The sequence below is a fragment of the Neovison vison genome, chromosome 6 (assembly GCF_020171115.1).
Source record: "Neovison vison isolate M4711 chromosome 6, ASM_NN_V1, whole genome shotgun sequence".
In the NCBI taxonomy this organism is placed as follows: Eukaryota; Metazoa; Chordata; class Mammalia; order Carnivora; family Mustelidae; genus Neogale; species Neogale vison.
Genome location: NC_058096.1, coordinates 46,029,310 through 46,101,398, shown reverse-complemented (window position 1 = coordinate 46,101,398; position 72,089 = coordinate 46,029,310). Strand labels below are relative to the sequence as shown.

At 38.0% G+C, this 72,089-nt stretch overlaps 2 protein-coding genes across 2 annotated transcripts; one reads left to right on the top strand and one right to left on the bottom strand.

The window, feature by feature from the left end:
• Window positions 1-1,325: 1,325 nt before the first annotated feature.
• LOC122910376 (olfactory receptor 5AC1) lies at window positions 1,326-2,249 on the bottom strand. The gene has a single exon (XM_044255007.1). The coding sequence runs from the start codon at window positions 2,244-2,246 to the stop codon at window positions 1,326-1,328; it is 921 nt and encodes a 306-aa protein (XP_044110942.1). The 5' UTR covers window positions 2,247-2,249.
• A 24,569-nt stretch (window positions 2,250-26,818) lies between these two features.
• GABRR3 (gamma-aminobutyric acid type A receptor subunit rho3) lies at window positions 26,819-71,604 on the top strand. Its single transcript, XM_044255006.1, has 9 exons — window positions 26,819-26,943; window positions 36,265-36,383; window positions 43,210-43,277; window positions 45,604-45,827; window positions 49,933-50,015; window positions 51,663-51,803; window positions 57,600-57,752; window positions 66,954-67,150; window positions 71,302-71,604. Exons 1-9 carry the CDS (start codon window positions 26,819-26,821, stop codon window positions 71,602-71,604), a joined length of 1,413 nt encoding a protein of 470 aa, XP_044110941.1.
• Window positions 71,605-72,089: the final 485 nt, after the last annotated feature.

Sequence of the window (72,089 nt, the reverse complement as noted above, 5' to 3'; positions counted from 1 at the left end):
CTATCCTCAAATCAAAATAATAGGGTAGGTGTTAGAAGAATGGCCATGTATACAGAAATACTTTTTTCTTTTCTTTTTCTTTCTTTCTTTTTTTTTTTTCTACAGTGCACCAAGGTCACTACCCATGCTCCTTTTCCCTTCTATGGCCTATAAGAGACATCTAAGGGTTATGAGAATTGGCTCCATCAATAACATACTATGGATCCAACTACATATTTTTCCTTTGTTTTTGACTAAAATATTCACAGAGCCTTATATAATAAAGCCAGGAGCTCAAAAAATGCAAAAGGGCCAGACAGAACACATATATAATTTCTATAAAGAAAAAAATCAGTTAATTTGCATAATTACAAATTTACCAAGAACATCTGCTCTTTCAGGTAGATGTCCATTCCAGGAGAAAAAAAATTCAATTTGTATGTCGGTCAGACACAAGATGTTTAGGAAGATTGGTTATAAATTAAAAAGTAGAAGTTTTTAAAGAACTCAGAACTTTTCATTACATTGCAGGAAAACTAACTTTCTCTTATATATGTAATTGTTAATTCTTTATACCTTTCAATGATTGCAAAGCAAATATAATTTAACCTTGAAGAGAATGCCTCATGAGGTTATATACTGTCACAGTCAGTCTAACAAGATTACTTTGATGTACATATTTTTTGGATAATTATAAATCCTCAAGAGGTGGTTTCAAAAAATTCCTTGCTCAAGAATTATTTAACAGGCATGAGAACTTTTTAAAAAGAAGGTTTACAGAGATTCCCTTAAAAAAAATAAGTGCAAAAGGGTTTTAAAGTGTGTTTATCTAGAGGGGTGACTGGGTGGCTCAGTCAGTTGACCTTCTGCCTTCGGTGCAGGTCATGATCCCAGGGCCCGAGGATTGAGCCCCACTTTGGGTTCCCTGCTCAGTGTCTCCACTTCTTCCTCTTCCTCTGCCCCTCCCTCTGCTTGTGCTTTCTCTCGCACTCTCTCTCAAATAAAAATAAATAAATAAAATATTTATTCTAAAAAGTGTGGATATCTGGAAACACAAAGCTCATTAAAGTTACCAAAATATATAATTTGAAGATTTCATTCTAGTTTCATCCTTGAGAATGGATTTAAAACAACACAAGGTAAGTGGAGTCCATCCTTATGAGGCTCATTAATTATTTTGATGATCACAAGAACTTAGGATGAAAGCAAGTCTATCTACTCTGTTTTTTTTATTCATTAACTTAATAAGTACATATTAAGGCCCTACTATGTGCAAAACCCAGGGACACATGTTTTATTTAAACAGAATAAAATCTAAGGAATAATAAAGTTTTCCTGAGAAATATTTATTTCTTTATAATTTTTCTCAGTGCCCCTAAAACTTCTTTATTTCTTAGGCTATAAATAAAGGGGTTGAGCAGAGGGATGATAATCGTATAGAACAGTGAATACATTTTATCCTGGTATTGATCTGGGCCAGACCCAGGACGCACATACATGAAGAAGAGAGTGCCATAGAACAAGGAAACAGAGAGCAGGTGGGCGCTGCACGTGGAGAAGGCTTTACTCTTGCCCTTTTTGGACTTCTTTGTCAGGACGGCAAAGAGGACACGGGTATAAGACACTATGATGGTCATAAAAGTAAAGGCTTGTATAAAAGCAGCAAAAATAAAAAGTACTAATGCATTAATAGATGGGTCAGTGCAAGAAATTGTATATAGTGGCAAAATTTCACAGTAGAAATGGGGTATTATATTGGACCTGCAGAAAGTTAATCTAAATAATAACCCTACATGAATTGTGGGATGCAGAAAACCAATTACATAAGACAAACTTATCAACCAAGTACAGAGCCTGTTGGACATCACCACTGGATAAAGTAAGGGATTGCATATGGCTGCATAGCGGTCATAGGCCATCACTACTAGGAGGAAACATTCCGTGGTGGCACTGGAAGCAAAAATATAAAATTGGGTGATGCACTCAAAGAGGGATATCATTTGACTTTTGTCTAAGATGTTGACAAGCATCCTGGGAGTCACAGAGGATGAGGAACAAGCATCTGCAAAGGCCAAACTGCCAAGGAGTAAGTACATGGGGGTGTGAAGTTGGGGATGCTTCCAGATGAGAAGAATCAGTCCGAGGTTGCCCACCATGGTGGTGAGGTAGATGACCAAGAACACCAGAAACAGGGGTGCCTGCAGCCCTGGAAGATCTGTAAGTCCTGTGAGAACAAACTCAGTCACCTCTGTCTTGTTTGTCTCCATCAGATGCACAGGGGCTGATCACTACCAGGAGAGAATATGTAAAGGAAAAACTTAATCAAGAATCAGGAAAACTGGCTTGGGATGGTAATGTTTGCTCCCTATTTCAGTTGTCAGTTTCTCAACAGATATGGAGGTATAGGTTTTTTAAAAACATACTTAAGACTATGAAGTATATAAAAATAATTTTGAAAAAGATTTTTAAAAGAGGGCTTTAAGCATATATATTTAAAATTGAATATATTAACAATGAACTGTTTTCCAGAATTTAGAATAAAAAAATACATTTTATAAGAAAATCTGTAGAAGCAGCAGTGGTTCAGTTTCAAAGGTGTCATCACCCTTTCTCAGAAAATCTTTTCCCTCTCTTCTATTGAATGAAAAATGGACTCTATCTCTGACATCAGCAATATACATCATTCAGTCCTTTTAAGACATTAATAGGTTGAGGTATAAGATAGTAAATCAATATCCCATTACTGTTTTATTATCCATTATCATTATTATTTGATTATATATTCATCAAAATCACCCCAAATTCCTAATCAAGTCTTTTGATTACACATACTACAAACTCCTCCAAATTTTTAATTAATTCTTTTTAAATATCCCCAACAAACTCTCATATGTGAACATAATCATTCATTCATTCAATCACCAACTATTTATGGAGTACCTCCTAAGTTAAAGCACTGTTGTTCTGAGCTTATAGAACCTCTGTCATTAAACCAAGGATGATAAAATACCCCTCTTTTAAGAGGAGTGAAGAAACAAATACACTACTGTATTATTTGCAGGTGTGGGTAGGATCTAAGGGCTGTCATTTTCAGGCCTGGATTTACCATCCAGTTAACTGAGGGTGTGTTAATATTTCAGAGGCACAAATTTTTAAATGATTAAAAAGATTTTCCTTTTCCTGCTCTTTTTGAGGTTGCAAGTGGGACTATCAAAGTCAGGGTGAATGAAACACTACAAATGGAACCACAGTTGAAAAAATAACCAGTGTTTTGAAAAGGTGGATTCAATTTAAATAGTAAAAATCATAAAATCTGTTTAAAAGGCAAATCAAATGAGAAAAGATGAACCACAGTAATAGGAAATGACTAACATAAAGACAGGCAAGGCAGATAACAGCCCCTAACTACAAATGGATCCATGAGGTTTATGAGCCTGGGAAGCAAGGGAGAAGGCTGGGTCCTGCGGAGACCCAAGAGAAAAAAAACTCAGTCCTCATCATCACAGTGTATTTCATCAAAGACAAATTATGCACAAGTCTGAACATAAAATGTGTTTTATGTCCTCTCTTACCATCTAAGGCAGGGTCTACCCATTTACACAGAGCTGATCTAATATATAATCATTCAAGGGACTATTTACCAGTCTTGGATTCACAGCTCCCAGGCTTTTATGAAAAGACTACCCAAGTTGGTGTCATTCCAACACATGTTAACTTCTATGCTTGTCACCAATTCTGTACAGAAGTGAAGACTTTATTCTCCAAGTCTCTGCTGGCCTGAAACATGTCTCTAACGTGCCTGCTTGGTCATTCAAAGGTAGGAAATGTACAGAAAATTGAGGGAAGACAGGGTTTGTGAAAAACTCAGTTCTAATGAGACTAATGCTTGAACATTAAAAATCTATGGAAAAATTGGAGTATGTTCTATAAAAAGGCACCTGGAGGTTTCCCCCCTGTAAAAGAGAAGCTAGTTTGAGCAAAACTGTTCTTCTCCTTTTTCACTAGAAATAGGAAAAGAGAAAATTTGTTTGAGACTTATTCTAAACATGAAGAAACACCAGCAGAGAGGCTGGTCACAGTGGCAGTAATCATTGATCAAACACACTGCTGTCAAGTCCCTGCAAGAACCTGATTATCCTTTATAACAAAGGGTGGTGCTTCTCAATACTTGTGGTAAACTTTCTTTTTTTGCTATTTCCAGCGAAATATCATCTTAAAGATTCAAATTGAAGAAGTCATACATTCCCTTAAAATGCCCCATAATTCTATGATTCTTAAGTCAGAAATATTCCTCATTCTGTTTGAGTTCCGATGTAAGTTAAATGACAGAATGAATTTTAATTTCCAAAGACACAAAAAATACTAAAAATTGCTTTTGTAATTCATTATCCTGGCCTCCCCAAAAAAGTTAATAAAAATGTAACAGAATTTCAGATGCCTTGAATCTCAGTTCTACCTCTAAATTACCACATGATTATTAGCTTTATGACCCTTGTTTTGAGATTCTCCTCTAAAGCACTGTATTTTCTGATACATTTCTACCCACAGCCTGTGTGACCATGACTCCTCTCTGCTACTTAGTAGGTAGGATGACATGGTGGTGAAGCACACAGTGCTATAATATTTTTGCATGGGTTCAATTCTTCATTCTACAAACATATATCTTCATATCCAAAAGTTTTCAGAGGAAATAAACATAATATTTATTATCTATTTAATATAGGATATTCCATTTGAAAGATAAATCATCTGAAAAATATTTTTCATTAATTTTGTTACATCATGCAAAACTCTTGGTATTAAAATGATATTTCCTATCATGTTTTTATGAAAAGAATAATTGTAATAAAATAAAGCACCACATTCTCACCCAATTCTTGTAAGAAGATGCAGAGATGCCATAAAATATAAACTTTCATGAAGAGCTCTTAAGATACAAGAACAAAAATGTCAAATGAATTTTGAAAAAAGCCCACTATTTTTCTCCCATTATTTTTCCTTGAAAAATGCAGTTTGGAAGGAAAGATACTTATTTCTTTCCATCTTCAAACCCATTTATGAGGAGAATACTGAAACTCCCTCAATGGCACCAAAAGATTCCCTATAGAATGAAATCAACCTACTGGGCATTATAGACTAATCAACAAATCATTTAGAACATTCTTTAGTAACTATTATTTTAGTAGCTTATTTCTTTTTTCTGCAAACAAAAGCATTACTGGTTAATGGTAGGAAAAAATGAAAATGTAAAAAAGCAAAAAAACAAGAAATTACTTTCATTTCACTAATCACTGATAAGTATAGTTAACTTTTTAGTATATATTTCTCCTATCAATAACCCATACATGTATTTATGTATACTTCATTATAAGTAATTAACATATATTTGTATTTACATAGTATATAAACATTTTATAGATACGTATAAAAATAAAATTATGACACTACTGTACATAATTTTTCATAAACTACTTTTTATTTAAGTATGACATACAATATTGTATTAGTTTCAGGTATACAACATGGTGGTTTGACATTTATGTACATTATGAAATGATCACCATCTAAGTATAGTTAACATCTATAATCATATATAGTTATTACAATATTATTGACTGTGTTCCTTATTTTGTTACATCTCCATGACTCATTTATTTTGTAACAGGAAATTTATAGCTCTTAGTTGCTACTGATTTAGCCCATCCCCCAATCTTTTTCCTTATTTGTTCCAATATTTTTGGTGGAATTGTTAGGATTTCTATGTATAGTATCTTTTCATTTACAAATAGTAAGAGTTTTGCTTCTTCTTTCCCAACTTGGGTGCTTTTTACTTCTTTTTCTTGTTTCATTTGTAAGTTAAACTTTCCTATTAAGAAAAAAAGAAGAATTCAAAATCTAAGGTGATGGTTATGAATATTTGAGCAATTTTAGTGCTTTGTCTCTCAAAATGTGACCAAAATCCCATTGGCAACAGAATCACCTGGGATGCTTCTGAATAATGCAGTATCTCAAGCCCACCAATGATCTATTAAATCTAATACCTATGGGCTCATGTACACTGAAGATTAAGAACAAAAACCTCAAATGAAAATCTTTGTACCATTGGATTCTCTTCATTTAACTGGCCAGTTATAAATGCTAAATAGAGGCTATTCACTTCACTCCAACTATATAAATTAAGTTACTAGTGTATGCTTTGAATATCCCAACTGATAGTCAATGAATTTATTTATATACTTCATTATAATAAAAACAAAAAAGGAGAACTGTCCCTCATAAATAAAATATTTGCTGAAATATGAGACTCTTAGAAGGCAAGAGAAATATTTCTTAGGAAAGAATTCCAGTTAGGTTTTTGTGAACTGTCTGTATATGTATAGCCTTTCACCCCAAACTGATTATCTGATGACATACTGAAAGAAACTAGTGTTATCTGTAATTTTTTTATGAATGTATTTGTTTTTAGACAGCAAATTCCAGGTCCATTCACTACCATAGAGACAGTTGTTTTGGATCTCCAAAAACGATAAAAGAATATTCATATGGGATTAAATGGTAATACTATGTATAAATCTTATATCATTGCATTTAAGTTTTTATTTATTGGAGAAAGAGACAGGGAGAGAGGGAGCACAAACAGGGGGAGTGGAAGAGGGAGAAGCAGGCTTCCCACCAAGCAGGGAGCCAGAGGCAGGGCTCAATCCCAGGACCCTGGGATCGTCACCTGAGCAAAAGGCAGATGCTTAACAACTGAGCCATCTTGGTGCCCCTATCATTGCATTTAAAACAACTAAGGTCATATCTTTCTTTACGAGGCATTTATTTCAGCACCTACAATTTCAGCACTTACACAAGCTATGCTCTGCGGTTTCATACCTACTCAACTCACAATCACTGGTGGTTACTAAAAATTATGAGTGATAGGCTTGCTACATTGTCATAAGAAATTCAAGAATTGAAATGATAATGACTGAGAATTTTCACAAAATTAATATCAGACATCAATCCACAGATCCAGGAAGCATTGAAAACACCAAGCAGAAAAATTCCATAAAACTATACCTAAGCTTATCATTTTCAAACTCTACAAATCAAAGATAAATTTCCAAAAGATCATCTAGGTTCTTTCCATAGTTTGGCTGTTGTGGACATTGCTGCTATAAACATTCGGGTGCACGTGCCCCTTTGGATCACTATGTTTGTATCATTAGGGTAAATACCCAGTAGTGCAATTGCTGGGTCATAGGGTAGTTCTATTTTCAACATTTTGAGGAACATCCATGCTGTTTTCCAGAGTGGTTGCACCAGCTTGCATTCCCACCAACAGTGTAGGAGGGTTTCCCTTTCTCTGCATCCTCGCCAGCATCTGCCTGACTTGTTAATTTTAGCCATTCTGACTGGTGTGAGGTGATATCTCATTGTGGTTTTGATTTGTATTTCCCTGATGCTGAGTGATATGGAGCACTTTTTCATGTGTCTGTTGGCCATCTGGATGTCTTCTTTGCAGAAATGTCTGTTCATGTCCTCTGCCCATTTCTTGATTGGATTATTTGTTCTTTGGGTGTTGAGTTTGCTAAGTTCTTTATAGATTTTGGACACTAGCCCTTTATCTGATATGTCGTTTGCAAATATCTTCTCCCATTCTGTCAGTTGTCTTTTGGTTTTGTTGACTGTTTCCTTTGCTGTGCAAAAGCTTTTGATCTTGATGAAATCCCAATAGTTCATTTTTGCCCTTGCTTCCCTTGCCTTTGGAGATGTTCCTAGGAAGATGTTGCTGAGGCTGAGGTCGAAGAGGTTGCTGCCTGTGTTCTGCTCAAGGATTTGGATGGATTCCTTTCTTACATTGAGGTCCTTCATTTTGAGTCTATTTTCGTGTATGGTGTAAGGAAATGGTCTAATTTCATTTTTCTGCATGTGGCTGTCCAATTTTCCCAACACCATTTATTGAAGAGACTGTCTTTTTTCCATTGGACATTCTTTCCTGCTTTGTTGAAGGTTAGTTGACCATAGAGTTGAGGGTCTATTTCTGGGCTCTCTATTCTGTTCCATTGATCTATGTGTCTGTTTTTGTGCCAGTACCATGCTGTCTTGATGATGACAGCTTTGTAATAGAGATTGAAGTCTGGAATTGTGATGCCACCAACTTTGGCTTTCTTTTTCAATATTCCTTTGGCTTTCGAGGTCTTTTCTGGTTCCATATAAATTTTAGGATTATTTGTTCCATTTCTTTGAAAAAGATGGATGGTACTTTGATAGAAATTTCATTAAATGTGTAGATTGCTTTAGGTGGCATAGACATTTTCACAATATTTATTCTTCCAATCCAGGAGCATGGAACATTTTTCCATTTCTTTGTGTCTTCCTCAATTTCTTTCATGAGTACTTTATAGTTTTCTGAATAGATTATTTGCCTCTTTGTTTAGGTTTATTCCTAGGTATCTTATGGTTTGGGGTGCAATTGTAAATGGGATTGACTCCTTAATTTCTCTTTCTTCTGTCTTGTTGTTGGTGTAGAGAAATGCAACTGATTTCTGTGCATTGATTTTATATCTTAATACTTTACTGAATTCCTGTATAAGTTCTAGCAGTTTTGGAGTGGAGTCTTTTGGGTTTTCCACATATAGTATCAAATCATCTGTGAAGGTGATAGTTTGACTTCTTCTTTGCCAATTTGGATGCCTTTAATTTCCTTTTGTTGTCTGATTTCTGAGGCTAGGACTTCTAGTACTATGTTGAATAGCAGTGGTGATAATGGACATCCCTGCCGTGTTCCTCACCTTAGCAGAAAAGCTTTGAGTTTTTCTCCATTGAGAATGATATTTGCGGTGGGTTTTTCATAGATGGCTTTGATAATATTGAGGTATGTGCCCTCTATCCCTACACTTTGAAGAGTTTTGATCAGGAAGGGATGCTGTACTTTGTCAAATGCTTTTTCAGCATCTATGGAGAGTATCATATGGTTCTTGTTCTTTCTTTTATTGATGTATTGTATCACATTGATTGATTTGCAGATGTTGAACCAACCTTGCAGCCCTGGAATAAATCCCACTTGGTTGTGGTGAATAATCCTTTTAATGTACTGTTGAATCCTATTGGCTAGTATTTTAGTGAGAATTTTTGCATCTGTGTTCATCAAGGATATTGGTCTGTAGTTGGTCTTTTCTGTATTGGTCTTTTTTGATGGGATCCTTGTCTGGATTTGGGATCAAGATGATGCTGGCCTCATAAAATGAGTTTGGAAGTTTTCCTTCCATTTCTATTTTTTGGAACAGTTTCAGGAGAATAGGAATTAGTTCTTCTTTAAATGTTTGGTAGAATTCCCCCGAGAAGCCGTCTGGCCCTAGATGTCCATCAATAGATGAATGGATAAAGAAGATGTGGTATATATACACGATGGAATATTATGCAGCCATCAAAAGAAATGAAATCTTGCCATTTGCGACAATGTGGATGGAACTAGAGGGTATCATCTTAGCAAAATAAGTCAATCGGAGAAAGACAACTATCATATGATCTCCCTGATATGAGGAAATGGAGATGCAACATGGGGGGTTAAGGGGGTAGGAGAAGAATAAATGAAACAAGATGGGATTGGGAGGGAGACAAACCATAAGTCACTCTTAATCTCACAAAACAAACTGAGGGTTGCTGGTGGAAGGGGGGTTGGGAGAAGGGGGGTGGGATTATGGACATTGGGAAGGATATGTGCTATGGTGAGTGCTGTGAAGTGTGTAAACCTGGTGATTCACATACCTGTACCCCGGGGGATAAAAATATATTATATGTTTATAAAAAATAAAAAATTTTTAAAAAATCATCACACTGCATACTTTAAATATGTACAATTTTGTTTTTAATTATTCCTCAATAAAGATAGAGAAGACATTAAAAATGTTTCTAATACAATGCAAGTCATGTGGAAACTAAAAAAAAAAAAAAAATTCCAAAAGAAGCCAGAGGAAAGAACACCTCACCTTTAGAGAAATTAAGAGAAGAATTACATATGTACCAATGCTTTGGCATTTATTTTGTGTGGCTAAATGCCTGCAGAGGCTTTGAACTGATTCTAGCAACTTTTGTGAATGCATGCCCTAGATAATACCCCACACAGTAAAGAATGTTAAGTTCCTCTTTGACTTCCACCATACTCCTGGTGGATAAACAGTCTCTCCTAATTCCCAGCTACTTCTTATGCACTCCTTAGATAAGACCCCTCAGAGCTTACCAAAACCTCAATATTTTTTATTTGAATTGACCAATCAAGCCTTAGGTTAGGGACCCCAGAAACACTTTAACCAAAGACCTCAATAAAGGCATAAGCCTCAGTTCCCTTTGCTAGCATTCTGCCTGTACCCTGCCTTGATATCCTTGTGTGGCTCCACAAGCATGTTGTGTACTTCTTCCAGGACCTGTGAGTAATAAACTTTTCAATCTCAATTTCTCCTGTGGTCTTTGTTGACCAGTGGCTCACCATCCAAAACTCCACATAAGGCTCTACTAAACAAATTTTAATTTAACAAAATTACAACAATCCAACTTCTTCTCAAAAACCATGCAATGAATGAGTATAGAGTGAAACATTTTAAGTGTTGAGCGAAAAAAAATCCATATGTACCCTGCAAAATATCCTTCAAATGTGAAAGACAAATAAAGACATTCTTAGGCAAATAAAAATTGAGGGAATTTGTTCGCAGTTAAGCTGCCTTGTAAGAAATGTTAAAATTCTTTAGAGGGAGGGGAATGATATAGGTCAGAAATTCATATCTACATAAAGTAAGAGAAAAGATCAAAGAAGGAATAGGTGAAGGTAAGATAAAAACTTCTATTTTTGTTATACAAAATTGATCTAACAGGCAATAGTGTATTCAAAATAATATCACCAACAATGTATTTGATTATGGTTGCTTATATATATATATCATATATGTATTTCATATGTATATGAAGTGAATGATAATAATTCTACAGGGATGAGAGGCAGGAATAAGGAATCTTTTGTTATTGTAATGTCTCACACCACCCATGAAGTGGTATAAATGTACTTGGAAGTGGACTTGGATTAGTTGTAAATGTATATTGCAAACTCTAGGGCAACCACTAAAAAGTTGTTGTCTTTTTTTAAAGTATAATTAATAAGCTAAGAAGAATAGTTGGAATCATATAAAGTGCTCAATTAAAACCACAAAAGCCAGAAAAACAATAGATGAAAAAGTGGGAAGAACAATGGCAACAAAGAGAAAACAGTTAATGACGTGGTAGATTTTTTTAAATTTTAATTCCAGCGTAGTTAGCATACAGTGTCATATTACTTTCGGATGTGCAATATAGTGATCCAACAGTTCTGTACATTTCTCAGTGTTCATCATGATAAATATACTCATAATCTCCTTCACCTATATCACCCATTCACCCACCCATCTCCTCTCTGGTAACCATCTGTTTGTTCTCTATTATTAAAAGACTGTTTTTTGATTTGTCTCCCTTTTTCTGTTGTTGTTCATTTGTTTTGTTTCTTAAATTCCACATATGAGTGAAACCATCTGGTATTTGTCTTCCTCTGATTTACTTATTTCACTTTGCATTATACCCTCTGGACCCATCTATGTTGTTGCAAATGACAAGATTTCATTCCTTTTTCACAAAGGAACTGCAAAAGAAATTTTGAAGGAAAAAACAAATTTTTTTAAAAAAGAAAATCTTTATAATACCTGGATTGCATGGAGCACTGGGTGTGGTGAAAAAATAATGAATACTGTTATGCTGAAAATAAATAAATTAATAAAAAAATAAATTAAAAAAAGGTAAAAAGTGGGGAAAAAAAGAGAAAATCTTGAAAAGGGAAGGATCAAAGATGATTTCAAATTTTTGAGACTGGGAGACCGGGAGAATGGTGATAGCATGATCTAAATCATGACGTTGGAAATGCAGACTATATTAGTAGAGAGCAATAAGATTGGCAGCTAACATGAATTATGATTGCTATATTTCAATGGACTAGACATGGAGCTAAATGCAATTTGTTTTGATAGAAAGCTTCTGTTCCACAGTGTTAACTTATTTTTTTAATATTTTTATTAATATATAATGTATTATTTGACCCAGGGGTACAGGTCTGTGAATCGTCAGGTTTAGACACTACAGCACTCACCATATCACATGACCTCCCTAAAGTCCATAACACAACCACCGTCTCCATATCCCTCCTCTCCCCAGCAACACTCAGTTTCTTTTGTGAGATTAAGAGTCTCTCATGGTTTGTCTCCATAACAATCCCATCTTGTTCCATTTTTTTCCTTCCCTACTCTCCAAATCCCCCCACTCTGCCTCTCAATTCCTCATATCAGGAAGATCATATGATATTTGTCTTTCTCTTATTGACTTATTTTGCTCAGCATAATACCCTCTAGTTCCATCCATATCGTTGCTAATGGTAGGATTTTATTTCTTTTGATGGCTGCATAGTATTCCATTGTGTATATATACCACCTCTTCCTTATCCATCATCTGTTGCTGGACATCTAGGTTCTTTCCATATTTTGGCTCTTGTGGACATTACTGCTATAAACATTCAGGTGCACATGCCCCTTCAGGTCACTACATTTGTATCTTTAAGGTAAATACCCAGTAGTGCAATTGCTGGTCATAAGGTAACTCTATTTTCAACTTTTTGAGGAAACTCCATACTGTTGTCTAGAGTAGCTGTACCAGTTTGCATGTCCACCAACAATGTAGGAAGATTCCCCATTCTCCACATCCTCACCAACACCTGTTTCTTGACTGGTTAATTTTAACCATTCTGACTGGTGTGAGGTGGTATCTCATTATGGTTTTGATTTGTATTTCCCTGATGCCAAGAGATGTGAAGCACTTTTTCATGTGTCTGTTGGTCATCTGGTTGTCTTTTTTTCATAAATGTCTGTTCTTGTCCTCTGCCCATTTCTTGATTGGATTATTTGATCTTTGGGTATTGAGTTTGATAAGTTTTTTATAGATTTTGGATATTAGCCCTTTCTCTTATATGTCATTTGTGAATGTCTTCTCCCATTCTGTCAGTTGTCTTTTGGTTTTGTTGACTGTTTCCTTTGCTGTGCAAAAGCTTTTGATCTTGATGAAATCCCAATAGTTCATTTTTGCCCTTGCTTCCCTTGCCTTTGGAGATGTTCCTAGGAAGATGTTGCTATGGCTGAGGTCGAAGAGGTTGCTGCCTGTGTTCTCCTCAAGGATTTTGATGGATTCCTGTCTCATATTGAGGTCTTTCATCCATTTTTTGAGTCTATTTTCGTGTATGGTGTAAGGAAATGGTCCAGTTTCATTCTTCTGCAAGCAGCTGTTCAATTTTCCAAACACCACTTTTTTAAGAGATTGTCTCTTTTCCATTGGACATTCTTTCCTGCTTTGTCGAAGATTAGTTGACCAAGGAGTTGAGAGTCCATTTCTGGGCTCTCTATTCTGTATCAGTGATCTGTGTGTCTGTTTTTGTGCCAGTACCATACCATCTTGATGATTACAGCTTTGTAATAGAGCTTGAAGTCTGGAAATGTGATGCCACCAACATTGGCTTTCTTTTTCAACATTCCTCTGTCTATTCAGGGCCTTTTCTGGTTCCATATAAATTTTAGGATTATTTATTCTCTTTCTTTGAAAAAAATTGATGGTATTTTGATAGGGATTGCATTAAATGCATAGATTGCATTAGGTAGCATAGGTGTTTTCACAATATTTTTTCTTCCAATCTATAAGCATGGAATGTTTTTCCATTTCTTTGTGCCTTCCTCAATTTCTTTCAGCAGTACTTTATAGTTTTGTGAGTACAGACTCTTTGCCTCTTTGGGTAGGTTTATTCTTAGGTATCTTATGGTTTGGGGTGCAATTGTAAATGGGATTGACTCATTAATTTCTCTTTCTTCTGTCTTGCTGTTGGTGTATAGAAATGCAGCTGATTCCTGTGCATTGACTTTATATCCTGAAACTTTACTGAATTTCTGTATGAGTTCTAGCAGTTTTAGAGTGGAGTCATTTGGGTTTTCCACATAAAGTATCATATCATCTGCAAAGAGTGAGAGTTTGACTTCTTCTTGGCCGACTTGGATACCTTTTATTTCTTTTTGTTGTCTGATTGCTGAGGCTAGGACTTGTAGTACTGTGTTGAATAGCAGTGGTGGTAGTGGACAGCCCTGCCATGTTCCTGATCTTAGTAGAAAAGCACTCAGTGTTTCCCCATTGAGAATGATATTTGCTGTGGTTTTTTCATACCTTCGATGATATTGAGATATGTACCCTCTATCCCCACACTGTGAAGAGTTTTAGTCAAGAAAGGATGTTGTACTTTGTCAAATGCTTTTTCAGCATCTATTGAGAGTATCATATGGTTCTTGTTCTTTCTTTTATTAATGTGTTATATCACATTGATTGATTTGCAGATATTGAACCAAACTTGCAGCCCAGGAATAAACCCCACTTGGTCATGGTGAATAATCCTTTTAATGTCCTGCTGGATCCTATTGGCTAGAATTTTGGTGAGAATTTTCACACCTGTGTTCATCAAGGATATTGCTTTGTAATTCTCCTTTTTGGCAGGGTCTTTGTCTGGTTTTGGGATCAATGTAATACTGGCCTTATAAAATGAGTTGGAAAGTTTTCCTTCCATTTCTTTTTTTTTTTAACAGTTTCAAGAGAACAGGTGTTAATTCTTCTATAAATGTTTGGCAAATTACCCTGGGAAGCTGTCTGGCCATGGGTTCTTGTTTCTTTGGAGACTTTTGATGAGTGCTTCAATCTCCTTATTGGTTTTGGGTCTGTTCAGGTTTTCTATTTCTTCCTGGTTCAGTTCTGGTAGTTTATATGTCCTTAGGAATACATCTATTCCATAGCTTAGTTGGTTAAAGCGCCTGTCTAGTAGGAATACATCCATTTCTTCCAGATTTTGCTGGCGTATAGTTGCTCATAGTATGTTCTTATAATTGTTTGTATATCTTGGATGCTGGTTGTGATCTCTCCTCTTGCATTGATGATTTTATTTGGGTCCTTTCTCTTTTGTTTTTGATAAGTCTAGCCAGGGGTTTATCAATCTTATTAATTCTTTCAAAGAACCACCTCCTAGTTTTGTTGATTTTTTCTACTGTTCTTTTGGTTTCTATTTCATTGATTTCTGCTCTGATCTTTATGATTTCTCTTCTACTGCTGGGTTTAGGCTCTCTTTGCCATTTTTTCTCCAGCTCCTTTAGGTGTAGGGTTTGGTTATATACTTGAGACCTTTCTTGTTTCTTGAGAAAGGCTTGTATTGCAATATACTTTCCTCTCAGGACAACCTTTGCTGTGTCCCACAGATTTTGAATAGTTGTGTTTTCATTTTCATTTGTTTCTGTGAATTTTTTCAATTCTTTAATTTCCTGGTTGACCCATTCATTCTTTAGTAGGGTGCTCTTTAGCCTCCATGTATTCGGGTTCTTTCCAAATTTCCTCTTGTGTTTGAGTTCTAGCTTCAGAGCATTGTGGACTGAAAATATGCAGGGAATGATCCCAATCTTTTGGTACCAGTTGAGACCTGATTGGTGACCCAGGATTTGATCTATTCTGGAGAATGTTCCATGTGCACTAGAGAAAAATGTGTATTCTGTTGCTTTGGGATGGAATGTTCTGAATATATCTGTGATGCCCATTTGGTCCAGTGTGTCACTCAAGGCCTTTATTTCCTTGTTGATCTTTTGCTTTGGTGACCTGTCCATTTCAGTGAAGGGGGTGTTAAAGTCCCATACTATTATTGTATTGTTGGTGATGGGTTTCTTTGATTTTGTCATCAATTGGTTTATATAGTTGGCTTCTTCCATGTTAGGGGCATAGATATTTAAAATTGTTAGATCTTCTTGTTGGACAGACTCTTTAAGTATGATATAGTGTCTTTCCTCATCTCTTATTATAGACCTTGGCTTAAAATCTAATTTATCTGATATAAGGATTGCCACCCCAGCTTTCTTTTGATGTACATTAACATGGTAAATTGTTTTCCACCCCCTCACTTTAAATCTGGAGGTGTCTTTGGATCTAAAATGAGTTTCTTGTAGACAGCATATTAATGGGTTTTGTTTTGTTTTCATCCATTCTGATACCCTGTGTCTTTTGATTGAGGTATTTAGCCCATTCATATTCAGGATAACTATTGAAAGATACGAATTTAGTGCCATTGTATTGCCTGTAACGTGACTGTTACTGTATATAGTCTCTGTTCCTTTCTGGTCCACTACTTTTTAGGCTCTCTCTTTGCTTAGAGGACCCCTTTCAATATTTCCTGTATGCTGGTTTGGTGTTTGAAAATTCTTTTAATTTTTGTTTGTCCTGGAAGCTTTTTATCTCTCCTTCTGTTTTCAATGATAGCCTAGCTGGATATAGTATTCCTGGCTGCATATTTTTCTCATTTAGTGCTCTGAATATATCATGCCAGTTCTTTCTGGCCTGTGAGGTCTCTGTGGATAAGTCTGCTGCCAATCTAATATTTCTACCATTGTATGTTACAGACTTCTTGTCCCGAACTGCTTTCATGATTTTCTCTTTATCACTGAGGTTTTTAAGTTTTACTATTAGATTATGGGGTGTGGACCTATTTTTATTGATTTTGAGGGGGGTTCTCTGTGCCTCCTGGATTTTGATGTCTGTTCCCTTTGCCATATTAGGGAAATTCTCTACAGTAATTTGCTCCAATATACCTTCTGTCCCCCTCTCTCTTTCTTCCTCTTCTTCTAGGATCCCAATTATTTTAATGTTGTTTTATCTTATGGTGTCACTTATCTCTCAAATTCTCCCCTTGTGGTCCAGTAGTTTTCTCTCTTTTGCTCAGCTTCTTCTTTTTTTTTTTTTTAAGATTTTATTTATATATTTGACAGACAGAGATCACAAGTAGGCAGAGAGGTAGGCTGGGTGGGAGAGGCTCCCCACTGAGAAGAGAGCCTGATGTGGGGCTTGATCCCAGAACCCAGGGATCATGACCTGAGCTGAAGGCAGAGGCTTTAACCAACTGAGCAACCCAGGTACCCCTATTTTGCTCAGCTTCTTTATTCTCCATCATTTGGTCTTCTTTATCACTAATTCTCTCTTCTGCCTCATTTATCCTAGCAGTAAGGGCCTCCATTTTTTATTGTGCCTCATTAATAGCTTTTTGATTTTAACTTGGTTAGATTTGAGTTCTTTTATTTCTCCAGAAGAACTTTTATTTCTCCATACAGGGTTTCTCTAATATCTTCCATGCCGTTTTTGAGCCCAGCTAGCATCTTCAGAATCATCATTCTGAACTCTAGATCTAACATATTACCAATGTCCATATTGATTAGGTCCCTAGCCATGTGTACTGCCTCCTGTTTTTCTGTGGTGAGTTTTTCTGCCTTGTCATTTTATCCAGATAAGAATACATGAATGAGAGAATAAAATATTAAAATAAATAAAAATAAAATAATAATAATAAATAAAATAATTTTAAAAGGGTGGCAAAGATCCCAGAAAAATGTACGCTAACCAAATCAGAAGAGACCCAAAGCATAAGAAATAGCATGGAGGACATGGGGAGATGGAGAGGAGAAGGGAGTTGAGGGAAATTGGAGGGAGAGATGAACCATGAAAGACTATGGACTCTGAAAGACAATCTGAGGGTTTTGAAGGGGCAGGGAGTTTGGGTGGGAGGTTGGATGAGCCTGGTGGTGGGTGTTATGGAGAGCACGTATTGCATGAAGCACTAGGTGTGGTGCATAAACAATGAATTCTGGTACACTGAAAAGAAATTTTAAAATTTAAAAATTTAAAAAAAAAAAAAGAGAGAGAGACCCAAAACTGGGGGGAGACAAAAGGGGGAAAGTATATATATATATATATATATATATATATATATATGATTGATGAAAAGAGCAGAGCCACCCACTTGATTTTGGGTGTATTTTGTTCTCTTACAAGAAACTGCCTTCCAAAATTTTAAAGAAAGAAAAACTTATATATCTATAAAAATAAGGGTAAACGTGATGAAGGGATGGAATACAACTGTAAAGATGAAAATTTTTAAAAGTTATAAAAAAGGAATTGATAAGATAAGTTGGTTGGAAAAAGAAAAAGAAAAAAGAAAGAGAAGAAAATGTGCTTAGGCTAACTAGAACAAAGCCATGTGCTAGATTCAGGGTATATATTTATCTATTGGGAGAAATTGTATTCTAAAATTTTTTAGAAAAAAAAAATCTATATGTATACAAAAATAAGGTTAAGTACAATGAAAGGATAAAATATGACTATAACAATGAAGGTTTAAAAAGGATTTTTTTTTACAATGGTATTGTTAAGATAGACTAGTTAAAAATGTTAAAAGAAGAAAGAATAAAAGTTAAAAAAATAGAATAAGAAAAAAAATTTTTAAATTATCTTTGCAGTACTAAAGGATCATGGGGGGAAAGCCACAAATTCTATGTGTTGCTTTCCCCTAGCTCTGGAGCTCAGCTGTTCTCCTTGATCAGTGAGCTTGGTCTTGGCTGGATGTTCTTGCTGATCTTCTGGGGGAGGGGCCTGTTGCAGTGAGTCTCAAATGTCTTTGTCTGAGGTGGAATTGGACCATCCTTGCCAGGGGCTAGGCTAAGTAACCTGCTCAGGTTCACTCTCAAGAGATTTTGTTCCCTGAATGCTTTCCATAGAGCTCTGGAGGACAGGAATGAAAATGGCAGCCTCCCAATCTCCAGCCCAGAGGAGCCAAGAGCTCAGGGCCCTACTCTTCAGTGTGCCCTCAGAGATAAGCAGTCAATCACTCCCATCTCCCTGGTCTCTGTCCATGCTCTGTGCTCACCTTGCCAGTGACCCAGCATTTTACCTCTGGCAAACAGCCCCATTTGGAGTCTCCAAACCCAGCAGATTTCTGCCACACAGCTCCTCCCAGAGGAGGAAGGTGAGTCTCCCCAGATATGCCACTTGTGGGGTCCCTGCTTGAAGAGCAGTGGCCCAGCAGTGCCTTGGATCACAGTTTAAGGTAACCCCAATCTGAGAGCTCACTCCTCGGCACTGTCTCTGTAGTCAGTTTCCCCACTCTGATACTTGGGAACTCTGTCACACTCAGGCACCCCAGTCTTTTCATGACCCCACAGGACCTGAGACCACACTGTTCCCAAGAGGGTTCCACCCCCGCTTCACCTCTGAAGTGATGTCCCTCAGTGGAGCAGACTTCTAAAAGTTCTGATTTTGTGCTCCGCTGCTCCACTGCTTGCCAGGAGCTGGATGCCCCCCTCCCCGCCCCCGGTCTATCTTCCAGTCAAATGGATTCACTTCTCTGCACGTCCTGCCTTTCAGGAAGTGGTTAATTTTCTGTTCCTAGAATTGCTGCTCTTCTTCTCTTCTATCTCCTGTTGAGGTGGTAGGTGTTTGAAATGGTTTGATACTATCTAGCTGAGCTCCTGGGACCTGATGTCATATCAGTCTGCTAGTCCCCCACCATCTTGCCTCCATTCCAACCACAGTGTTCAGTTCTACCTCCTAGCTGTCCCAGAGATAAAACAAAGTGTCATTCTTACATGTAGTAAGAAGTGAAACCTTCAAAATATGTTCACTATTCAGAGAAACCACATCATTAGTCAATCTACATTCAAGGTAAATAACTGTCTTTTCCTCTGATAACAAGGACCTTTTCTCTTTGAGTCATTTGGCATTGTGCTATTAATCCTTTCCTTTAATTTTGTCTGTGCTGTTAAGCGCAAATCATGGAGATTCCCCTTTCTTCAGGGAGAGGACACTAATAGTGGGATCTGGATGGGTATGTGTAGTCTATGCTGCCATCTAGTGATCATATTGTACTATTGCACGGTGGATGAATGCTCTGCTTTAATGTCACCCACTTTCCTCTAAAGCTGAGCAAGATTCTTCAGTCTCCTCTCCTTCCTCAGCTCATTCTGTATCTCAGAATTGAAGTTGGGAGGGGGGAATAAAATGGTGGTAAAAAGGATAGAAGCTTTACTGGGGCTTGGAATTCGGGGAAACAAGAGAAAACACCATTTCTGAATGAGAACAAAGATTCGGGAGGAGCAAGTGCCCCTACTGGCTGCTCTTGGCATGGCCAGGTTTTATTTCCAAAGAACCAAAGAAATAAATGAGAAAACAAACGCAAATGAAATGTGTATAATCTCTCCAATCTCAGTTTCTTCATATATTGAAAAGAGGAAGGGATAGTCTAAATGCTCTCCAAAGTTTTTTTCTATAACAACATCCTACAACTCTATGATTTTCATCTCAGGATATTCACGCAGATACATCAGGAAATTTCTGGAGGCTTGGACTTTATGGTTGTTTTTCAGATGTTCTCAACCCAGTCTAAATAAGATTTTCACTTCACTTTCCTTTTCCCTCTTTGGAGGCAAAGTCATAGCTACATGACCCATGATGAATACATTGAGGACACAGCCAGACTGAGTTTTCTCTTTGGCTCCCTGTCAAAGGGATAGTAACTGGCTGATACCTTTAGGGTGGACAAAGAGTGAACAAGAGGCAATTTATTCGAGGGGGACTTAAACCATTACACAATTCTCCAGTGACCCTGTGATTCATTTTGTTTCCTTGTAGTTGCCACTTTCTAATTTTGACAGATGTGGTTTTCTGCTTTTCTCTTAAGAAGCTTACTGGGCTTTCACAGAAAGTACTACAGGGATAATGTTAAGGAGTCGATTCAGTATCAACAGAGACAGATGTCTTATTGTAATTGAACTGAAACCCTTCCACAGGCCAACTCTTTGTAGCCTAGGCCAGTGCCTTATTTTATTTTGATGCAAACCATTTCCCACTTAAAATTCATAGCTGAGAAAATATAAACTACTTTTATTCCTCCCTTAATGTTACTATTGATATGGGTAGTTGGTCTAGCAAAGATCATTCAGTAAAGTGGTTGGAAGGATTTTCACCATTGATTCATCCCTACAATGTGAAGAGGGGCACACCACTGTGATTTAAGTGATAGTGGAAGGCATATGATCTGCCAGATGTATCTAAAAACATGTGCTCCAAAATAGCTCCACTACCACCAAAAATGTAGACAATTTCTGCTTTAGTGCCTCATTCCTTTGGGTCAAAATACTGCTTCAAAATCCCCTTTTAATGTCTTGCTTGATTTTTTTTAAGATTTTATTTATTTATTTGATAGAGACAGAGGTCACAAGTAGGCAGAGAGGCAGGCAGAGAGAGAGGAGGAAGCAGGCTCCCTGCTGAGCAGAGAGCCCAATGCAGGCTCGATCCCAGGACCGTGAGATCATGACCCAAGCCAAAGGCAAAGGCTTTAACCCACTGAGCCACCCAGCTGATTTCTTTTTAATCAGCTACCACTATTATGCTATGAATTCAAAAGTTCAGCAGTCATCAAAAGTAGTCTCAAGATGATGGGACATAACATTTTGATAGGGAGGATGTGTAAAGCAGAGCCTATAAATCAGAATTTCCCAGTGGGTGTTCTAGAGGAGCACTCTATTTGAGGAATATTATAAGTCCTGTAGATTGTCCCCTCCTGACGGTGCATGGGGGAAAAATGAGGCACAAACAAGTAAACTGTAAGAGAATGGGAGCAGGGGACAACAGTAGAAAAGACTGTCGTCCCGAACAACTCCTCAGTCTCATAGTTACTAGAAAATGAGTAATAATCAACAAAGCCGGAGTAGATTACACATTGACCTCATGGTACCTGGTCTTGTACATATGTAAGAAGAAAGGCAAAACATGTCTGGTCATGTAGTACATGACCTACAGTGAGCAAGCTCAAATGAAAGGATTATCTGACTAACTGCTGATGCTCTCTGGGGAAGGGGAGATAACAGAAAAATGAAGCAGGCAGCAGTCTGCCCTGAGTGAGCTGGGCATTCCCAACTGCTCGGTTTCAAGGACGTATATCGTCCTCTCCCCCAGAGGCCTGTTGCCAGTACATGCTTTTTTTAAGGCTATATCTAAGCATGCTTGGTAACTAGTATAATTTCTCATAAGTATATTTTAAGCAGTACATTGTTCTGAGGGACGGTTACATTAGTTTTTGTTTTTTGTTTTTTGTTTTTTTTTTTAAAGGAGATCTGAGGTCAACCAAGTTTGGGAAACAGAATTCAGGAAAACTAAACAGCTCTTTTAATAAGGCTTTTGATGTGTTAATAATCATTCAACAAATATTTATTAAACACAGACTATTTCCCAAAAATCGTTGTGTTTGGAATACTCCAAGGTACAAACAAAGAAAGATTGCTCTCTTGTACAGCTTACATTCTAGCAAGGTTAGACAGAAAACAAACAATAAACATAACAATTAAGCTGTATAAAACGTGCTAAGGGCCATAAAAGGTCGACTGTAGCACAGGTTGTTGGAAGAAAGGGAACATACTACTTTTTTTTTTTTGAAGAGTGGTCAGGGCACATACCATTGAGGTAAATGACATTTGATCAAAGATAAGGAGTTACCTGGATACCTGGATAAAGAGTGTGTCAGGCAAGTGTAATAACCTATTTCCATCTCAGTTTCCTAAGGTGGAAACATTCTTGCTAACATTCAAGGAACAACAGAGGTCTGTGTTTGCAGAACAGCTGATGGGAACCAAGGAACATAGGAGTCAGAGAAGCCGAGAAGGAGGGAGTTGTAGATTATGTGATGCTTTCCTAGCCATTGTAAAGACTCTGTAAATTGAGAAAAAGAGGAAGCCATTCCAGGGTTTGGAAGAGAAGAGTGACTTTACTTGATCTTTATTTTGAAAGAATCACTGGTTGTCATGAATTAAATGAAACAGAGCAAGGGAAGAAGCAAGCAGACCACTTAGGTCAGTGTTGCAAAAATTCAAGCAAGATGGTGACTGAAGACCAGAGAAGTGGCTGAGGTGGTAGTGAGAAGCATTCGGGTCCTGGATGTATTTTTAAGGTGGATTGGACATGGAGTGCAGAAGAGGAGTCAAGAAAGGACAGTATTGTTATAAGTTGAGATAGAGGAAGTTGTAGGTGAATCAGAACAGAAATATTAATTAGCTTACTTTTGGACATGTTGAACTTAAGATACTTATCAGACGTCCAAGTGAAAATATTAAGCAGGCAGTTGGATGTGTGTCTTAGTCCATTCAGGCTGCTCTAACACAATACCATCAACAGGGTGACTGATAAATGACAGAAATTTGTTTTTCACAGTTCCAGAAGCTGAAAGTTCGAGATCAGGGTGCTGGTGTGGTCAGATGAGAGTCTCTTGGGTTGAAGATTTTTCACTGTATACTCACATGGTGGAAGGAGATCCTCTGGTGTCACTTTAATAAGGCCATTAATCCCATTTTTTGGAGGGCTCCATCCTCATGACCTAATTACCTCCCAAAGGACCCACTTACTAAAACCATCACCTTTGGGGGTTAGGATTTTAACATATGAATTTGGGGGGCCACAAACACCGAGACCATAGCAATATGAGATGGAATTTTGGAAGAAAGACCAATGATATAAATTGGGGAGTGTCGGTATGGTTTCTAAAGACTTGAGACTGGATGAGATCCCTAAAGAAGTGAGTTGACAGGAAAGACCAGTGCTACAGTACTGGGGTACTGAGGGTGGGAACTTTCCAATATTATGCAGTTTGATGGAGGAGAGAGAATCAGGTAACAGGACTACAAAGAATGACCAGAGAAGGAAACAGGAGAGTACAGAATTCCAGAAGGCAGGTGAAGAAAACGTTTCAAATAGAAGGGAGATCAGGTGCGTCAATACTTCTAATAGACCAAACAAGATAAGGACTGAGACTAAGACCATGGAACGAACAACCTCCAAGTTGTTATAGGACAGGAATACTTCCACTGTACCGTGTAATGTGAACTATAAATCCCTGAAAGGGTAGTAAAAATCTATTTCCCAAACTCACTTAGCACAAACCAATTTTTCACAAAATATCTCGTGTAGCCATGAACTACTTTGGGAAATACTGGTGCAGATAATGGTACTAAGTGAAGAGAACAGACCTATGTAGCATAGGGTGGTAGGCTCAAGGGGTCAGGTCCTGCATCCCACCACAGCACTGAGGGGCAGAACAGACTGTGACCACAAGGAGGTCCTCCAGCAGCCAAAGTGACAGTAGTTTAAGACCGACGACTCTTCTGGCATGTCTTCTGTTTACAGGCTCTTTGCAGAAGAGGAAAGCTTAGTGGCCCAGAAATACATGAGAAAAGTGCTGACCTGTGGGAAAAGGAGTGAAAGGAAACCGTCTTTAGAATGGAATTCCGGGGCCAGCAGGGGGCGCTCCCACGCCAACCAGTCCTTGTCAACGGCGGACCCAATAGGAAGACAAACCACACCAGAGGATCCTGCTTGAATATCCCAATATCCCAGCCGGAGGAAGAAAGGCTCACTTGCCGCCGGCCAGTGAGAGACTGTCACAATTCTGGCAATGAGAAGCCCCTACACTTCGAATTCCCAGCTGATTCCAGTGGACTGTTTATAACAGCCCCTCCCAACGTTCCCCTTTCCTCCACAAAGGTGAGTTCGTCCCCTTTTTCTACGGACTTGCAGATAACTTGCTGGGGCTTGCTTGTCCCGGACTGCAATTCTCTCCCTGTTCTGGAATAAACCTGGGTCTGACAGTAAAATAACAGACAGTTTTATTTCTAAGGTTGACACTTCTCTAGCCAGTAGGGAAATTAAAATTAAAACGAAAGCCGCGGGGTGCCTGGGTGGCTTAGTCGTCAACCAGCTGCCTTTGGCACAGGTCATGATCCCCCCCCCCCCGGGTCCTGGGATCAAGCCCCCACATGGGGTCCTGGGATTGAGCCCCACATCCACCTCCCTGCTCAGAGGGAAGCCTGCTTCTCTCTCTCCCACCCCCAGCTTGTGTTCCCTCTCTCGCTGTGTCTCTGTCAGATTGAAAACAAAAACAAACAACAGCAACAACAACAAAAGAAAAACTACAACAGCCATTGGATTAGGTAATATTTAAAAACCTGATAATACCAAGCTTAAAATAAGATTTTTTTTTAAGATTTTATTTATTTATTTGACAGAGAGAGATCACAGTAGACAGAGAGGCAGACAGAGAGAGAGAGAGAGGGAAGCAGGCTCCCCGCTGAGCAGGGAGCCCGATGCGGGACTCGATCCCAGGACCCTGAGATCATGACCTGAGCCGAAGGCAGCGGCTTAACCCACTGAGCCACCCAGGTGCCCCTAAAATAAGATTTTTTAAAATGAGGACTCTCGTGTTTTAGGGGTGGGGGTGTGAATTGGTATATTGGTTTTATGAGCAATATAATAGTATCCAGTAAGTTTGAAGGTGTGAAAATTGTTCAGCCTCTCAGTTTTACTTCTGGGTATGTACCCTACACACCTAGAAACTCATACACCTGTGCACAAGGAAATATTTACAAATATTCACTGCAGAATATAATAGATAGTTTATAATAGATAGTTTATGATAGCAAAAGAAGAAATAATGTCTTCCAATAAAAGAATAAGTTAAATGTTAGTTATTCACACACACTGAAATGCCATATAGCAATTAAAAAGTGACTTAACTAGAGTTATATCTATCAGCATAATAAATCTCTAAGCAAAATGTTAAGAGAAAAAGTAGGTTGCAGAAGTAACAGTAAAATAGGTCACCGTTTCCTTAAAGTTTCTGAAACATACAAAAAGTTTGTAAATAGTTTAACTGTATATGATTATAAACCCTAGAGGTTAAGGGGAGAGGTAAGAATTTATTACATCATTCTGCCTATTTGTAATATTTTGTATTAAGCACATATTTTAAAGAGAATGGGCATGGCTAAGAAACATACAAGAAGGTTTTATGACATTGGCTAAGAGAAGATGTAACCTAAGGAAAAATAAATTAATGTGCCAAAGCAATATCATAGGATACAAGGTGTCAAGGAGACCAATCAATTCCAGGAAATTTAAGAATTTCCTTCAACTCTAGCTCTGAGAAGAAAATGGTATTCTTCCTCAATTCTGGTAAACAGGTCAGCTGTTGCTATATTGCTCACTTTGTGATATTCCTGTTGGAGAAATTTAATTTCACTGACATACTTATTCTTTGGACGTTTGCATACATAGAGGAAATGTTTCCAGGGAATATTTCTACTCTATGCGTGCAGAGAACTTATAGGAATGTGTATGATCATAATTTAACAGTGACAGTGTTCCTTACGCACAGCCCATGCTAATTTCTTTCTTATTTATCAGGCTGCTTAACATATTAAATGTTAAATTGAACCACTTATGCTTTCAATGGAATACACAATCATCTTAAAATATGATTATTTGCCCGACAAAAATAATAATTTATTTTTTGTATGCACTATGGCAATCTGTATGCCTTTAGGGAGAGAAAGATTAATTTCTGGTTAAAAGGGAGCCAGGAGAAAAAAAGGTCTTTGAATAAATAATTAAAATTAAATTAATCATCTTTGTTCTTTTTAAGCATATTATTTTGCTGGATCATTAAATATATTCAAATGATATTGCGTTGGATTAAGGGGATTTAATGCCTAACCTCTCTTCTTTGTCTGCGAGGACCAGGACATTGAGTAGAGGATCAGGCATCCCACTAAGAACCTTCCCTGGAAAGAGGAACTAAAGGATGGAAACTGAAAATGAAAAGATCTGCTTTGTTCTCCCTAAACTGCGGATGAGCCAGACAGATGTTTGCCTGTAAGTGATGTGAACCTATTTAAGCTACTAAAACAGAAGACACCACATTGAAGGCAATGCCTCTCCCTTTTCCTTGATACCTTTACTTTGCCCTCTATTTCCTTTTCCTTTTACTTGGCACTCTATTTCCTTTTAAAGAGACGCATGAAGAAGCACTACGGGTCGCAATATTGGCTGCATCCATCTACGTTCCTTTCTTTCGGAAGAGATGATCCTGGCTTCCCCGTTGGTCTCCTTCACCAGCTTCTGGATCGCACTGATGCCGGTTAAATGTGCTGCTTCTGAAATCACGAAGTCCCACCCGCAGTGCTCCTCTTCAATGAAAAGATCCCGGTAAGAGAGTCATAGTATATCCTCTCCTCAGTCACTGCCCTCCCGCACCAGCTGCCTTAGACCTATGGGAAACCTGGAAACAAATCTCCACAGGTATCACATATTTGTGGGTGACTGTCTCTAGAGATAGCATTCACCCATCAAAATAAATCACTTCTGGGTAGCATCAGGAAGAGCCAAAGCCTGGGTCTGTCTCTGGCAATTGTATGCTTATTTTTGGAGAAAATAAGGGCTTGCCTAGAGATCTTCTTTCAGGGAATGTATTTCTTCAATGAATAATGCATTTATTACTACTGATAATGACACAAGTTGAAAGTTTCCCCAAATTTGTTTGAGTAGGAATTGGTCTAAGCAACAACTTCTAAAGTCAAGGACTTCCAAGAGTGGATAGTTCCATATATCGATAACATAGTAATGGAAAGCATTAAAGCCATTTGTTGCCTTCCAAGGTGAGTTTTAATACCTTTGAAATATTACCCTGAATGTCAATATATTATCATTATTATCTTACCATGAATAATTGAGAGCATGTGCACTCGTGCTAGCAAAGGCACATGAGCTGGTAGAGTGTTCATCCTGCTTTACCCATGGGTTTTAGTACTAGGGGTCCCAGGCAAAAGGAATGGTTAGTCACCCTCCCACACAAGTGCCTTTAATAGCCAAAAAGTGACTTCTTGCCTTGGGGGAAGTCTCTCCTTTTCACCAAGTGCAATACTTTGAAAAATACCCAGGAGGGGAAATTGAGGAATTTAGGTGAGTGACGTCACCCAGCCAACCTTGGCAATGAATGAGGTGACAGCTGTTTCAGCCAGATTGCCCTCTCATCTTGAATATTTATGAAGCACTCCCAATAAGATCAGGAAAATGAACATGAAATTTTAATAAATCCTTGTGAAGCCTCAGGTTTGATGACCAGAAACAAAGGAAGCGACTGGGAGCTGAGGGGGGGCTAGGCAGGAAAAATTTACTAAGCTCCTGATTTCTGCTCTGCTCTTAAAAATCAAGGGCCAAATTAAAAAAAAAAAAAAAAGAAAAAAATCAAGGGCCACCTCTCACACTCTTTTTCTATGCTTTTTTTCCCCACACTCGGATCTGAGATAATAAGAAGTTTTGTCCAGTTTAGTCACTTTCTGAGTCTTCTTCAAGGCAGTTAGGCAAGCAGTATTTGGGGAGCATAAGGTTACACCACCAGACTGAGGAAAAGAGAGATTGTCATAGGAGCCAACCCATCACACGGACTCACTATGAATAAAGAGTTGCTGCAGAAACATCTACTATGTGTGGTCTTTTAGGTGTTCTTTAAGGGGCAAGAGGAGAACGTCAGTTGTTTGTGGTGAGGTGCAAATTTTTTTGTTCTTATATTGGAGGTATCCTTGTTAGACCATATTTAAATGAAGAGGGAATCTCAAGGTGTCTGCTTCTCGGGTCCAAACATGTGTTTTCACTTCTCCATATCCTAAGTGAGGTACCCCTTTCAGCAACAAGCTAGAATATAACTCACTGAAATTTCTATTAGTGTCTTTTGTTCTTCAGAGAAAAATCCTCTTGGGCAATAAGGATTGAATAAACCATTAACCATGGTTCAAAAGTAGCCACTTAGAATGAAAGCCATCATTTTCCCTGAGTGAACCGAGTAATCCAGCCAGCCAATTTCTGAGCTGTCACTTGCCAATCTCTCATGCAGATTTGAAGGCATTTTTGACAAAAACACAGAAGTTACTCTATTAAGGTAGTTTCTAGAGTAAGGAGCCCAGGATTCTTCAGACCTTAGTATGTGAATAAATACTGTGAGGTTCTTTGCCCTCACCCAATCTGATTATCAGTAACTAAGTAAGTAATGAATTAGTTAATTAAAATCCATTCTTTTATAACACAAGAGAACTAATAGAATGAGCATTGAAAAAAGGCATGATCTTTCTTTAAAAACTAAGAAGTGGATGTATTTACATAACCTGGCATTCCTGTGTATTATTTTGAGCTGGTTTTCATACAATCAGTCCCTTAAATGCTTTGCTATTAATTATTTTCTTTCAGAATATCATCTTACTCTTTACTCAAATATTCCTCTTTTTATCCAAATATTGTGAAAATTGTTTACCTAAAGGTACCTTTTGTTTCTTAAAAACAAAACAGGAGGAGAAGGGGAATTGGCGAATAAAGTAAATTTTGGCTGGTGATAAGTGTCCCTGTTTTGCCTAGGGAAGAGATTTGGCTCCCTGGTGATACAAAGAGGATTAGGCATATAGACTCATTGAATATTTATTCATTCTTCCAACAGTTGTATTGAGTGCCCTTTTATATGCCAAGTGCCCAGTCCGGGATTAAGGATGCTAGGGGAAAGATGCAGTGTCTCTGGCCTCCAGAATAGTGAGTAGAGTGCTAGACTCAGCCTATATTGGCTTGCAAGAGCCAAGTGTTACCATTTCCAAGAAATCTGTTTGCTAGCTGTTGAAAATAAACATCATTAAAAATTAAACTATGTGTATAATTGATAAACATACAATTAAATAATTATTTCTTAAAAAGGTAATAAGGGGCACCTGGGTGGCTCAGTGGGTTAAGCGGCTGCTCAGGTCATGATCTCAGGGTCCTGGGATTGAGCCCCACATTAGGCTCTCTGCCCAGCGGGGAACCTGCTTCTCCCTCTCCCTCTGCCCGCTGCTCCCCCTGCTTGTTCTTTCTCTCTCTCTGTCAAGTAAATAAATAAAATCTTAAAATATCTTAAAAAAAAGATAATAAATACTTAAAACTCACCACTTCCTTATTCCTTTACTATATTTTACTATTACCTCATTCTTTCAGTTATTTACATCTATCCTGCCTGTAAGATAGATATCCTATCTATTACATTATATCATGTTAAATTACATTATGTTATGTTATATTTTATAGCACTACACTATGCCATATGCACATCTTGGTCATGTCAGTACCTTGAAATCAGCCACATGGAAGTATTGACATTATGGAAATCAGCAAACACTACAAATAGGGCTGGGGTTTTTTTTGGTTTTGGTTTTGTTTTTGTACTCCCAGAGAACAACTTGCTAAACATTTACCAGCACATCCGTGAATCTAACATAAAGGGATGGTCCTAGGGATGGCAAGTGCAAGTGCTCCTGCAAGGAAGACAGAAGGCAGTGGTAGAGGCTGGGCCAGCTACAGACAGAGTGCTCCTCTGAAGCCCATAGATGGTCATGTCCAGCCTTTTCTTGTTGCAAGAAAACTTGACCCCGGTCTTGCCAGATTCTTTGATTTTGTAAAAGACGCAGGAAAGTAAGATTTTCATGTGAAATTTTCCAATTTAATATAACATATGGGCTATACAAAAAAAAATACCTGCAGACCAGCTCTTAAACTGGTAATTTGCTTATTTTACAGATAGGGAAACTGAGGCCTTATCACTGAGCTCATGATTAGATAGAGACCCAAGTAAGATATAGAAACTGTCATATCTCAAATGGGGCCTTCTCTCTGGGTGGCTCCTCCACAGAAATGTTTCTCTGTATGGGGTTTTTTCCTTTATAAGAGACGGTATGTTGACTAAAGTCAGGTATGTCTTTCCAGAATTGGAGAATGCAGGAACAGCTCAGTCAAAGCCATAAGACTTGCTCTATAAAATGCACCATGTCCTCCCTAAGAAAGTGCAAAAGCCTCAGGGACCTAGATATAAGCATCAGACCCAGAAGTATGAAGGTGGTCTTAGTGATCAAAAACTGGATCACCTTACGATCCTACTTTATTGCGTTCATGGATTTACATCTATGTAGCCCAATAGGACATTTTTGCTTCATTTAGTATTTTTAAAAGGAAAATAATAAATCTATGCAAGGAGTTTTTTAAATGTTGCCTACACATTATTTGAGACTACTGGATTCCTTTGGTGTATTGGTTCATAACAGAGCTCCAGTGAGAGAGAGAAAAAAAAAAAAAAAAAAAAAACTCCATGTTAAGCAGCAGGACATGCTTCTGGAATGACAAGGAGAATGGAATGATCAGGTGGAGAGTGGTGCCTGAATCCTTCTTTGGAAAAGATCCAAGATGGCAGGTTCAGCTTGTTCCAGATAATTTATAAAGCATTTATTACACAAATTCAATAACGGAATTTTACATGGATACAACACAAAGAATCTCAATTATGTTCTCCCTTTTCCAAGTTCTAATCCTTATTCATATAGCTCCATGATTTTTCATGTTTAAAATTATGGTATGGAAACTGTTTTGTATTTTTTTAACTTAATCACTTTCTACATTGTTTCATGGACATTATAATGGTTGGTAATTTTAATCACTCCATAATATTACTTTGAATTAAAGGATCAATTATTATTGAACATTTATTTTCAGTTTTGCACTGTTGTGAATCACAGCAGTAAATATTTTTATGCATGTAGTTTTCCCTGTACCAATAAAAATTACAAAATTCCGGGAAATGAAAAGCATATGAATTATCTTCATAGCACTTGAAATTTATTTCTAAAAGGGTTTTGCAAATATTTGCACTGTCACCTACAAAGTGTAAATGTTTCCATTTTGTCATACCATTTTAACATGGTTTTAACATGGTTGGCTACTGAGATTTTGTGTTTGGGGCTCATTTAATAGGTATAAAATGGTATTGTTCTTAATTGATATCTTGCTGTTAACTCTCTACATTAAATGTTTTTTATTTTTATTTTTTAAAGGTTTATTTAGTAGAGAGAGGGAGAGAGAGAGAGTGGGTGCACTCACCACACACAGGAGAAGGGGCAGGAGGGGAGGGAGAGAGACAATCCAAGCAGACTCCCCGTGAGACCAGAACCTGATACTGGGCTAGATCCCAGGATCCTGAGGTCATGACCTGAGCTGACATTAAAAGTCAGATGCTTAACCGAATGAGACACCCAGGCACTCCTAGATTAAACATTTTTTTTTAATATGCTTGTTAATTATATCCTTCCTTGGGTAAATAGTCTATTCATTTCAGCTTACTTGTTTTCAACTAGTTTCATCCTAGTAAATTAAATATATAGACCCTTGGGAAAGCAGCTTTGTAAATAACCTGCTGAGTGTTAGTGTCTCAACTAAAATGAGTTTTGTCGGGACGCCTGGGTGGCGCAGTTGGTTGAACGACTGCCTCCGGCTCAGGGCGTGATCCTGGAGTCCCGGGATTGAGTCCCACATCAGGCTCCCAGCTCCATGGGGAGTCTGCTTCGCTCTCTCACCTTCTCCTCGCTCATTCTCTCTCTCACTGTCTCTCTCTCTCTCAAATAAATAAAATAAAATCTTTTAAAAAAATAATAAAAAAAAATAAAAAATAAAAAAATAAAACGAGTTTTGTCATTCCATTTATTTAACCCCAGTGCCTCAGAATGACTTAGATGTATTTACTTTTCCTCATCTGGCTCTAGTACTTTTTAATTCTTTGCATAACATATCCTCCTCAAAGACTCCCTTAATCTCTCTGAATCCACTCAAAATCCAGTCTTTTCTTCCCCCACTTTCTTAATCACAAAATTAGAGTTTCTGATACCAAGAAAAGGGAGAGCATGAAAATAGGTTTCCTTTGTTTCATCCAGGAAGGAAAAGATTCTAACTCAAAGCGAGAAGTGATGACAATTACAAGACTTAAACCTACTCTTCCTCGATATTTGTTGGCAAAGACAAAGATTGAGAGTTCTCATGTAAGACTCTTCCGTGAACTGAGATTTCTTTGCTCAACCCTATCAGCACTGAGCCTTTTAGAAGATCCTCTTCTCAGATGTTATCCAAAAACCTTCTTTCAGTCGCTACTAAAAATGAAGTTACTTTTTCTAGAAAAGGGGAGAGGGCAGGAGACACAAAGTAGTTTAAAGTGATATATATATATATATATATATATATATATATATATAGAATTAGACCAGAAAGTTCTGAGCTAAACCTGGTGCTCCATCATATACTAACCCCCTTATTAGGCATATTTGCTTCTCTTGCCTTTGTCCTATTTTGGTCTTCACTTTATTAATTTTTATGCATATCTTATTTTATAAGCCAGGGTCTTCATGGCAGGACACCTATACTCCTAAAGGTACATGCAAGCTATCAGAGGGGCATGTGGACAGAGATAGTTTTAAAACAATCAATTTCTGGAACTTTGACTTCCTCTGACCTCTTTCTTAGAATTAATCTACCTGAAAACTTGACTGCAGTCTCCTTCATGATGGCTCTGTCTCATTTGGCAAAATAAAGGCATACCTCTCCCTCTTCCTGAATATAAAATCCTCCTAGGTACAAAGATATCATTATAAATATTATTGTTGATTGGTAGTGCATGACACTAGTGTAAATAACACATGGTCTTCCAAACTAGGTGATTTTTTTTCCTTTGTTTTCAATAAAATCGAAGAACCTAATTAATCTGTCAGGTTATAAATCACTAGAAATAATTATGGATGATAGATCACAATGTGAGTTTTGGAAAGTAAGAAAGAATTTAAGTTATTGCTGAAACAATGCTGAAACAGAATTTCTTCAAAATTCATGTATGTAAAAGTTTTTTAATAATTTCATCTATAAAGTAAAGAATGGGAATATAATTTATGCTAGATCTGATTTCATTATAGCAAGAAGTAATATCCATATACATGATGTAATTAGGGAAAATATACAATCATTTCATCAAGAAATACCTTTCTAATAAATTTCGTTCATAATTTTCATAAGTATCAACATTTATATGAGTTATATTTTGCTTCATTTGTAACAGTCATAGATGCTAAGAATTCATTTCAAAGTGAATGCATATATTCTTGCAAAGAAATATGTGAGGTGATAAAATTCTATAAAGAAAATAAAATGGAAATACAAGTTCAAAGAAGTAAAGAGTAATAGAAAATTTCTTATTTTTAAAGAGAAGCTTGTTTCGTGTATTTTTTTTTTTAAGATTTTATTTATTTGAGAGAGCGAGAGCAAGCACGAGTGGCGGAGGTGGAGAGGAGAGGGAGCAACAGACTCCCTGATGAGCCCAGTGTGGGCTGGCATCAAGACCCGAGCCAAAGGCAGATGCTTAATCAACTGGAGCCACCCAGGCACCCCATTTCATGTATTTTTAAATGTATAATGTGAATATGTAGAGTCATTGAATAGATTAAGGGTAGGAATATGAGTTTTCTTTTAAATTATCAATATTTGTCAATATTTGAGTAAATTTAAATTTTATAATGAGAAAATTATAGACATCTTTTTAAATGTATGAGTACATAGGTTTTCAAAATTCTTTTAGAGGGTATATAAGCCACATAATCCTTTTTGCAAAATAGGCAAGGTAAAGATAAAGTAAAAGATAAATAGGTATGGGACATCTCACTGTGTATCAAAAGAGCCCTTGAAGTAAGAACAGGTGTGTGTCCTTTCAGTACTGCCAAGAGTGTGCTTCTTAAGAGGCTCTGTGTTCAGTGTTCTGGTGATTCTTAATTAAGATTGATCCTTTCCAATCTCATGATGCTTCTGAAAATGTATGCTCTGAAAAGCCACATGAGTGATGACCATTTAGTTGTATTATATTACCAAAGAGTTCACATATTTTCATGGTTTTCACCAAATTCACATTTTATTTTTCCTAAGATAGTAACAATTAGCTAGCTTTGATGATATGTCTACTATTTTCCAGACCAGTGGTTCTCCTAAAAAATGTTATAAATGTAAACTCTGGGCATGGGTCCCAGCAAGCCAGGTGATTCAAATGCATGCCAAAGAAGATAATATTTAATATTTACCAAATATCCTGGCATGAGACCTTGAACATAGTAGGCATTTAATAAACATATTAGCTGCTATTACTTTTTCAATAAATAGCTCACTCTTGCTCCTGAAAAGAAATGTTCTAATTAATTTGAGATCCTTGGAAGATATAGTTCTATGTATTCAGTTATTTGTAGGATATAATGATTTCATATGTATAGAATCAAACTCATTGTCTTCTACCCAAGACAGATTTCATCTTCCAACTTCCCCCATTTCTCTCAAAGGCAAAAATAAATCTCTGAGGGTCTGTACCAGAAACTTTCCTATTGAAAAACCACCCTGGATGGTGATAGACGCCCATAAACCTAGACATATTTCTTCATCCAGCTGTTTCAGGATGTGAAATTCTCACCATCACAGGCACTTTATTGAGCTAAGAAATTGCACCTACAAGTCTTCCATTAAAGTTCACCATGCTTTCTGGAGAAGACATTTATGAATGCAAAAGCATATCAGGAATTCAGAGTAACTGAAATTCACTTAGTAGACCCCTTAGTGTCTGGCTTGTTATTGCTTCAGCTGCTGCTGCTGACAGTGAGGTTGGCAGGCATCATCCTCAGGACAGAGCTGAGCAGAGTTGCTAGCACCTGGGACAAAAGGATTGCTCCACTTCCAGAGGAGCTGTGTTTCCACAGACATCCTGCCTCCACACTTAGCAAACTACTGCGAAGTCTGGATCACAGGACCAAAAATGAGTCAAGGAGATTCAGCAACTTTTCCAAGTTCACAGACCCAGGGAGTAACAGAGTAACTCCCAGATCAGACTCTGGGGGTGAGGGGAGGGAGTGTGGTGGGGAAGACACCCAAGAGACCACACCCCACTTTGCCTTTACCCCAAAGAACTGTAGATGAAAATTGACTTCACCTACTTCACAACTGGACCGGACATCAAGTACAATCCAAATACAAAAACAAGTACAATGCCAAATCCATCCATTTTTGCTCTGAATTCCTCTCCATTCCCATTGCCATCCCTCAGGTTCTAGAACCTACTACAGACATTCTGCTCTTATCTCAACTTGCACGCACACTTTCTGCTCATTTTGTCTTTGTAAAACACTATTTTCATCAGTCTACAATTTTGCAGTGTTGTTTTTGTTTTTATCTTTGTTTTTGTTTTACTGTCTTAGTGCAGAAGTCGTTTGACTTTGGTGGCCCCAAGAATCACTTAAGTAACATGTTTAATGCAGATTCCTAGGCCCTGTTTCCTTGGGTTCTGGTTTAAGTGATCTGGGGTGGGATGCGTGAATCCAAGGTGGTAGTGACAAGGTTTTCCTGGTCTAAAAACCCATATTCTGAGAAACATTACCTGCCAGTGCTTTACATCCAGACTTGGTTTATCACCTAAGTTGCTCCAAATTTTGGGTTACCTTACCTGCCCACCATTATATAAATAAAGAGTAAATGTTGTCAGCTCTTTAGTTATGTGTAGTATAAGCTGAGAAAATGAGCTTTACTGGTTATATTTCAGAGGATACCAAGTTGAATGCAGAAGGCTAATCTAAATTAAATTACCCAGAACATGTATATCTCAAAAGTATTTTCCCCCTTTTGGAGGGATAACAAACAAGAAGCCAGAATGAGGAAAGATGACAGTACCAAAGCTTGGCTCCTGCAATACGAGCAACTTCTCCATATAGAGGAACACGACTTTGCAATGAGACCTGGATTTGGAGGTAAGTATTATCTTTACAAAACTCTTATGCCGCAATCCCTTGCACTGTGAAAATGAAGTCGAAAATTTGAAGCAATTAAGACAAAACACAAGACCATCAATTAAGAAAAAAAAAAACTTACAATGATATTCTCTTGAATGAGAAAAATTGATAAATTTTAAATTGATCAAAAAAGATAGATAAATGTCTCTAGTATGTATCCACACTATTTATAATTCGTAAATAATAATTTACGAATTATAAATAGTGTGGATAAATAGTGTAAATAATAATTTACTAATTATAAATAGTGTGTGTTCGGTAAATAGTGAGTGAGTAGATCATGCCTATACAGCAACTTACTCTCCAACTAACACCTATAAATTGGATTCTGTGATGATAGCCATAATATCTTATTGAATAACTTTATGAGCTTGAATGCCTGGCTTTGGTGAAAGGACTAACACACCAAATGCCATGGCTTCCTATGAAACCCTCTGTTCAGGTTTTTCTTTTTATTACTTCCAGCACCTTCCAGAATGTTGGAGTGTGCAGGCACTGGGCTGAGCCTGTTAAAGCCCTAACTTATTCCACCTTCCCAGTGCCTCGTGAGTAGGCACGATCATGATCCCTAATACTCCAGTGTGGAAACTGGGGCGTAGAGAGCTTAGGAGATTTGCTCAAAGCCATAGAAAAACCAATATGTGTTGCAACCAAGGTGCAAGGGCAGGTAAGCAGGACCGAAGGGCTCCCTAAAAGGACATACTTGGAACAAAGTCTTTCCTGCCCTCAGATTGCTTAATGTGAATCCAGTTGTATCCCTGAGGGTACCAAGTTTTCCAGAGACCCACAGGATGTGGTGGGATCAAGCAGTGAATCTGAACTCTCCGCCTTACTGCTCAATCCATCCTGACGCTTCTGTCATTGACCTAAGTCTCCACTCCCACTATGCCTGAGCTAACAACTTTCCAGACTACTAGGTGTGGCTATAGCAAAAGTGACTGTGAGGCTGAGGAAGGGGCGGGGAGGTGGGGGGGGCACTCAGCTATAGGACAGGTGCAGCTTTTTCATAAACAACTCATACTTTTAAGTTTTCAGAGTGAGGTAACACCCGTTGCACTGGCTTTCTTGTGGTTATGACCAAGGGACGCACAGCAGGAATGCAGGGACCTCAGAGAACTCACTTGTTAGCAGGTAAAATAAAACAGCAGGTCAGGAGTTGTGATGTTGAGGGATGTTTGTTGTTTTTTAATTTCGTGGAATCCATTGGGTTGCAATTCTGAGGGTCTGGCTTTGATTTTATTAGGTTCCTGACTAAAACATTAACAAGCATCAAAGTCACGGAGGGGTTCTTAACAACAGATTGCAGAGCCACCCCCCTACACCCAGGTGGCAACTCCCAGATCTGGGTGGGCCAACAATGTGTTTTTCTAATCATCTCCTGGGTGATGCTGATACAGCGGGTCTGAGAACCACATTTGATAATTGCTGAATTAGATTCTCAGCATCACATTAAATCTTGGGGCATTTCATTTTGTGGTTTTCCAGAATATTTCTAACACTTATTAAAGTTAATTTAAGCATTTAGAAGCCTCGCAATTAATCAGGTTTAAAGATGTGTTTATGTTTACTTCCGGGACTGCTCCTTTATCTTGTTTTCTTCTTGATGAAACCCCAATAGTTCATTTCTGCCTTTGCTTCCCTTGCCTTTGGCGATGTTCCTAGGAAGATGTTGCTGCGGGTATCTTGTTTTCTTCAACATCACTGCTCCTCAGACAAGTCTTCCTTACTGGAATTCTCCCCAAAATGCCTGACCATTCCCAACAGAACGTTTCTTTCCCCCAACAAAAGTTTGCCCAAAGTTTGGATCATATACTCTACAGCCATCACGCAATTATTCTGTTCCTTGGTGTCCATGATTCTATAAAAAGTTTCTAAAGTTTCTCCTACCAACTTTAGCTGGAGAAAATGTTAGAAGATAAACTTGCCCCGCCGTGGGCCTTTCAGGCACTAGAGGGCGCCAGTCGCACAGAAATGGCTTGGACCTGGCCTCCCCTGAACAGCAATTAGAAGCTCAAAATGATGTACGCTCTTCAACACCAGTACAAAAAAACCGCCTTAATTCCTGTCACTTTAGGTTCCTCAATTAAATGAATTCCTATCTTAGAAGAAAGGGTTCTGTGGGTCTATTTGAGTCCACTGAAAACCAGAAAGATTGAAAGAAAAATGGCTGTCCTTGAATTTGGACCTTGAAACAAGCACTCTAGAAAGGCTTTATCACTCCATGTGTAGTTCCAGGACTGGCAGCAGAATCACCTGGGAGTTAGTTAAAAATACAGAAGCTCAGGCCCCACGCTCGGGCTTTCTGAATCAAAATCTGCATTTTAATAAGATCCCCAGGTGATTTGAATCCACTTTACAATTTGAGAGACACTGGGACAGAGGACTGGAGGAGGACTTTCTGCTCTTACCTTAAAACACTGAAATCTTCATTCTCCCTCCCCTAGATCATCCCGGTCCCCCAGAAAAACATAAAACTGACCTTAAATTTCCACTTCTTTTGATCTGTTCGAGATACATGTTAAGATTTGATTTTGAGTGGGAATGCTTTATTAAGAAGCAATTATTTTTCCTGAGGCTACATTGTGGGGTTATTAAAAATGCAATTGAAACGTGCTACTTAGTGGCATGTGGCAAATCATCCCACGATGAAGAAATTTTTCTGACAATCATGGACTGGGGCTAAATGGTGTCCAAATGTCTTATGTGTTCAGTCAGCTCAGGCAGAAAAATCCATAAATTCAGGAAGAATTGTCAGCCTGGTAGTTCTGTGAAAAACAGTCCTTAACCATATCTTGTCTTGGTCAGAACACCTTCTACCAGTGACCCATTTCTCTGTTCTCTTAAAGCTGCCTTCCCAGGAAATCAGGCTGCAGGATATACAAGCCAGGCTTAATTTATCTTCTTCTTTATACTTGTCCATAATATAAACACATGCACATACTTCTTTCCTCTTGAGCTAAATGTAACTTCAGCACTTCTCCTGCCTTAATGTGTTTTCCTAATTAGCTTTAACATTAAAACCAGCTGCTACTGCAGTGTTTTTTACTTTTATAAAGCATTAGAAGATTAATTGACTCATTATGTGGAAACAGGAGGATATAAATTTAGGGGAACTTTTTGTTTAACTTGGGTTATAAATTGCAGCTCATTTTCTTTATGTTTTTCCTACCCTTTACATCTCTCATCATGGAGGGCTTTTGGTTTCGGTCTTAGAAATGATGATTTCTTTGTTCCTTTAAAATGAAATCAATTGAGCATCTAGATCGTGGTTCCTGAGTCAAGACAAAAGCTAACTTTGTGAAAGCCACCCATGGAATCTATGTTTGTCAAGCACAAGGGCTAGTCTGGGAGCCAGAGGGAACTGGCTGTGTTCCTTCATTAACTAGCCTTGGGTTTCAGGCAAGGCTGCTAACATCTCCAAGTGAGTTACATCATAAGTCAGATGGAGCTAATATGGGTTCTCCCTACCTACCTAACAAATGGCTGTAATGGTAATATGAGATAATATATTGTATCATGTATTTTAAGTGCACTGTATACATAAGATTTATGACTGTTATTTAACAATCTTTATCCCAGCATGGATAAAAAAAGACTGATGGTCTATCTTTATGTATATAAAAAAGACTACAAATGTGTGTGCTACTACCTACGTATTGCTTCTGGGAAATTAACACATAATGATAATGGCTAATGTTTCCTTATTTTCACTATATTCCAAATGCTTTATATATGGAATTAATGTGAGTATTTGTGAAATTGTTATTGTTAGTGGTGTTCTACGCATTACTGATCCACCCAATGCTAGACAATTTGGTTGGTAAGATGTTTGAACATTTAGTCCCACGGCAAGGCTAGTAGGTAAGTACCATAGATTTATTTCCCCTATTTTACAGATAAGCAAACTGAGACTTGGAGAAATTAAAGGATTATGGAAGTTTTGGCTTTAAAATTCCATGATTTTAATCCATCCGCTTTATTACTACCCTCTCTCTAAGATTCAGCTCCTTATCTGTAAAAAGAATGGTATTTGGAATGATAGCCAGCTCCAAAATTCTGTAATTTTACATCTTGCTTTTACATGGCCCTCCCCCTCACACTGACCTTGAGAATATATAGATTCCTAGACCCCAAAGTAAGGTACACTTGGGCATGAAGTCCAGAAGAGCCAAAAATGAAGTCAGATGGCATCTGAGGGCAAACACTTTTCTTCAAAACGGAAGCGCTCATTCCCCCAAGAATAGAATTGAATGGAGGAAGAAAGAAATCAATAATGTTTCCAGGCATCCATTCCTAAAAGACAAGCCATGTTTTTGCCCCAGTCTTTACCCCAGACCAGTCTTCCAACAACCCTGAGGGTCTAGTGCTTTTCAGTGGTGGTGTGAATATCTCCATGTGTGGTGACTTTATATGACTTCCCCCAGCCTTGCAGGAATAGTCATTAGCAATTAGGCTCTGCTTACAAGTCACAAGACTCTACATGCAAATTGTTCACAGGTTTTTTTTCATAAAGTAAGTGCTCTGTGAGAAGCACTGAATCATCTTCTCGTCAGGAGTGGACTGATTATCTAAATGTTTGAGTGCAGGATTGGGACTAGTAGCTTGTGTTCCTATGAACAGGTTTGCATTTTTGCTGAATTGCAATAGTAATAACATATATTTTGTACCATTTATGGAGCACCAATTAAGTCTAGTAACTGTGTATTTTTCTAGTCTTCAAAAAGCCTCCACAGTGAGTACTGCTACTAGAATTTTATAGGTGAGGAAACTAAGCTTAGAAATGTCACTTACCCTGGATCATGGATGAGTGGTAGAGCTGGGTTCGAACTCTACTCTGTGGCTCTAATGCCAGAATTTTAACCAGGACATTTCTGCTACCTCTCTAAGACTTCGCCAAGCCTTTCAATCCCCTGGACTATTGGAATTAATGGGAATATTTACTCATCCTGAAGCCATCCTGAAAGGCCATGAATTTTTATTTTGATATCTCTACTAATTAAAGAAAAAAGTAAACAAAACAAAAGCATCAGAGCTGAACTCAGTATGTAATAGAGTAATCCCCGAAGAGTTCCCAAGTTAATGCATAACCATAATTATTATTAAACAATTCTTAAATAGAATTGTCATAATTAATGTATAGAAGGTAATTGATCTAATACTGCAGGAAGTCATTGGTGGTTAAGATGCATGCAAAGTGTTCCTGAAGCCCAGAGTGAGAAATGTAGTTGGGTGACAAGCCCAGGGCCTCTCCAGCTGGAATCCCTGTAAGTAATGATATGAGGGCATATTATGGAACATAAAAGGAAATCTGTCTTGATAAAGTGACAGTAACTTCAGCCAATTAATGAGGGAAGTCCTAGATGGTGAACAGAGACGAGGCATAGCTCATTTTATAATGTGTTGTGCATTTATTTTTTATCTATTTTTTAAAAAGATCTTGTTTATTTACTTGACAGAAAGAGTGAGGGCTCACAAGCAGGGGGGAGCAGCAGGCAGAGAGAGAAGCAGACTCCCCGATGAGCAAGGAACCAGACTCAGAACTGGATCCCAGGATCCTGAGATCATGACCTGAGCCCAAAGCAGCCACTGAAATAACTGACCGTGTGTTGTGCATTTAAAACACGATCATTAGGCACTTTGTTGAATGATAGGCACATGTATGTCTCATATCACAAATCCAGACATTAGTTAGCCTCAAGAAGCAAGTTTTCTAGACCGACTGTCTCAATCTTAGAATCGTGACTCAAACAGCCACCTGGGATTCACGTAGGCAGGATGTCTGTTTCTTCAAAAATAGTTGAAAGCATTTTTTAAAATTCAGAATTCTACAGAGACAATAAAATTTCATTGAGAATTGGTTACTATGAAAAGAAAACATATAAAGACTACATGTATAAACATATGAATTATTTAACATATATACACCAAATTCCATGCACAGTACTAAAGAAGAAAGTTGTTATCATTGGTTTACCCTCACACAGGAACTGATGAAACCCTTGGTGAGGTGTAGCAAGGAAACACCTTGGTCTCGGTCTGGTCTAGATTCTCTTATGGCATTGTCATCCATGTTCTCGGGACCCATGAACTGGATATATTGAGACCCAACTTCAAATAAATCTTGGCACTTGTCTGAGTTTTCTCCAGTTCTGACTTAAAATACATTCTCATCAAACACATTTCTAAGGATGTTTGCTTCCTCCCAACTGCAGATTATAGTTACTGACGTCCTGCAAAGAGACGATTGTGAATGTGTGGCATCCCTGCTTAGCACTGTTCTATCTATGGTCTCTTATCTAGCCTGCCACGCCCTGCCAAATGAAAGAAGCTGATTTACTGGCAAGGGAGAAAAGGCTCCAACATTTTCAGAGTCATGACCTCCATGACTACTTCAGTCCCTGACTATAAAATATGATCCTTATAATCAAAAATACATAATTCTATACACTCTTGGACACGGTTTTTAAACATTGTTCCATTTTAAATCGCTGCTAGCTAAAACAAAAAACAAAAATTGGACTTGCTACTTCTATACTCTAAGTATACTATAAGAAGGAAAATATTGAGTTGTTTCTAAGCAAATGTGCAATGCTTATTGAAATAACATTTATTTACATGTGCCTTTTTATTGTAATTGACTATATAATAATATATCAATAGATAATGGAGAAATTTATTGTTAATTTTTTTAATTAATTCTCTTACATTGTTCTATCTCTGCTTTGAACATTTCCAAAATAATTTTAATGATTTCTCAATATATCATTCATTCTTCTTTCTGAAGGGTCTCCAGTGCCAGTAGGTATAGATGTCCAGGTTGAAAGCATTGACAGCATTTCAGAGGTTAACATGGTAAGTTTCTCTGAGATACTGGTCTTTTCCTGAAAGGATAGAGAATAGTGTCAAAATCACTGGTGTTTTAGTAAACCAATTTAATTATGTATGTTACTAATATGTATTTTTTCATAGAGTTGCAGTTACTTTGCTCTCTATTCACTTCTTTCTGCTTGAATTTAGATTTTATATGTTACTTTATGCAAATACTACAGTTAAAGATAAAATGTAAAAAAAAAAAAAAAAGGTAGGAAATCTCTTTAGGAAACCAGACCTAGAAAATATAAATCAATTAAATTGGAAGATCAGTAATCTTTTTATATATGTACTTAATACTTTTATTTATAGTGATTCCTCCAACTAGTCATTGACTAACTGAATGAAAAATTATAGAACATATAAAAATTCCAGCAAATTCTAAACAAACTTTCTATGATTTGTTATACTTGTTTCAACCTTCAGTTAATGTTTTTATAGTCCTTATCATTATTGAATTCAGTATTTATTTCAAGTTTCACTATGAAACTTCCTTCATTTTAACCACCCTACTCCTAAAGGGAATAACACCAATAGTACTCACTACTCAAAAATGCCTTGTTTAGAAAGTTTTGGCTCTTCCTTGACCAAAACCACCTTCCACCAACATTTTCTTGAGTCTGTTGTACTCCAGGAACAAGTATTCTTTTCCTCTTCACTGGCATAATCTCTAAATCATCGCTGAATGACCCTGTCTGCATCTAAAATCTCATTGTCCCCACCCCAGTGCCCCTAAAACTAGGTCTCATCCTTCTCTCCTAAATAAGATGAGCTATGGGACTCAGTATCAGCTAAAATGGGACTGGATTCTCCATGCCCAAGGTGAAAATGCTTTCTAATTATCAGTGGCCCCCAGTGTTGGCTTCTTTTTCTTCTCATTTCTCATCTTCCCACCCTGAATTCACTTTTCCTTGAAGTTTTACCCCACTCTCCTCTCAACATGGTGTTCAGCCTAATTTCTCGTGATGGTGCCCACTAGTGGTGGTGTTGATGTGTCACTGAAATGTACCAATCAATGTCTGTTATTTGACTACATAAGCTCAAATCAGATTGAGCACCTAATTGTAAATATATGCTTACTAAAGCAATCCATGCAGTAACCCACACAACTCCCTGTAGAGCAGTGTTATGGTAATGAATGAATCATTCTATTTATTTGCTCTCAACCTAATTCAAAATTACACATCTCTGATGTTCCCAGATTAACCTAGAGCAGTAATACAATATACCTCTATTCTGAACCTTAAAAAAAAAAAAAAGCTCATCATTAATTGGTGACTTATCTGTAGTTTACTGAGTTTTGTCTTTCACTTACATAATAAATGTCAAAGTTCTGTCTCATGTGCTAGTTCAAGAATAATTTGAGTATTGTTGGGAAATAAATGTTAGTAAGAAGTAAAGAGTTGTGCAAGGTAAAACATATCGTCATCATCCACACCCAGTGACTTAGATGTAGCTGGGGGAGTTTTTGTTCAAACAAACAAGATGTTAAATGTAGCATCTGAGAGCCAAACAAAGCTCAAAGTATTGACCAACCATTTTTTTTTTCCTAATAAAATAATGCTAATATTGCTCTGCCCATCCACCATCTTTATCTCTTCACAATTGGGTTACACACTAACAATCCAGTTCCCTGAGCCATTTTGGGTCAGAATCTTAGAATACTAGCTTCTGGGGAATGTGCTATTTTAAAAGATTCACAAGTAAGTCTTTTGCACACTAGATTTTGAGAACCACCATTTCTTGGTATTCTTTCTCTCTCTCTCAAGCTGAGGAAAATCATTGTCTCCATCTCGGGATCTCTGACAGCATGCTTTCTATGATCAACTCTAATAAATGCTGTATCCAAGTTTATTCAACTTGGGGTCAGAGCTTCTTTAACAAAAAAAAAAAGAATTTATGGATAGAGAAATCATTATAAAGGTAAATGTTTATATACAAAGAAACAATAAGTCAAAATAAAATACTGGGCCATGTAGTTCCAAACACTTTACTTCCAAGATCTCTTTAGGTGGTTTACCAGTGCTTATGAAGATATATTTCCTAGTTATAACCTGGCTTCCCTTCCCCAATTCAAATTCTCTCTGGTTCCTAGAAATCCAACATTCACCAGATTCCAGGTGAAGGGGAGGCTTTGCAATTCAAACTCACTGGCTTCATCCTAAATCTTCCTGAAAATACAATATAAGCCATTCATTTTATAGGTCATTAATACCCATGCCAATCAATCTAGGACTAATGGTATTAATTGATCATCCTGAACCATAGTCCTACTGGCTTTGACTTGTCTCTTTTTCTCCCTGCCTAGGACTTTACAATGACTTTTTATCTCAGACATTACTGGAAAGATGAGAGGCTCTCCTTTCCTAGCACAACAAACAAAAGCATGACCTTTGATCATAGATTGATCAAAAAGATTTGGGTGCCTGACATCTTTTTTGTCCACTCCAAAAGATCCTTCATTCATGATACAACTATGGAGAATATAATGCTGCGCGTATACCCTGATGGAAATGTCCTCTTCAGTCTCAGGTAAGGTGGGCTGTGTACCTTTGGCTTCCTGGGCTGTCTACACCAAAGCTTAGTGGATCTCACTTCTGACTAAACTCACAATATTACTGTTTGTTTAGTCATGTTGAAGATTGGGACACAAGCAGAAAATGTGATTATTCCTTGTTCTAGCTTTCACATTTTAAAGACTAGTTTTCTACTTTAGTCAGCATATCGTTGGAGAATAATAGAAAATAAGGTTGGACAGAGTGGAGCTGGATTATGGAAATCCCTAAGAGTCTGGCCCACAATTTTATAGGCGCACAAAATTGCTTTTCTTTTTTATCAACTGAACATGACCAAGCAGTCTTGGAACCTTGGGTTAATTAAATAGTTTTCTTAATTATCTCCTTCATTTTTTACAAGAAGGTATAGTCATCATTCAAAATTACCACGCATCTGTTTACTCCCTTTTCATTTTTTTAATTCAAAACCTTGTTTTCTGACACTATGCTATAACAGCCCTCCATTTTTAATTCACAATATGTTCTTTTAGCCTAATGATCCTGTGCATACTGAATAGCTTATCACTGGTAATTCTAAAAATGTCTAGTAAATCCAAGTAATTCAATGTTTTTCATGTCTTAGAAATCCCAGAAAGTCTCCAGTAAGACTCTGAAGAAAAAAAATAATAAAAAATGGTTCCCAATGGATTCCACATCCTCGTCCTTGGAACGTGTGAAAATTTCTCTATTTGGGGGAGAAAAACAAAATCTTTGCAGATGTGAGTAAGTTAAGGATCTTGAGATAGGAAAATTATCCTGGATCAATTGGTTGGGACCCAAATGCTATCAATCAATCGTAAGCCTCTTTGATCAAGAAAGACAATGTGACCATTGAGACAGAGATTGGAATGATAAAACCACTTGCACAGGTCTGCCAGCAGCTGCCAGAAGCTGTAAAAACCAAGGAATGGATTTGTCCCTGAGAGCTTCTGGGGGAACAGAGCCTTTCTGACACCCTAATTTTAGCATAGTGATACTAATTTCAGACTTCTGTCCTCCAGAACTGCAAGAGAATAAATTTCTGTTGTCTTAAGCCACCAAGTCTGTGGTAGTTTTTTACGGTGGCAATAGAAAATTAATACAGATTCTTTTTGTTCACCAGAAACACCATGCTCACTTTAGGACAAAGATGCTGTTGCCATATTGCTGTCAATGTTTTTAAAAATGCAACGAAAGGAAAGTATTACTTTCGATAGAACTTTTAAGTCAGGAGTGCATTGGGACTCGAATACGTACTGGAGTCAGGCCTCACTAGGAATCAGAAGCAGAATGACAGCTTCTGGCCATGGAATCAACTGTTAAAAACTTTTAACTTTTTAAAATTAATTATTGTGATGAAAGAATTAACTCTAGTAGATTGTCCTTACCCTGCACATTCCAAAGAATGATTTCTGGCTCAGTCTCCAAGCCCTTGAAATATCCCGCCTGATAAGAGGATCTTTGTTGACCCTGAGGCTTTGGACCATAGCAGGTAGTCTATGCTAACAACGGGATTTATGGAGGAAGTTTTGAGCTACTTGGTATCAGCTTGACCTCTGGACCAGCTGGAGACCAAGGTCAGCTAGACCTATGGAACCAACTCCTCAGTTAATACCTTGGACCCCAGGGCTCAGGTAATTTCTCTGGTTGGCAGTACCTCACGGTCACACATCAATGTTGGGACAGTAGCACTGCCCACGTAACTCCACTAGAATAGGACAGCTGGAAACTTTCTTTGGTCTCTACTGGACCCTGTTCTCTGTGACTTTTCCATTGTTGGTTTTTATCTATGTCTTTCTCATTGTAATAAACCATAACTATGTTAGTGTAACAGCTTTGATGAGTTCTGTGAGTGCTCCTAGCAAATCATGGAACCGGAGGGTGGTCTTGGGGAATCCCCAAAAATAGGACTAAAATTGTTGTCCACACAGTTATTCTATTTGGCAGCACAGCCAGTCCAAGCCTGGAGCCAGGTTACCTGGTTCCAGGCTTTGTTCTGACACCATCGACTGACAAAGCTTCTCTCTTTGGCCAAACTCTGCTGGGCTCCTCTGAACTTTCTTCTCACTTAATCCCTGACTTTTGAGCTTCTGTGTTTGTCTCTCTAAGTGCATTCAGCCAGAATCTTCCATCCGCAATATCTGATCACCCTCCAAATCTGATTAGATTCCTCATCTTCCACCACCCCAGGCAATGTCTGATCACCCTGGCCTGCCATTAGCAAGAATCCTTTTAGGACCTTTTAGCCAGAACTCCCCACCCCCACCAACTAGCGGTGATGTTTCCTCTGAGTAATGTTTCTGTTCATTGCCCCTGGTTATAACCCTGCTCCTTGGCTATAATTTCTACTTTTCCTTGTTGTATTTGGAGTTGACCCCACTCCTCTCACCCTTGTTAATAAACCAAATTACAGTAGTCCCCCTAAATAAAATTTCCCTTACTATTCTTGAACAAGGGTTATGAGTAATTTTTTCTTTTTTTTTTTAAAGATTTTATTTATTTACTTGACAGAGAGAGAGATCACAAGTAGGCAGAGAGACAGGCGGGGTGGGGGGAGCAGGCTCCCTGCTGAGCAGAGAGCTCAATGCGGGGCTGGATCCCAGGACCCTGAGGTCATGACCTGAGCCAAAGGCAGAGGCTTAATCCACTGAGTCACCCAGGCACCCCATGAGTGGTTTTTTTCTTTACCACCACTTATTTAACCACTGTGGTTGTTAACTTATTCATATCTACTATGAAGGAGGTAAACTCAAAGATTTCACAGGTCCCTTCTGTACATGTCTACTTATATGTGGATTTTTTTTGTAAATATAATATGGTAATGTGAATGTATTTTCTCCTATGATTTTCTTAATATTTTCTTCTTTCTAGCTTTACAGTAAGAACACAATATAAAATGCATATACAAAATATGTGTTAACTATGTTGTCAGTAAGGCTTTAATAGTTAAGTTTTTAGGGAGTCAAAAGTTATACATGATTTTCAACTGTGCAGACGTTGGTTCCCCCAACCACTGCATTGTTCAAAGTTCAGGTGTACCAGGAATATACCAAAATGAGTATGTTTTGTGACACAGTGTCATCCAGATACCTCCTTGGCTTTCATTTTGCTGCATGACCATTGAAAATAAATTGGTTCAACTTCTCTGATTAGCTTGGGGTCACGGGGGTACCTGGGTGACTCAGTTGGCTAAGTGACAGCCTTCAGCCCAGGTCATGATCCTGGAGTCCCAGAATCAAGTCCCACATCTGCCTCCCTGCTCAGCAGGGAGTCTGCTTCTCCCTCTGACCCTACCCCATTTCACACTCTCTCCCTCAAATAAATAAATAAATAAATAAAAGCTTTAAAAACAAAACAAAACATAAAAACAACTTGGGGGCACCACAGGTAGGAGCAGCTGTTGCCTTCGTTTTGTGCAGCCTTGCTCAGGGGTCTTTTGTAAACCTCTGATCTGCTGTTGTGTATACCAGAGTCTGTACTTTGAGGCAGGATCATAGCATAGCAGCCTCTGCCTAAAGCCAGAAAAACCTAGGAGAATATAAAATTTGAAAAAACAATTCTCATCAGTATGCAAGCCTTAATGGCACCTGAATTATGCATTGTGCACATAAATCTATAACTGAAAATGCTCCAGGCTTTCTCCTTCCTCCTGGAAAAAGAATTTTCTCAAGTAAACTTGTTTTGTGAGAGAAACCTTTACCCATAGGTTTTTATTACCACCATCCCAGCCCTTTTTGACTAGAAACAAAGTTTGGATCTTCCAAAGAGCAGAAAATATTTAAATCTACTTAAAAGTCGTCTCCCTTTGAAGTATGTTTTTCTGAAGACATCAGAGCCAAATAATACAGAGGGCATAGACTAGGAGACAGGAACAATCTTTAGAGCAGGAATTCCTGCATTAACCCTGTGTTTTCGGCAAACCACACACCTCCTGGGTTCGTCTCCTTAGACATTACTTCGATAGAGGATGGCAATGCCTGTTTCCCATTATTCTTGAAAGGCACACAAAACAAACATCCCAGTAAGGGAGCTTCAATATTGCATGTTTATTTGGCCATATGGTGACATGATCTGCACTTTTTGTTCTCTCTCTCCTTTTATAGGGTAACTGTGTCAGCCATGTGCCTTATGGATTTCAGCAGATTTCCTCTTGACACTCAAAGCTGTTCCCTTGAACTAGAAAGCTGTAAGTCTTACTTCCTGATGGAGTGAGTACTCATGATCTGAACATACCATCACATATCCGCATGTATATAAGCATGTACTTACCAAGCATTTACAAATCTTGATATAAGTTAAATATATTGATTCAAAATAATTTCTTCTTTTTTTTAAACCAAAGATGATGCAGATTGTCTCTCAAAGGAGAACACCCAGGGAAAGGATGTTTTCATAAGTATGTATTCTGTAGTTTCCACCTGATTATAAAGGAGCAAGTTCCCTTAAAGGGTATATTCTTGCTAATCTTATTAACATAGACTGACACACCTCCCAAATTTGGAAAGCTCTGGAATTCATTTTCCCAAATAAGTCACAATCTTCCATTAAATGTACATGGGCTCCCCAGAAAAAAGGCAGCTATAGACATAGACCCTCTAATCAAAGCTGTCGGGGGGCTTCTGAGCTGCCTCCTTGTCAATCACTGGTGCTGAGCCCTCAGTGGTTTTGGACACCACAGTTTAAAAGCTGACTGCAGATTTTCATAATGTGGCCAAAACGCTGGAAATCTCAGTGGATGCTCCTCCCCAAGTGCATGAGGAGCTTTCTATAACACTATTTGATTTCAGAAGAAAATTCATTTTTGTTTTTGCTTTTGTTTTTCTGGTGAAAAGTTCCTTTTTATTGACACATTGAGTTTTTTAAAACTGTCCCTTGGTCTCTCTTCATCGCCTCATCCCTCCACATGACAATCTCCATTCTTTTTAGATTTCTTGTCAGCTAGATATTAAGTACCCTAAAACAAATGAAACTGAGGTTAAATGAGACTTTCTAAGGGGATTTTTTAAATTAACATCTACTCTATCTTCAGGGGTCAGATCTGTGAATCATCAGTCTTATACAATTTACAGCACTTACCGTAGCACTTACCCTCCCCAGTGTCCATCACGGAGCCGCCCTATCCCTCCACCCCCCCCCCTCCAACAACCCTCAGTTTGTTTCCTGAGATTAGGAGTCTTTTGTGGTTTGTCTCCCTCTCTGGTTTCATTGTGTTTTATTTTTCCCTCCCTTCCCCTATGATCTTTGTCTTGTTTCTCAAATTCCTCATATCGGGGAGATCACATGATAATTGTCTTTCTCTGATTGACTTACTTCGCTTAGCATAATACCCTCTCGTTCCATCCACATCATTGAAAATGGCAAGATTTGGGGGGTTTTTTGATGCTACATAATAATTCATTGTGTGTGTGTATATATATACATATGCATATATATATATATATATATATATATAAAATCACATCTTCAGAAGAAAATTCTTTATGAATTCAGCTCATTTTGGAATTTCATCCAAGAGAGCTGCAAAACTAGAGGGCCCTGATGAACTGGGGTCAGGCCTCTGACTTGGAGCAGGTGGTTCTGTGTGTGAGGACTCGGGGCACACAGGGAGGGGAACAGTGATTTGGAGAGTTTTAACAGGACGTGTGGGCACGAGAAAGACCACCACGCTATGCCAGTGACTAGGCCCAAGTTTTGGAGACTATTCTTCTCTTTTTTTGATATGGGTATTATTAGTCTATCAGCAAACGTTTTTCAGGATCCCATATCTACACCAGACCAGGCACCTCATGATTCCGATGATTCCAGTGACAGGAATACTATTCTCTTGTTCTAGATGCCTACAATGAAGAAGATCTAATGCTGTACTGGAAACAGGGAAACAGATCCCTAAATACTGATGAGCATATTTCCCTTTCTCAGTTCTTCATTGAGGATTTCAGTGCATCAAGTGGATTCGCTTTCTACAGCAGCACAGGTGCCTTATATTATGTGGACAGTTCATCAGCATTTACTGAACACCTACTGTTTGCAAAGCACCACAATCTGGGAAAAAACCTGAATCCAAATGCATGTCCCGTTTGGCCAGTACCCTCTTTCCTTCTTCACAGGCAGCCTCCTCCACCTTTCCAGTACATGACTTCTCTTCCTTGTGCAGTCACCTCTGAATAAACACCTTGCTTCCACGCCTGGCCTCCACAGTCTCCTCTGAACACAGCAGACAGAGTGATCTTTGAAAATATAAAGACCACAATCCTTTCTTACTTAAAACCTTCCAGTGTGTTTCCACCACACTTACAACAAAACTCAAGTGTCTCAAATGGCCTACAAGACGCTCATGATCTACCTCTGACCTCACCAGTACCCCCGCCCCCTCCGCTCTCTGCACACTGGCCTTCTAGCCTGTCCTCACACACACACGCCTGTCTCATTCTCCCCACACAGCTTCTGCTTTGGCCTTTTCCTCACTCTGCCTGGAATGATCTTCCCCCAGTTTTCTCATAACCAGCTCCCTCCTCCCATCCAGGGTGTTATTCAAATACCATCTCGCAGAGTGCTTTCTTAACCATCGTGTCTAAACTGGGCCTCCTTCCTCACCATTCCCTGTCTCTGTTTGTCTCCACAACACTTAACACTACCTGAAATATCTCTCTCGTTGACTGCTTTCTTTCCTGAGGGCCTTACTAGAAAGAGTGCACGACATCTGTCTGCCTTGTTCACCGTTTCTTCCCCAGCACCTGGAATGGGCACGGCACCTGATAGATACTCAATAAATATCGCCATGCCTGCTTCGGCGGCACATACACTCAATAAGAATGGCTGGGGGAGTCAGGCAGAAACACAGAAAGTCTGTTCAATATCAGGCCTATATTGTATACTCTTCACTATGACAGATATACTTGTCATTTGGCAACATGAATTCTTGGTATTTTTTGAATTATACTTGATCCCTGTTGATTAAAGTTGGAAGTAGCTTCCTCTTCCCTGGTTATTAGCATTCTAGGTCATTTAAGGAAGAATCCCTATAAAATGCCATTTCAGATTTTTGAAGCCTGGAAAATGTATGCTGCCACGGAGTTTCAGAGCCGTCCTGCCTAGAATCTTTTTACCTACTGACTTTTCTCCCTGGAGGTGCTCTATTCTGCCCTTAGACTCTGGAGAGGGTTCTCTGGGTGTTATCTAAAAACCTGAACCATTAAGAGAGCAATCAAAAATGTACATCACAGGGAAGGTAAAGGTCTTTTTAGAACCAACAGCTATGTAACCATTTAGATCCAGAACAAATGCTCTGTTTCACTTATTTGTCTATAAAGCTTGGGATACAGCAGGTAATGCTACTAACTGTAATAATGTAAGTAACACACATATTATTTGTTTTAATCATTTGTATACCCTTGGTACATAGTGGATGCTCAAGAGGTAATTGCTAAATGAATGAATGAGAGGTAAATAATTTGAAAAAAAAATTCAGAGATGTTTAAAGAAAAAGCCTTTGTAATCCTACCTTCCTAGAGATAAAATATTATTTTTATAAATTTCCTTCTCCTTTTTGTTTTTTCTCTTTGTATTTCTCTATATAGATAGATACAGTTGACCCTCAAACAATACAAGTTTGAGCTGCATGGTCCACTTAAATGTGAATTTTTTTTTATAAATACAGTATGGTTCTGCACATGTATTTTCTCTCCCTTATGGTTTTTTTTTAACAATTTTTTCTCTACTTACTTGATTGTAAAAATACACTGCATAAAATGTACAAAATAGGTTTTACTCAACCGTTATGTTTACTGAGGCTTCTAAGCAGCAGTAGACTGTTAGTAGTTAGGTTTGGGGGACTGTAAGTTTCTATATAGATTTTCAAAAACACCAGGGCCAGCACTCCTAACCCCTACATTATTCAAGGGTCAACTGTCTGAGTATTTTTTATCAGGATTTTTAATGCTCTGAGTCCTAAATTTAATTAATATTTAAACAAATGAATGTGTGTAATGAACAATGATACATACCAAGTATAATTTATAACTATTTTCATTTTGCTGTTATGATGAAATAACTTTGGCACATGATAGGTTAGGACTAAGTCTCTTCAGTGTTTGAAGCTATTACAATGTCATATATATGAAGCATAGAAATTCAAGAGTATTGCTTCCTGCACAGAATATATGCTTCATATATAAAATGGAAATATCTCTTCAGATTTTGAAACACAAGTATCCAAAATATACACCCAACCATCGTCTTATAAAGAAAAGTTTAATTTTCATTTCCAAATTCTTATTTCACCAGTATGCCATTCCTTTGGCCTCACCATCTTTTTATTTGTCCTAGTGAGACTTTTTAAGCCCTACCAGACAGGTCCAACACTAGCTGATTTTTTTCTTCTTCTAGTCATGTTTTCTTAGAGTCTACCTAAAGCCACACAGAATACTTATACTGTAAAGCTTATATTGTAAAACTCAGAAAGATGCTTTTAAGTGTTTTAAAATCCACTAAAAATTCTTAACAGTCCAGTATGGTTACAATTTTAAGAAAAAAACATTTTTATTTCTAAGAAAATTTTAAAAAAGAAAAGAATTAGGTTTAAATATACATGGTTTGTATAGCATAATAGAAAATTATCCATGATAATTTTTAAAAATTTTAAATAATGTTATAGAAGAATATATATATAATCCCATATTTGCTATTTTAAAAAGCACTTACTTATAGAGGGGAACCTGGGTGGCTCAATCAGTTAAACATCTGCCTTTAGCTCAGGTCATGAGCCCAGGGCCCTGGGATATAGCCCTGCATCATGTTCCCTACTCAGTGTGGAGCCTGTTTCTCCCTGTCCCTCTGTCACTCCCTCTCTTTGTGCTCTCTCACTCTCTTTCTGTCAAGTAAATAAATAAAATCTTTTTTTAAAGGATTTTTATATGTGGTTTTTGAATGTCCAGAAAGATTTATAGTTGATACTTCTGAGAGTTGAGTACAGAGCGGCGATATTTTCAATTTTATTTCAACACGTCTGTATTTTTAAATTGTTACAACTTATACATTTCTAATAAGAAAGATTAAAATCTGTTTTAAGACTATAAAAATATAAGAGTGAAGCATTTTGGAAGTTGTAGTCAAATATCTTTTTTTAAGATTTTATTTATTTATTTGAGGGAGAAAGAGTGGGAGTGTGAAGGGTAGAGGGAGAGGGAGAGAGTCGTAAGCAGACTCCTCACTGAGTGTGGAACCCGACATGGAGCTTGATCTCATGACCCTGAGATCATGACCTGAGCTGAAACCAAGAATGGGAAGCTTAACCAACTGCATCACCCAGGCACCTCCAAATATCAAGTTATTAATCATATATGTGTTTATTCAATGATGCTTAGGTTTCAGAAAGATTAACACTTCCAAATTCATTTTAGCTTACAAGTATATGATAGTTCTGCCTCACATTATCCACGAATTATTAAATATGGCCTCTTGAGACCTAAACCCAAATGTTTTTCTTAGATTAGTATCCTGTTTAAACATATGAGCTTCATCAGAAATAATCTGTTCATATTTATATTCCTAGCATTATAACAACCCCCATAACCTCTGTATAGCCAAATCAGCTATACAGGAAAAACTGCACTTCTGGTTCTGGTTAGAAGAGCCAGAAATAGAGTTATAATTATACAACTTTAGTTTCCATTTGATAGCTGAACCATCAGTTCCCACTTTTTCCTTGGCATCTTTACCACCTCCCAAGAATGTTAATAAGCAGGGGAGGGCTTCTGCCCTCTCTTAACTTTCAATGTCTCTCACAATCATGCACTATAAATTTACAAAGAAAAACGAAAATGACTCCTGCCCCTAAAGAATGCATTGATCATTACTCTTTATTGCAGCATAACATAGTGGCTAAAAGTTCAAGTTTTGGAGACAGACTGCATGAGTTCAAATTCCGCCCCTGCCTCTTACTAGAAATGTAGGCAAGTTGCTTAGTCTCCCTAAGCCTCAATGTCTTCATCTTTAAATTGGTTTTATAACACTCTCTACCTCATAGAGTTGTGAAGATACATGATTTAATACTTTTAAATAATTTAGAATACTGTACACCATAAATACCTTTGAATACTGTCTGCCATACTCAGGAAATATTAGCTAGTAGAGCTAGTATTAGCTCATCACTGTTTTCAACAACAACGTCACCAGGATCCTTTCAAAACAGAATGAGGCCTTTAGTGTCACAGGTCATTGAAGGTGACAGTGTCCACATATAAAAACCTTCTCGAACATTGTCTTGAGACTGACTCCTCAAGTCTCCCTAGGGGAGACAAGGGATGGTATTGTGGTTGAAGCTATAGGCCAGGAAGAGCTCAACCACAATACCATCCCTAGTCTCCCCTGCCCTGAAGAACCACACAACAGAACAGGGTTTCTCCTGCTCAGTTGACAAAAACAAAGTTATTATTCAGAAAATTACGAGTAAAGAAAGGACCCTGTTCATAGTTAAAACCACATAAACTAACAGTGTCTTTCTTTATGAAATTCTTCCACAACTTTTCCTTATCTCCTTTATCTCATGATAATTATATGAAGGTATAATATCAGAGAGGCTGTTATCCCACTTTACAGCTATAATCAAAAATTCTCAGCTGCACACAATAATGGAGTAGGACTGTAACATGGGAAATATTAGACAATGAATAGTTCAAAAAATAGTGTATATTCTGACTTTACAATGCACTATGTAATGTGCCTTTTCTTTCCCTTGGGAATGAAACTTTTTGCTATTCCTGGAACATATATCAACTGATGGTGAGAGAGAACTCCAGAACAGATAAGGACACGAAGGGTCATCAGCATGTAACTGAGAATAGAATACTAAGAGGAGAGTTTGCCAATTTAGGGTGGGTTTGCTAGATTTATGTTTGGGCTGAATGCCCAAATAGTGACCTGATCCATCTATTAAGTGTGCCATCTTGAGTTTCCTAAGAAACTACTACTGAGACTGGTACAAAATGTTCTCTAAACCCTTTTGCAGTGCTTGTGATTTTGCTTTGTAATTTTTAACCTATAGTTTCTTGGGTTTGATTTTGGCTTTACACTTCCTTCCAGCCAGTGTGAAAAAGGACACCTGAACAAAACTGTGTGAATGTGACCACAATTGTTGCTTCTGATCAGCATGAACCAATCAATATTACCAACATGAGTTTATATAATTCCAACCAGAAGCAAAGAAACATCATCATTTGATTATTTTTTTCAGATTTATTATAGATAAATTAATGGTACCCACTAGTCTTTATGAATCCTTTTATGAATCCCTTGCTACCTAGATTCCAACTTGGAATCCAATGACTCAGTAGCCACTGTGAATCTTTTCCTTCAGATAAAATGTTCCCTTTCATTCGTTAAAGCTAATAAATGGTTTATTGGCTGTTGCCCCAGTCATTAGTCATGTATTGAAGACTTGCCCACTTGCAGAAACAATGCAAACACAATATATTTTGGAGAAAGGTTTTTAAAGGCCAATCCACAAAATAGAATTACCAGTCATTCCTGAATAACAGCTATGAAATTTAAGGGGAATCTTTGAATCACATAACTAAGCAGAATACAGGTCAGTTCAACAAACACAGATAGGGCGACAGGCTCAGGCCCTGTCCTCCTGCTGGGTAAACAAGGATGAGTATGTTCAGTTCCATGTTCCCTTAGAGCTTAGAGTTTAAAGAAGCACGGATTTCACTTAGTGTCAAGTTTACATGAGGACATCTGTTCTAAGGAAAACTCTGAATTTTTCTCATAGGTTGGTACAATAGGCTTTTCATCAACTTTGTGCTAAGGAGGCATATTTTCTTCTTCGTGCTGCAAACCTATTTCCCAGCTATGCTGATGGTGATGCTTTCGTGGGTTTCATTTTGGATTGACCAGAGAGCTGTTCCTGCAAGAGTTTCCCTGGGTAAGTACCTTTGTGAAATGTTAATATCAGAGAAAGTTCAAGAAGGTTAAAAAAAAAAAAAAAGTGGAGAAGAAAAGAGTCATGGTTTACCAGGGGTGGTTAGAGACACGCATTCAGGTTACAACATTTATCTTCACAACCTCAGGGGCAAACTGTAATTGGACTCTTTCCTTGGGAACTGAGGCATTAGGTACGAAGCCTGCACCAGCTGACCAAAAGGGAAATAATAAGGAGAAATTATGAAACTACGGAGCATAAACAGCCTCACTTTAGAAACCTATCTCCTCACTTTCAGGGAAACCTCCTCATCCTTTCCCCAACCCTCTTCTCTTTGTGTGACAAACTTTTGCATCATAAAAAAAAAAGATCCTTCAAACTAACTCACACTGTGCTATTGGTATTTGAATACATGACTTCTTGGGTAGGGGGCAATGTTAATTAGAAATCAGGGCTTAACCTAAACACCAAAATCAGAACCAACCCCAGTGAAATTCCAGTTACTGTGGTCCTCTACTTGGCAAGAGATTCAGGGGCGGGGGGCTGGGGGCAGACATTGCCAGCTTCATTAAGTCATCACACAGGTATGATTATCTACTCCATCTAGCATGCACGTGCCACTGTCACACATACTGATTTATGGGAACGATTTCAGGCCTGCTTAGCGGTGACTGAGCTCTTATAATGTGGAAGATGCCTGGCTAAGCACTTGGATAACCTGTTACTGAATCAGAACCCGAGAGACAATTCCACTTGCCTTCTCAGTTAGTTTAGGGCAGAGCTCCCTCATTTCAGCTGATTTTGTTCTTTGACCTGTAATGCTCTACCCAGACAGAAGATTGTTATAAGTGCTTCCCAATCATTGTAATTATCACACAATTCATTCCAGAAAGGGTGATTTCTAAGCTAATGTTCACAAATTATATGCATACTTCAAAAGATCATTTGAAAGACATAAATTGTCATTAATATTAATAATTTGTTCACCTCTTTCCCCTATTAAAAGCTTCAATCTATAAGCAGTTGAGGCTTGACTATCTTCATGGGAAAAAATACCACCTGAATGAGTAATTAAATTATTGCGGCTGGACCTTCACATCGGAGCAGTCACGCCCTGACCTCACGACGCAGTGGGGCAGGGGAGAGCTGCACAGGAGATGAGAGGCACATTTCCGGCCCTCAAGACAGAATGAGAAAGGCGTTCAGTCTCTAAAGGTTTATGAACATGATTTTCAATCAGATTCCTGAAGCCGACGGCTCAGCTCTTACACTTTGAAAATGACAAGTAATAAAAGCTGGTTCCAGGGCGGGCTGGGGAGAATGGAGAACACTGAAGTGCCTTTAAGTCGCCCCTGAAATTCTGTGCTTCTTGCATCTACATCTGATTCCCTAAGGTGTTGGGAACTTGCTATGCAGATTTATGTAAAATAATATATGAATCAGAACTGTCTCTCTCCCCTCTTAATAAAGGGAACTGTAGTATTCCTATTCCACTGTTAGCCTCTCAGGCTTTGGCTTCCTAACACCCTCAAGTTTTCTCAGAGATAGTTTGTGCTCTGGGGGCACCTGGGTGGCTTAGTCTGTTAAGCATCCGACTCTTGATTTCAGCTCAAGTCGGGAGATCGAGCCCTACATCAAGCTCTGTGCTGGGCCTGGAGCCTGCTTAAGATTTTCTCTCTCCCTTTCCCTTCCCCTCAGTTCTCTTTCTCTCTCTCTGTCTGTCTTGCTCTTAGAAAAACAAAGTAAGATAAAGATATTTTGCACTCTGCTTTACTGGCTGTTTCCAAATACTGAGCCAACTGATTCTCCAGAAGTTCCTTCTGTCTATCTCATTTGCCTTTTCTCAGTTGTTTCCCCTTCATCACACCCTGAAGTATTTAGTACTATTAAGCCTTCTTACCAAATTCAGAACCAAGGGTAATGGTCAAAACCCTAGCCTCCTCTTTCTCATCTGCAAAATGAGATGATTAATACAGCCTTCCAAGGTCACCGTATGAAATGAATGGGAGCTTTCGTCTCAATGGCCTGCCCCATAGTGTTTGATAAAACTAAACAAACTAGCAATAAATTTGTTTGCAGTACTCTGTGCTAGCCTACGTTTTCTCCTCTTTTAGACTTTTCTTTCACTTGTCTTCCTTGCACTCCTTGAGTCTGGGATAACTCCCTCCCAAGGTTTTGCTTGTTTTTGATTTGCTCATCAAATGGAGCAAGCCTCTTGTTTCTGACTACTGTCTCTATGGAAAAAAAGAAAAAAAAAATCCCAAATCTAAGTCTTTATCTCAGATCTTTCTCTCAGGTTCCAGGTAGTAATCCCAGCTGCCTGCTGGAACTCATCTCCAGGTTCTGCAAGTGTTCCACTTGTTCAAAACCCAGCAGATTGTTATTGCCCCCTCTACAACCCCTTCCCTAACTCCATTTTTTTCTCTTGGTTTTTCTTGTTCTTTTAAAGGCCCCCAAGGTGTTGAATCTTTCATAGTTGGAGCCTCAATTTCCTTCTTAGTCTTTAGCAGTCATTCTTAGGTATTATCCAGAACCCCAGAGAGATTTGTTTTTGTGGGTTATATCTATCATTATTAGCCATGTTGGATATTAAAACAGAATTTTTAAAATATGTGTAAGTCCATTTAAACAACAATAATCTCATTACAAATTAACACATTCTATGAAAAATATCTTTTTTCTAAAACAAAAAATTAGTGAGAGGAGAATTATTGTTGTACATTTTTGCAGATCTTTAATATCTGGCCTTCTGGAGAGCAGTTGGATTCTCACCTCTGCTTCTTCAATCTGTTGTAAAAGTTTCAGATGAAATACAGGGGAAAAAAAATGACCTTGCTCAGATATGTGGTTGGAGAAAAAAAGCCACATTTCAATAGTGTTTTCCAGTAATTGTGCATAGTCTTCCGTGACACTGTACCAAAACTCAGCAAGTGACAGTTTTTTAAAGGTTAGTTACAGTGTGAAATCTGAAACCATATCATTGAATTTCTTTCTATTCTATTAGATTAAAATGCATTGATCTACCTTGCATTTTGACTGGATCTTTTTACCTAGGCATCAATCATTTGAAAACTATTAGTGCACTGAACTATATCTTCCCAAAGCTCACGTAATTCACTATACAATGTCAAAAAATCACATTTGGGGCATCTGGGGGTGGTCAGTCAGCTAAGCGTCCAACTCTTTATTTTGGCTTAGGTCATGATCTCAGAGCCCTGTGTTGGGCTCTGTGCTCAGTAGGGAGTCAGCTTGAGATTCTTTTTCTTCCTCTCCATTTGCCCCTCCCCAGCTCACACTAAATAAATAAATAAATAAATAAATAAATAAAATCTTCTAAAAAGTCACATTTATTAATGCCACCATTAATCTCATGAAAAAGTGTTTGAGTAGTGGGAAGCTCTCAAGCTTATAGTGATGAATAGGTATTTAACATCATTCGAGTTTTGATTTGAAAGCTCAAATTTTATTATTAGATAACAAATATCAGGGTTGTTTTACCTCAAGTGAGAGGCTTACATTACTCAGTTTTGAGAAATGTCTGCTAGATACCCAAATCTGGACAACCATAATTTGTCTGTGAGTTGTTATTTTAAGTGAAAGTGGTGTTCCATTTTTCAAAACGTCTGGTGTTCAGTGTGTAACTCAATGGCCTGAGTCCTTTTCCTCCAGACAGCCATTGCTCTTTGGTATGCAAAAGTGCCTTCTATATATCTCTCATTTCATCAACCAGAATATTAAGAAGGGATATACACAAGGGTTATAATGTAATAAAATTAGCGACTTTTCCTGATTTTTTTATTGTGTTGCTAAAAGCTAAAGAACACAGTGACTGTTAGATTAGTTGGGTGCTTCTGCCTTAATTCATGTGAGGCAACAATAGCTTTTCCCACCAGTGCTTCACACCGTTGAAAATATCAACATAATGAAAAAGGTAAATAATATCTTAGTGTGAAACCCATCTTCACTACACAGACCCTCTGAAAATGTCTTGGAGAGCCCAAAGGGCCCACTGACCACACTTTGAGAACTGTGGCTATAAGGTATCTAAATCTTCAGAGTCAGCCTTCTTTATAATATCCTTGTGCTTTCTTTTCCATTCCTCTTGCCTTGACCAGACCTGGGATCCTTATTAATTTTCCTGGATTCCTCTAACCTCTATCTGCCCAGGGTCATCTTGCAAGGCTGTGAAATCTGACCCAGATGGGAGTAGGGAGCAGAAGTCCAGCCAAGCTCCATGGGACATGGTTTGGGGTGACATCCTTCAGAAAAAGCAGGTGATATCCACCAAAAATTTTATTAATTTGCACAAAGCTGTAGTCTGGGCTTGTAAAGGCCTTACAGTTGCTTATTTCATTTCCTACTCTTCTTCCTGCAATTCAACCCTACTACCAGAGTAATATCTCAGAACTCAACTATGATCACAATACTCTCATCTCAAATGCCATTGGAATAAATACTCTCAGTTTGGAATCCAAGGGGTCACTTGAAAGTTGCCAAATGAAATAAGGGACACTTGGTTAAATCTGAGTTTTAGACAAGAATTAAATAATGTTTTATAAAAGTATATCCTAAATATTGCATGGGATATACTTATACTAAAACATTACTTGTTGTTTATCTGAAATGCAGATATAACTGAGTGTCCTGTATTTTTATTTGCTACATCTTCAACCGTATTCCTGCCCCAGTAGAGTTGCCCTAAGCTTCAACTAGTTTGAATATTCAGTGTTCTCAAACAGCTACCCATGCCTAACTGCTTATTTTCCCTATAGTACTTCGGTACCTTTGTTCTTGTTCTTACTCTACCTAGGATGTTCTCACTACCTACTGTTCTCTGTCAAAGTCTTGCCATTTCTCAATGGTCACAAGCTTTTACTAATAGCTCCAGGCAAACATGGTGTCTCCCATATTTGAACTACATGGTGCTTTGTATCTCTCCTAAGGTATCTCTTCTACTTCCTCTATTTCGTATGTAGCCATGGAGTGCCTTGATAGCTTATCTTGTGTCCTCTATTAGAAGGTGAATTCCTTAAGGACAAGGATCATTATGACCACCTTTTTTGTTCCTGAGGGACTAAAATAATACCCTACACATATTTGTGCTCAATACATAGTTGTTAAATTGCCAATGTGTAGCCTATCATGTTTTTAGCTAACTATATTTTAGTTACTAACTGAAAACAATGATGATTCATTGCTGGCTAAGACCTTTCCACATTTGGACTCATTTGTGAATTAAGGATGAATCATTTGCTGGTTAAAATCATTTCACATTTGTCATGTTTCAAATGAAAAACAATAGAGGCTAAACAGCATAGAAGTATCCCTTGTGACTTAAGACATAATAGCTACCATAACTTGGAATGTGGGATGGGTTAAAAAACTAATGTATCTTCCTGTTTTATTTGGTGTAGAGAGGAAGTGAGACTATTAGAAAGCTGTCCAATGGTGTCCTAACCCTCATGGAAGGATGAGTAATATTGTACTTTCATCTCTTCCTTCTATGTCCTTCCTTTCCTTGACTCCATTTTTCTCATTTGGCCCCTCTGCATGGGGTATGCCATCTGTGTACAGCATATTAAATCATGGGGTCATATACCAGGAAACAGACAACTAAAGTGTCTCCTAACAGGGAATATGACATATAACTGAAAAAGTAAGTACTTAGGAGCAATTCATTAAACCATCAAAGAGGTTACCAGAATTTCAGGCACTGGACTCTGGCACCACCTTCGTGGGATAATGCTTGTGGTTTCTGGCCATAGAGTGATGGTGGTAGGATATCCAGCCTGCCTTCCTTTCTCTCACATCACTTAAAATTTTCTTTCTGCTTAGGCTTACACGGAAAGTATTTTTATTCATTTAAAGGCGAATGTAGATACCTATCCCTTCAAAAGAGCTGCCCGCAACACAACTACTGAAGGGATGAACTGACTCAGTAGTTCTACAAGTCATGCCTACATGCTTTACTATCATCACACCAGCCAATGAACCTCCCCTTCATATATGGCCCAAAATGGCCAATGAAACACAAAGAGGAGTAACTCTTGACAGAGCAAAGGGTTTTGTAGGGCCCTAGACATGTCCTTAAGAGTTAATATAGTGAAACACTGCGGGCTAGGGGAGTTGAGTCCCATGTACCAGACTAAATATAGTGTCCTAACGTTTTCCTGACCAGGCCCAGCAATATCAGTAGGTGAGAAAATAATTTTCTAATTCCAGCATAGAAACTTTACTTGACTAAATGGTCACTTTATATATTTAAAATGCCTTTACTAGGATATTAACTTAAATGGATTTGAAAAGAATACATTTTGTTAAGATCAATGTATTTCTAAGGAGTGGCTCAAGACGTAAGTGTGTTTAATTAGTAGCTGTAATACTCCTGACTCAAATTCTTTTGCGTTAAATAATTTATGGATCAGCTTTCCCATCCTTTACTTGCAAACTCAAACAATCCCTCCTCCCACTCTCAATTTTTTTTTTTATTGCTCATTTTAAACAAGGTAAATCTAAAATATTGGTTTCAAAAGAAATAAAGCTATGGTAAATTAGCTGCACTAAGTACCCTTTGAAGGAAAATGACTGATAGTTACTGCTCTCTGGCAAAAAAAAAAATAGATAATGCAGTTTCCTTTACTGGCCCCATAATCATCTATTTAAAATGCATGACAAGACCTGCCTGGCATATATACTCACGTGTTTGTTCTAAATCCTTATTTTGTCCATTAAGCTCCATGTTACTGTCCATTGAAAAAAATCAAGTTCTATCTTAGAAGACCAGTAAGAAAAGACATTGAAAATTTTTTTTTAATTTAATTTAATTTTATTTTTTTTTCCACATTGAAAATTTTTTGAACTAATAAGGAAAGCTACTGAATATGAATGTTAATGTAGGATTCAGTTTTAGCAGTAGTGTCTTGAAAAGAGTGAGACTTATAGCTTTTTGAAAAACACACAGTACCTTCATGCTTCCTACATAATTGTACCCCGTTTTCTTTTCTTTTTTTTTTTTTAAGATTTTATTTATTTATTTTGAGAAAGAGAGAGAGTATGGTAGGGCGCAGAGGGAGAAGGAGAATATCTCAAGCAGACTCCACACTGAGTGCAAAGCCCAATGTGGGGTTCGATCTCATGATTTGAGGTCATGACTTAAGCCAAAAACAAGAATCAGACGCTTAACTGACTGAGCCCCCCAGGCACCCCTTTACCCTCAGGTGTGTAGTGTCTTCTCTCAGAGATGCTTCATGTAAAGAGATTGGTTTATAACCCTTTTTAAAAAAGGTTTTATTTATCTTAGAGAAAGAGAGAATGAGAGTGAGTAGGGAGAGGGGCAGAGGCAGAAGGAGAGACTCTTAAGCAGACTATGCTGAGGGCAGAGCACGAGATGGGGCTCAATCCCACAACCCTGAGATCACGACCCCTGTGGACATCAAGAGTGAGATGCTCAACCAACGGTTGAGGCACCCAGGTGCCCTGAGATTGGTTTATAAGACTAAAAACAAAAAGAGATTCCCTTTACAGATCTAGAATAAGAGGCAGCAGCTTTGCCTGTAAAAAGTATGGGTTCTGCATTCAAACAGAAATGTTCCGATCCTGCCCCTGACAAAACTCAGGCCAGTTACTTTACCCAGTCCCAGCTCACATTTTTTTTCTGCACCGTGTGGCTAATATTTACCTAGGCGGTGGGTAAACATTCAATAAAGGCAAGGAAGCTGTATTTAATAATCTTGGCTTCAGCTACATGTACACCTGTAATGGGAATAAAAATTTCACATCTCCACGCTTATGTAGCAAGGACTGCAAACAGCATCCCCCGATACGCAGACTGTCGATATTACAGTTGTTGGGGAAGCCTGGGACTCAGTGAGACCATGGCCTGCATTCAATGGTATGAGCTAGAAAGGCACTCGGGTGTCTTCTCCCGGAGTTCAAATCAGGGTGAAGGTGAGATCCCTGGGCCCTCCTGTGGTGACTGCCAAATTGCCACGTCTTTGGTCTGGATCATACAAACACAAAAACTTAATTTGAAATTGAATAGCTCTGTAGATTCGTCATTGTCTTTGATATGGGCTCCCTCAGAGGAGAACCTTGAAGAATTATTGTACAAAGGGTAGAAATGTGTTGGTGAAAGCTGTCCACATGCTGTGTCTGTACATTTAGGAGTAAATCACGGCGTTCTTCCTGCTGTTTGGGACTCTGTCTGTTGACATTAAAATGTCCTCACAACTTATAAAAATCATTAAGGACTCCATTTGCGCCTCCCTGGTGGGAAGTTAGGAAATAAAGCCATGCCAGCTAGTGTACATTTCAAATATTTACAATACTGTACTTTCTCTCCAGGCAGCACTCACGCAGCAACCCTCTGAGAAATCAGTGCAGACACAGACTAGCCCTCCCCCAGGCCAGCATTTTATTAAGGAAATCTCAGAGTCAGTCTTTCTCCATTGTCCCCCAGAAAGCTGATCTCATCACCTCTGTAGCTTATGCCAGAGAATAAAGAAAGGAAAGGAAGGGAGAAAAGGAGGGGGAAGGGGAGAAGAACAGGGAGGGAAAGGGAGAGTAACTGGCATTTCAGAGGTTCACAGTAAGTATTTACACTGAACTGAGTCTCCGCCAGCACATTTCCATTCTAAATCTCAATTGAAATATAGTTTCAGTAACAAAGGACAACATAATAGCAATACTGATGGCTCATAAGTATTCTATTCGAAAGAAAAATATGAAACATGACAAGAGGACTCCCTGATGAATGAAAGATAAAAGACTGACTCAAAGACAATTTCTTTAACAGGAAAAGTGTAAAATGATGGGAAAGGGTAATAGGAAATGTTTTAGAATTTGCTTCCCAGGAGATTTTAAAAATTGAACACATTTTTATTTTTCTGGGTTGTTTTAAAGAGGCCCAACGGAGACAAAGGAATGCATCCTTAGAGATATGTATGAGCCTGTGAAGTCTTTCCATGGAGGGAAGGAAACACTATGGACAGTTGGGGTAAGGGTAAGAAAAAGATGGAAAGACAAATCCAAGGAGAGCATCTTGCTAAGGCTCATGGTGTATATGAGGGTAATGTGCAGGGATTCCACCCCCCCAACCTTGCTCACCAAATATTGTGGGCAAATACATCCACTGGTATAATCCAGCACCAGATCCCAGAACGGAGTGGCTATGTCTCTGATCTTGTCGCTACTCTCCAATGGCAGGAATCACGACAGTGCTGACCATGTCCACCATCATCTCTGGCATGAGCCCCTCCATGCCCCAGGTGTCTTACATCAAGGCCGTGGATGTGTACCTGTGGGTCAGCTCCCTGTTTGTGTTCCTGTCAGTCATTGAGTATGCAGCTGTGAACTACCTCACCACCATGGAAGAGCGGAAACATTCCAACAAGACAGGGAAGGTACTGCTTGGCTTTGGGAATGTGAAAAAGACTATCTTTACCTATAATCCTCTCCTGACAGTGTCGTAAGCCCTTTTATTAAGTCTCCATGCCTTGGCCAGATACAAGTTTACAGGATTTAATATTGAACCTTATTCTGTCTGTGCTGGCTGCTTTCCTCAGCATCCTTACTCACCTTTGCCAGGAGTTTTTTTGTGTGAGGATTTCTCTCAGTGTGCCCTCTCCATTGACTCTATCCTTTGAAAAGAAGTGTTGATGTGCAAACTATACCTTTCAAGTAGGTGATGACGATGATGATAATGATGATAATAGCTCCCATGTAAGGTATTGATATCATACCAACCACCTACCATACAGTATGTCCTTTAATTCTGAGTAACCCCAAGAGGTTATATCTTTCTATATCACCTTCATTTTACAGAGGGGAAATGGGAGCAGATAGGGAGTAACTTGGCCAAGGTCACACAGTGCAAGAGGAATCAGGATTTGTTTCTGGCTCTTTCTCACTCCAGTGGCTGTGCTCTCAATCCCTAAATGATATATTTTTCTCCACGAAAGCTGGGATTTCTGTTTCTCTTTTTGTCACTTGGGGGAGTGGTAGAACATAAAAGAGAGGTTCTCCTCTCCACAGTATACTGGGAATAAAAGGTGTCTTTTGGGTTTTAAATGTCATCACGTGTTTCTTGAGCGATTGTTTAATAAATATGGATAGATTGACATCTACCTGCTTCATTTCACAAAAGACTGGGGCACAAGTTTGCTGTTATAATGAGAACTGATATAAGATATTGTACTTCAGAAACCTAATTGATCATATCAATTTGTTTGTAGTCTACACTTGAGACTATATGTGTGTGTGTGTGCATACACACAGATATACACATAATTTTAATGTAGTATATTCACATTGGTTTAAGAAATTCTTATATGCACAGTTATACACGCCCAAAACATTATTTAATATTTGTTACACTTGTAGTGAGAGCATTTCTTATTTTCAGAGAGTTTTATAGCCTCTTTTCAAATTAAGCCTTCATATCAGCTCCATGAGGTAGGCCTAGAGATTAGTATCTCTATTTTTAAAATGAAGCAGCAGAGTTTTAGTGAAGGAAAGTGATTTGCCAAAAGACTCACAGCCAAGAGAGGCAATTGCAATTCAGATCTCCTGTAATGCTCCTTCATTCTTCTATTATATATCCTTTGAGTTAAAGCTGTAATAGGAGCTGATTTTGCTTTATTGCTGATGCTTCCATTTCTTTTGTTGACAACGTGTGAGTATGTGTTCCTGCCACATACATTCCCACGGTGACGTCTTGGCAGGTGTGAAGAAACCAGGAACTTTTAGATAAGTATGCAGTAATGGGTGTGTACACATCACCTGGGATTTGTTCAGATTTTTGTTCAGTAGATCTGGGGTGTGGGATCAGGGAGTCTGCATTTCTAACGAGCCCCAGCTGCTGTTGGTTCATTACACACACTGCGGATAGTCATAATTTGGATAATTCATGAAGTAAAGTGACAGAGAAAAAATGTGTGATGAGGAAAAGAATTTTTTGTTGTTCTGTTTTGTTTTATGTAGGAAGTGGTTAACCTAAGTAAGAGGCACTGTAGTAATCCAGGCCCACCTCTCTCTAGTCTTTTGACTCCAAACTTGTCTACATCTCCCCACCCCCACCAGCCACAGAACATATGTGTTCACACTACTGAATTTCCTTTTTCATTAGATAGATATTCAATTCTTCTTGTATAACACTAAGAAGAAAATCTTTTGAATTAATAAGCATCGTATGTTTTTGAAGATTTTTTTTTATTGGGGTAAAATCCATATAATGTAGCAGTTGCTATCTTAACTGTTTGTAAATAGTGTTAAGAATACTTACCTGGTTGTACAAGCAATCTCCAGAACTTCTTCATCTGACGAAACTAAAACACTATGCCATTACACAACTCCCCATTTTCCCCTTTTCCCCAGCCTCTGGAAACTATGAGGCAGTACCTTCCCTGTCTTTACAAGGTGAGTCCTGAATTGTCTAGCTTCACCAGTGACCAAAAGAATAAGTAGGTTTAGTACAGTGATGAAGTATTAGTGAGACCTCCTGCTCACATATTTAAGGCACTTCCTCCCCACTGTTTTATCAACAACAAAGGTGACATCATCCTCTCTATCTGTCTGGCCCCTACATCTTTCTCTCTCTAAAACTCAGGTATAGAGGAGAGAAGTGTCACTGGTTATCTCCCAAAACTATAGACATGTCTTTCTACCCTGCGCCTCACCAGGGCATCCTATCCCTTTAACCGTTTCTCATCTCAGACAGCTGGTCCCACTATCCTTGTTAAAACTGCTGTTCTTTCGCCTCTGCTCTGGGCACTAGTCACAAAAAGAACTTAGCATTTGTGTAGCATTTTATAGTTTGCAAAAGTTTCGTACTCATTTGTTACACCATTTACAACTGCCTTGTGAGATAAATAAGACAGAAATGCCAACATTCTGAAAATTAAGAATGATGTTTAGGAAACAACCTAAAACGCAGAGCTAGGAAGTAGTGGCGTTAGGTTTGGCATCACTTTTTTGGACTCCAAATCTTGTACTCTTTCATCTTGCCCCACAAATACAGGAATGGCAGGTCAGACACTGCTTTGAGATAATTGTGCCTTTGAAGGAGGTGGTTTCACTAGTGTGAAAAATTAAAGACCCGTTCTAAAACTGTTTCTACTAGAACAACCAACTTACACATTTGTGGAAATTAGCACCTTACTGGTAAATTGTATACTCTAAGATTTAATCAATTATATAATTGTTCTAAATTATCATAATGACCAGTAGGATAAGCCAGCAGTGTTCTGGATGACTATAGTGAAACCACTGAAGAGACTGTATTAGTTATTCTATTCTCAGATCCAGAGTTCAAAGTATTATTAATGTTATTTCTGCTCTCTGAAGTTAGTTTTTGAGTCTTGGTCCATTTTCATTTTACTATGAAAAGTTTCTATGGCTAAAACAAAAAAAGAGGACAACATAACTTGAGTATGGGTCTTTGGTTAGTTTACTGACTACAAAAAATATTCTCTGTCTCTTGAATTCAGTAGAATATTGGGTTTTTAATTGCTATGAACCAAATACATGTTCTGGCAGAACTCACTCTGTAGCCTCCAATTTGAATTCCAAATAATTTCATCCAGTGGTAGCCTGTTCATATTTGTTTGTTTTTTAAATTCACTGTAGTTCAAGAAGTGATTCAATTTTCTCAGAAAGAAATTAGTAACAGCTGCTTTGTAGACACTGTTCTGTATCAGCAAGAACCAAGATTTCCTTCAAAGTAAAATTTAAAGGAAAATGGTAGTTCAAATTCAATCAGGTAGTTCAAATTCAATTTCTGGAGCCAGAAAGCACTGATAATTCTCTCATTCTATAAGCAGTTTCAAGTTGTTTAATTGGGCCATGATAGTATCATTTATAGGTATTTACCAGCAAAAATGGGAAGACTTGGCCAATTTGCATTTAAAAAGAGCAGCTAAAATAATTTCTGTCCCCTACTTCAAATTTAAGCATAAATGGATCACCAGATGATATTGTTCTGGTTTTGGGAAAACAAAACAAAACAAAACAAAACAAAACAAAACCCTACACTTACTGGGTGTATTGCTATGTTTTCTCTAAAAAGAAAAATATGTTGAAAAGCAAATCCAACTGGCTTATATTACTCTTCTGATAAATCATATTCAATTTCAACTTAAACTTAGGGCAAATAATTCATAATACTCAGAAACAAAGGGGATACCTGAAACAGTGTTCCTTTCTGGAGAAACATTTGAGTGTTCCAGTCTACCAGGCCAGAACTAAATTAGAAGACATTGACATTATAATTGTGAAACATTTATTTGTATAATGTTCAAATATCTCTATAGAGATAATAATAAACCTTGCTAAATCCTTATTAAAAACAAATCTCTATGATGATGTTTTCCATTTATTATTAAAATGACTTTTAGCCAGATACCAAAAACAAAACTAGAATTCTATTCTCTAAAATAAATAAAATGTTCTTAGCATTTCTTGGAACTATTTTAAAAATCTGATTGTTTAGACTTTTACTGTAATTCCTACATACCAAACCATATTCATGACTTACTAACAAAAGTCTTTTTGTCAGCCTTCTGGAATGTATAATATTGATAGAGTTGAAGCCATGGCCTTCGATGGTTGTTACCATGACTGCAAGACTGAAATGGACCAGACTTCCTTTTCTCTACACTCAGAAGAGGACTCCGTACAAGAAAGATCCACAGGCAGTGCCAGCACAAATTCATCTCAGATAAAGAGAAGGCAATCCTTAGGAGAGGATGTTGGTAGAATCATTCTGGAGAATAACCATGTCATCGACACATATTCAAGGATTTTTTTCCCCATTGTGTATATTATATTTAATTTGTTTTACTGGGGCATATATGTGTGAAGAGAAATTCCCAATATATAATACTTGTTTGGGAACAGATTATGTTAAAAACAACAACAGCTACAAACAACTCTTCACTATCAGTTTGACAGTACTAGACTAAACTGGGAGTCAGCCAGTCAAGTCTCCTGGATTACAAAAGATTTGAAAGTTGACTGATTTACATCCAGGCAAGAGTTTAAGGCCCCAGAAGAATTTGACTCCATATATAAGAGTCACAGGCATGCATATGACAGAAAAACAATTTCCATAAGGAAGGACTTTGTAACTACATCCCCTAGATCTTCCTTGCTTTATAAATATATATTTGTATTTACCTGAGGAATAAAGCTATGACAATAATTTGAGAAACATTTATTCCTTAGTGCTAGTAAAGTACCAGATTTCCTAACAGAGTTGAACCCTTGTAAGGAAGAACATGAGCATCAAGGCGGTTCTATGGACACTCAAACAGCTGAGATGCCCATGAAGAACCTCCCTGTGCG

Coding starts and splice junctions, on each gene's coding strand:
- LOC122910376 (XM_044255007.1), bottom strand. CDS start 2,246: ATGGAGACAAACAAGACAGAGGTGACTGAGTTTGTTCTCACAGGACTT.
- GABRR3 (XM_044255006.1), top strand. CDS start 26,819: ATGATCCTGGCTTCCCCGTTGGTCTCCTTCACCAGCTTCTGGATCGCA. Junction 36,384..43,209: donor AATGAGACCTGGATTTGGAG/GTAAGTATTATC, acceptor TTCTTTCTGAAG/GGTCTCCAGTGCCAGTAGGT. Junction 51,804..57,599: donor CGCTTTCTACAGCAGCACAG/GTGCCTTATATT, acceptor TTTTTCTCATAG/GTTGGTACAATAGGCTTTTC.